This window comes from Nicotiana attenuata, unplaced genomic scaffold (genome assembly GCF_001879085.1).
Source record: "Nicotiana attenuata strain UT unplaced genomic scaffold, NIATTr2, whole genome shotgun sequence".
In the NCBI taxonomy this organism is placed as follows: Eukaryota; Viridiplantae; Streptophyta; class Magnoliopsida; order Solanales; family Solanaceae; genus Nicotiana; species Nicotiana attenuata.
The window spans coordinates 1037717-1090216 of record NW_017670289.1 but is presented as its reverse complement, the minus strand read 5'-3'; the positions used below and the strand labels follow the sequence as shown (position 1 = coordinate 1090216).

Genomic DNA, 52500 nt, shown 5'->3' with positions numbered 1-52500 from the left:
GAGGTAACGAGAGTCCGTACGTAGCTACTATTCCTGTTTATGTCGGGGTAGTTTTAGGTTTGCACCATGCTTGTGGACACTGTTACTTGATTATATTTGTTAATTGTATCAAATGGAAATAAGTTGAGGATTTTTAAGGATTTAAAAGCTTCAAGTTGAATTGTCTTTATTTGAAAAGAATCAAGAAATGGTTATGATTTAATGATAAACTTATGTTTGACCGTGTCGTAAGTACGATCCGCGAGCTGGGTAATTCCTTAAATTTATATTTGACCGTATCACATGTATGATTCACGAGTGGGGTACTTAGATGCATCTATGGTTCGCGTCGTTCGACCCTCGGAAGTGCACTGTTTAAATATTGTGTTGGATCAGGCCGTACGACCTCGGCATGATTTATGCATGACATGATTGATTGTTTTGGGAATTTTGATAATTGATGTGGCCTCATTGGCCGGAGATATAAATTGTTAAAAGAAGAAAATAAATTTGGAAATCTCCTATTAACCAAAGACTTGTTCACTTGCTTCATGTTATTGAGTTTACAGTCGCCTTATAAAATTCATAATTTATCATATTATCGGTATATTATTGTTGGCCATAGTAAGTGTCGGAGTCGACCTTTCGTCATTACTTCTTCGAGATCAGTCTGGATACTTACTGGGTACGCGTTGTTTTCGTACTCATACTACACTTGCTGTACATTCTGTTGTACAGGCACATGTATATCTAGTGGTCTTGTGGGCGCAACGGCGTGATTGATACGGGGACTTAGGTGAGCTGCATCTTATGAGACGATCCGCAGCCAGCAGAGTCTCCTTCAGAGTACTTGTATTTTCTTTTCTGTCCAAATTTATATTCCAGATAGTTATTGTATTTTATTTTACTTCCTAGTAAATGTTCATGCACTTGTGACACCGGGTTTTGGGATGATTTTGGGATTATTCAGTATTGAAATTTGCTAAAAATATTATTATTTACTCTGTAAAGTTCATCATTTATTATTTAATTTTAGGAAATTATAATTCAAAAAAATGAGAACTAAATTAACTATTTGGTGTTGACTTGCCTGATAGTGGTGTCCGGCGCCATCGCCACCTTTAGTGGACTTTGGGTCGTGACAACATGGTATCAAAGCACTAGGTTCGCTTGGGTATCACGAGTCATGAGCAAGTCTAGTAGAGTTTGCAGATTGGTACGGAGACATCTACACTTATCTTCGAGAGGCTACAGGGCTGTTAGGAGCACTTCCTTTCTTGATTCCTCATCATACGATTTGATTCCTTTGTGGCTTATGCCTTTATTTCTTCCTAGTCATTCTTATGCGACGTGAAGCGCTTGCTATCGATCGGGAATTGAGGAATCATAATGGTACTATGGATGTGGTGAAGGATGTTTCTCCCTGCGTAATTGATTGGGCTATTGTCGTCGCCTTGTAGAAGGATATTCTGTTATTTCAGCTCAGTAGCTGTACTTCTGAGAGCTTTAAGGCTATGCCCAGGTTGCTATGATGCTCATGAGTTGGTATCGCACAATATTGATGTGCTAGTAGGATGCTTGTCTATGTGTCGGGGCAGTGAATGACCTGATAGGAGGTTTACTCGGTGTATGATTAAGAGATTTGGTATTTTATTTCCAGCAGAGGAAAGCAATCGGACTATAAATGTTCAGGTTTGGGTTGATGGAGTAACGAGACTTGGTATTTTCGAGCGTGAAGGAATTTTCATCAGTAATTTGGTGACGTCGCCCTTGATCGAATGTGTTAAGTTCGACGGGGTTATGGTCTTTGTCAAATCTACCTCGAGGCAGGGAAGCGTGAAATAGTGTCAGAGGAGCGGCTATCAAAGATCGCGGTGTGCGGCGGTTCAGGATTTGAATAGGTGTTCCTAGTGTTGATGGCTCGAGAAAGATGATCTTTGAAGTGATTTAAAGTTGTTAGCGATCTAATGGTTCAAATGCTACAGAGATAGATATTGATTTAAGGCAACAACTGGGCAGCGAAGTAGGAGGAAGGGCATGTGGGAGGTGCCTTAATATGGTTAAAATTCTAGGAGGCCAAGTGTGAGGAAACATGAGTCGAGTAGTTGCCTAGAGGAGTGAGTTTGACCAAAGTGGGAGTGGGAGAGTGGCAGGGTAGCATATGGGTTCTGTGGGAGGATGACTACACGCCTTGAGAAGAGGTTAGAGTGATTTGGAATTCATGGTGGACAATGACTAGGTCTACGGACTTAATTTGGAATATTGGCTATTATACGGGAGAGATTGGATACAACAAAAAAAGAGTTGCTTGATATGAAGAAGGGTACAACATGACTTTGGATTGGAATGTACTGTCGCACCTTTTAGTTGATGTTCATGAGGAGTGAATGGACTTGTACGGCTGGCGAATGAGCACGGGCTCAGGAGGGGTTACTAATTTAGTAGTAATTGTACCCGGTGTAGCGACGTTGGAAAATGTCGGCATGTAACTTCCACAGGTGGGTTATCTCCTGTGAGCAGGTCAGCGATCGCGTGGTTGACGAAGCTTCGACGAAGAATTCTACTGGCTATCCGGTGAAAGGTTGAATATGTAAACGTAGCTAGTGATTCAGAGTGTTCATGAAATGGTTAACATGAAGATTTCGAGGAGTTTGGCGGGTTGATCGTGCAAGATCATTGTCACGCCCCTAACCTGGGGAGGCGTGGCTGGCACCCGGTGCCGTACTGGCCCGAGCGAACCATTCTGTAACTTATTTTTTCCCTCTAACTATCATGGGCCAACATGGCCACAACTCATAATGTATAACTATAAGTGGGCCACGACTTGTAATGTATAACTATAAGTGGGAAAACACTGTATCAATGAACCATCTTTCTTAAAACATGAATACATCTAGGCCGTCAAGGCCTCTGACATACTGTACAAAATGAACCTGTCTACAAAGCCTCTAAGATTATTTGACAGTAAATGGGACAGGGTACCAGCCTACCCATAATTCTGTAGCAAAACTCTGACAGGATGACTCATAGAATCGGCTACACTCCGAATGAGGTTGACTCTTACCGATCCTTCACTGAATGCTAACCTCGTCTACTATGAGGGCTCGTCAAACTAATTATCTATACCTGCAGGCATGAATGCAGTGTCCCCAACAGAAGGACGTCAGTACGAATAATGTACCGAGTATGTAAGGCAGAACTGAAACATACAATAAGTCAACATTAATTAAAGACATATAAGAATCAACCTGAATCTATGAAGTGCCTCCGTATATGCAAACTTATTATACTTATATATATAATGCTTCTCTTTGAGACTATTATCCATATCGTATGATGCATGACTACCCAACTGATCAGTGGTAACTACCCTACTGGCTGTAGCTCGGTGGTAAATGCATAACTTCCCAACCGATGATAACTGCCCGACCGGCTGTAGCCCGATGGTAAATGCATGACTGCCCAATCGGCCGTAGAACGGTGGTAAATGTAGATGCATGTCTGCCCAACCGGTCGTAGCATGGTGTAAATAAATATACATGACTATCCAACCAGCCGTAGTACGGTGGTAAATGAATATGCATGATTGCCCAACCGGCCATAGCACGGTGGTAAATTGTCACGCCCCAAAAATCGAGGGACATGACCGGCGCTCGACCGGGTAGCCCCAGTCAAGCGGACCTGGGTGCCTTTCCTATCCCACGTGTTACCCCGTGTTTTTGATTACTCTTTCATCAAGGAAATAGCCATTTATAATTGAAACACCTTTCTACGAAATATACATAACAAACATGGTTACTTAGCATGGTTTACAACTTACATCGCCCCAACATACAAAATACATATTACATAAGTTCACAACCCACATTTTCTGTCTACGGAGCCTCTAAGGATACAAAAGGATGATACAATACTTGCCGGTAACAAGGCTCCGGCTATACCTTACACAAATACCAAAACAAGACTCCGGAATAAAAGCGGCATGAACCACGCAGGGCACCGGGAGGAAAGGGGCTCACCAATTCAGCTGACGGGAAGTGAAGGAGTGCTACGGTCGGTGGACTGGAGTACCTGCTATAGGTCCACCTACAATCATAACACGAATGTAGCGCCCCCGACAAAAGGGACGTCAGTACATTTGAATTATACTGGTATGTATGAACAAACCTTACCCCAAGTAAACTCAAACAATGCACAAGTAACGTACAGTAATAGAATCAACAATCAAATGCACATGAAAGGAACAACCAAAGTCAAACAAGTTTCACAATCTCTCCTTTTTCCCTTCTAACATCATTTCATGACATCAATGATTTCTCAACTTTCACATATGTTCATTTCAATAGTGATTTCGATCACTTTTCCACCCTTATTACCTCGGCCACCCTTATTACCTCGGCCACCCTTATCACCACAACCCACACCTTATAACTTCATGTTGCGGCGCGCAACCCGATCCCACCGGACAATCACATTTCACACAACAACATTAGTTCACAGTTCAATCACATGGCTTCAGGCCACCCAGAATATCATTTCACAACAACAATAGCAATTTCACAATGAGTTTTCATTAACCTCAATACCATTTCCATCATATATAACAGCCCGTATACAATTTAAGTTACAACGATAATTGCCCACGACAAATCACATATGATATTACTACAGTTGTTTCAATTGCATCAATTACGACTTCATTCCATCATTTATTTCACAGCCCTTACCACATAAACACATTCACACACACACTTGGTTTGTTGCCATTTATTCACACTGTCATATCGGAACGTTAACCAACAATGTTCAATGCAACTTAGTCACAAGAATTCATGTGATAGGCCATCTTTCCCTAGCAACCGTGAAGTAAACAAAATTCACAATAGTCCACATAAGAAACGCATACCAACTACTCGTACACCAAACAGGGTGACTTTACAAAGGTTAAAGTTAGCCATACATACCTGGAATCGAATTTCCCCTTTTTACTTCTACTTCGGCTCACCAATAGCCTAGTATCAACAATCTAGTTCACAAGTTAACACATAAATCTTAGAATTGAAGTTCACAATTACTACCCGAACTCATTTAGGTTATCAACCCTTCTTTTACAATTCTTTACTCCTACTCAATTCTTCTTACTAGATTTTTGGTTTTAAAGGACATGCATGAGTATTTCAACTTTGTTTTCAAGAATCAATGCATGAGAATCCCCCTTTTTGTTTAAATATGATATCCAATGAAAAAGGGTTGGGGGTTTTACCTGCAAGAACGGAAGTGAAGACAATTACTTGAAATTTCCCGGGCCTGGGTGACTTTATAAATCAAATTGGTGAAGATGAACTTTCTCTCTCAAGAACCCCCTCTTCCCTCTCTCTTATTTTGTTCAGAAAGTATGTTAAAATGAGGGATTGGGGTGTTTTATTAAAAGGGGGTCGGGTTTAAAATTTAGAAAAATAGGAGCCTGAGTCAGGTTTGCGGTCGCACCTTGCGATCGCAGAGTGGATATGCGGTCCGCATAATGGATCGCAAAAGTACTCCAAAACTCTGATCCTACTGTCTGGGTTTGCGGCGGAAATGCGGTGCGCATACACGATCTGCGGTCGCATAATGCACTGCATAATTGACTTCAAATTTGACTGGCGCATGGACTCATTTTGCGATAGAAATGCGGTCTGCATATCAGTTATGCGATCGCATAATGGACCACATTTTGACCTCAATTTTAACCAAACCACTGACTCAATCTGCGGCAGAAATGCAATCCGCATACTTGATTTGCAACCGCATTCTGGACCGCAAAATAGCACTTTTCTGGAAAACTTTGATTCTTTGATTTTTGAATGCCTAGATCAGTACAAAGGGTCCGGACCGCGGCGAGAGAATTTTACACATTCCTAGCACATATCCGGAACTTAATACTACGAGCTACTAGGTTTTGAGCACAATTTTTTACGGGGTCTTGTATAAATGCATGAAGATGCGTGTATCACTATATCATGAAAATTAACATCTTTATCATATACCTCAATAGAAACTTAGGAACATACTTAGACATGCTTGAATATCACTTTACAGGAATGAATAATATAGACATCCTTAACTGCTAAGAGTAGAACTACTTATGGAATAGCATTACATTTACGTAACGTTACTTGGATCATGCAAAAAGAAGGAAAGAAGGGATAGCCTTAACAAACCTGAGCCGATTCTCTTAACAATCCCTCTAACACCCGTCTTTTGTGATAAAACACGTGACGGCGGATCGAAGTAGAGGAAAATTCGTATGATATTCTTGAGAAAGATTGTACCGTACTCCCTTAGAATCGCAAATCCCACGTTGCTATAGTATTAAGAAATTGCATATGAATTGTTGAAGCAAATCATGTTTGCAAAATTTGTATGATGTAATGAATATTGTTACTTCAAATCACTCTTAATTCAAGCAAATCACTCTTAATGAATAATGAATATTGAAATGAAAATTTGTAAGCAAATCACTCTTAATGAATAATATCACTAATTAGGGATGGGATTTTGCCCACTATAAGAAAAGGAATCCACCGTACAATTTTTTGCCTTCTTTATAGCATTCTTCAACCAAATGAGATAAATGTGCACATATATCTTTTAAATGTTTCCACCTCCTCCTTAAGCATAAGCATAGTTGGCAACTTGCTGCCATAACTTCATAATCCCGCGTGGATCGATGTCCCCTAGTAATTATCCAAGATTCTTACTTAATTATTTATCCATAAATTTCTAATTAATTTGTTAACTTTCCACTTAAATCAATAGTTAAGCAATTATCCACATAATTAAGAATTATCTCAAATTACTTAAAGTACTATTCACTTTTAACAAATTTTATACATATTACTATCATGGCCATGTGGTACCTTGTGTGGCACTAGTCCATAAATACGGGGTATTATAGCTCGGACCGTATTTTATCCCAAAATGTCAAACTTCGACGAAATTCATTTCCTTCGATTCGCTTACCCTCTCACCTTCACGAATTTACTTATCACTTGTTTGAAATAGCGTAATACTTATAATCCCAAAATAATCTCATTCCTGAACTTACGTCGATTAGCTTATGACGAAATTTTAACGTACGAAAATGCGGGATGTAATATCTCATTTCCGAGCTTTCATCAATTTACTTATACCCTCAAAATTAGTCTTGTCCTTGAACTTAAGTCAATTACTTATGACAAATTCAACGTAGAAAAGTACGGGATATAACAATCATGTCCACGACGAAGGAAGAATCTTGGTGGGTTCCAGGTTTATGCAATGGTAGCTTCAAGCTAAGTGGGAGAGTCACACCGCCTACGATTGGATTGTATGGTTATCTACTTGTGAGGTTTCTGGTGATCGGCATATTAATGGGTTATTACGACTAAGGAAAGAGAACATAAGTGGTGATTTGAGCAAAGAATTTGCGGAATGTGTGCTATAATTGGCCTTATTAATTCATGTTCGGGCTTCGGGAAGACTCAGGATTTATGCTTCATGTAGATGTGGTTACAAGGAAAGTGATCCAGACGGGTGTTGCTTTGAGAGGGTATTCGTGTGCTAGCAGAGCCTTGGAGTCAATTATATTCAGGACCAAGGCAGAGTGGGTGACTCTCAACAACGGTCCCAGTGGATTCAAAAGTTAAAGTGCGGTGTCTAAGGATTTCGAGTCCGCAGTATGGTTAAGCATCGAGCTTTTGCAGCGAATTGTGAAAAAGGGGCTTGAAGTGTTCTATGTATCTTCGGTTTGCGGTGTAGCATTGGATAAACGGGAAAAAAGTTATCAGAATGGGTGTAGTTGAAGACACGAATATGCGCACAAGGAGGGTATGAGATTGTTCGTGGGTTTTGAGACAACGTGGTCTCGTGAAATAAGGTCACTTAGGATGAGTGTGGATTTGGGTTCGTTATGTTTTGAATAGAGCTATTATTATTCCTGAGGCAAGTCCAGAGTAAATTAGAAGAAGTCGAATCGGCTAGAAATGGTTGAATAGGCATGATGGTGGCAATGATCAGTTCCTTCAGCGCGTTAAGTTATGCATGTGATTTGTGGCGGTACGTGTGAGGCTTGATAGCCGCCGAAATTGATTTTTATTTGGAGGCATTTGAGTATTATGGTTTGTTATGTGTAGATGGATCCCGTAAAGATCATGATGGTTTAGACCACTGCCTGAGGATTTTATTCTCTACGGTTATGGGAATTCAGCCATGTGTTGCAATGGTTCTCTTGAAATGAGTTAAGTGAAAGGTTCCCATATGAAGAAGTGTGTACCCTATTAGTGGTTCAGGAGTTATGATGAAATTCTTGTACATTTTCGTATTGGCATGGTTAGGCACAGTGAGCGGCGTAATAAACGAAAATTGAGGATCAATGTTGCGGTTCGATGTTGACAAGAATGTCACAAGCTCGGACGAGAAAAAAGGGACTCAGATGGCTAGAGTCAGCTGGTTTTGTCTTTGGTGTATCTGAGATCGGTGTCTGGTGTGAGTGGCCTTGCATACTGATTGCGGATTCTTGATTTTCTTTTGCAGCTTATGGCGCTATCGGTCTCCCCAGGAATTGCATTATGCACTTCGCGTGCTAATGTTAGATATTCGGTATTTCACAGGTATGAGCATTTTATCTTGGTAAGTATTTCCTTTATAGATTATTATGTGTGGATCGGGTGGCACACCGCCACGGGTATCATGGTTGGATCGGGTTGCTCGCCGCAACAGTGTGATGTTGAGTACAGTCCCCTATAGCTATTTTTGTGTGTTTTGTTTTCCATTTTCTGAGGAAGTTTCATAACACCTTTTCGGTTGTCTAATTAGTTGAGTGGGTTGAGTAGTCCTTTCCGGAGTTTATTTTCCTTATGTATCACATTCGAGTTAGTAGCGAGCTGGCACATTGTGGCATCATATGAGACTTTTGGCAATTTCTGAGGTGGCTTACTGCCTGAGCAGTTTGTACTGGGTGAGACGAGATTATGGGACCTGGGATCAGTGAGATCAGATATATATGAAGCACATTAAACAGTAAATATCGATATTCAGTTCAAAATGAAGTAATGGTTCTTGTCAAGAGGAGGAACTCAATGATTGGTTGACTCAGCAGTTGGTTATAAATTCCTACACATCTCTTCCGTCGTGGCAGTATTGCAAGAGTTGGAATAGGACTTATATGAGTCATCAGGTGTGTTGTCAGCATCGAATTCGTGAAATTTTGGCTATCGTAATTAGAGGATGTCCTTATGATCATGTCGATTATGCGGTGCATGGTGTGGATTCAGCAAAGGTATGCAAACATGTATTAGTGCATCGTGTAGTGATTGATATGGTGTTCGTATGTTGGAAACATGCCTGGTAGAGAATTCTAGATGTTGGGATTTGGCTCTAAGGCTAATTTGACTAAACAAAAGGGGAATCTTCAGATTTGCTCGAGCAAATGTGCTCAGCTGAGTTGTGGTAGCACGGGTAGGAGCACGAGATGTTAAACAGTGATTTCAGACTAGTCCAGAGCAGTTCTTAGCACGTTCGAGGACGAACGTATGTTCAAGTGGGAGAGAATGTAACGACCCGGTCGATCGTTTTGAGCTCTAGCGCATCGTCCAACGGCTTGAGGCCATGAGCAGCTTCACATCAGGTATTATGACTCGTACGCGTGGTCGGAATTGAAATTTGGGAAGTTCGGAGTCGATTGGGAAAGAGAATTCTCATTTCGGAAGCTTTAAGTTGGAAGAATTGAATAAGGTTGGATTTTTGAGTAAACAACCTCAAAATTGGGATTTGAAGGTTCCAGTAGGTTCGTATGATGATTTTGTACTTGGGCGTGTGTTCGGATAGGGTTTTGGATGACCAGGGAGTGTTTCGGTGTCTATTATGGAAGTTGGCATTTTGGAAGAAATTCATAAATTTGGGTTGAAGTGAATTTCAATATTATTGGTATTCGTTTGGGATTCCAAGCCTGGAAAATAGATCCATATGGTGATTCTGATATTGAGAGCGCGTCCAGATGTGGATTTGGAGGTCTGTATGTCATTTCGGAGTCATTTGGCAAAAGTTAGAAATTTAAAGGTTTTTGAGAAGTTTGACCGGAAGTGGACTTTTTGATATCGAGGTTAGATTCTAATTTCGAAAGTTGAAGTAGGTCCGTAATGTTGAATATGACTGATATGCAAAATTTGAGGTTAATCGGACATGATTTAATAGGTTTCGGCATTGAATATAGAAGTTTGAAGTTCTAAAGTTCATTAAGCTTGAATTGGAGTGTGATTCGTGATTTTAGCATTGTTTGATGTGATTTGAGGCCTCGAGCAAGTTCGTGTCATGTTTTGGGACGTGTTGGTATAATTGGCTGGGGTCCCGAGAGCCTCGGGTGGAATCCGGATGGTAAACGGATCGAGTTTGGACTTGGAAGAGAGGTTGAAGCAGTTGCCTTCTGGTGTAACCGCACCTGCGAGGTTTGGGCCGCAGAAGCGGCCAACAGAGGCGCATATGCAATTTTTGTGGGGAAGTGCTGAGACCGCAGATGCGGTCGTCTCGCCGCAGAAGCGAGACCGCACCTGCGGAAGGGAAGGCGCAGAAGCGGAAGTGGGCAGCTGGGGGATGACCGCAGAAGTGGAACATTTGCCGCACCTGCGGAAAAACAAAAGCGGTCAAGTGACCGCAGGTGTGGGGATCGCTGGGCAGAAGAGGATTTTTATAAACGGGACTTGGCTCATTTTCTTCCATCTCTCACTTGGAGGAGGCGATTTTGGAGAGCTTCAAGGAGGGATTTTCATCAAGCAACACAAGGTAAGTGATTTCCACTTATTATGAGTTAAATACATGGTTTGTATAAGGATTTAAATATGGAAATTAGTAAAAATTGTGGGGTTTTGGTTGAAAACCTAGAATTTGGTATTTTTGGATTTTTACCACGAATTTGGGCATGGAATTGAGAATAAATTATATACTTGAGTTCGTGAGGTTATGGGTAAAGTTTATCTTCCCAAATTTTCGAAATTCGGGCACGTGGGCCTGAGGGTGATTTTATCAACTTTTCGAGCGAAGTTGGGAATTTGTTTAAAGCGAATTGTTGTGAGTATTAGGGTATATTTTTATGGGTTTGTACATTTATTGACTAGCCTTGGAGCGTTGGGCATCGATTTGAGTCGTCGGAAGGGCTTGGGAGCCGAATATGGAACTTCGGAGCGAGGTAAGTCTCCTTTCTAACCTTGTAAGAGGGAATTTACCCCATAGGTGAAATATTTTAATATGTGCTTCTATATGAGGGGGCTACGTACGCACGGGGTGACGAGAGTCCGTATGTAGCTACTATTCCTGTTTATGTCCTCGTAGTTTTAGGTTTACACCATGATTGTGGACACCGTTACTTGATTATATTTGTTAATTGTATCATATGGAACTAAGTTGAGGATTTTTAAGGATTTAAAAGCTTCAAGTTGAATTGTATTTATTTGAAAAGAATAAAGAAAGGGTTATGATTTAATTCCTTAAACTTATATTTGACCGCGTCGCAAGTATGGTTCGCGAGCGGGGTAATTAGATGCATCTATGGTTCGCGCTGTTCGACCCTCGGCAGTGCGTATTTTAAATATTATGTTGGATCGGGTCGTACAACCTCGGCATGATTTGCGCATGACTTGATTGATTGTTTTGGAAATTTTGATAATTGATGTGGCCTCATTGGCCGGAGATATAAATTGTTAAAAGATGAAAATAAATTTGGAAATCTCCTATTAACAAAAGACTTGTTCACTTGCTTCATGTTATTGAGTTTACAGTCGCCTAATAAAATTTATAATTTATCATATTATCGGTATATTATTGTTGGCCATAGTAGGTGTCAGAGTCGACCTCTCGTTACTACTTCTTTGAGATCAAACTGGATACTTACTGGGTACGCGTTGCTTTTGTACTCATACTAAACTTGTTGTACATTCTGTTGTACAGGCACGTGTATGTCTAGTGGCCTTGTGGGCACAGCGGCGTGGTTGATTCGGGACTTAGGTGAGTTGCATCTTATGAGACGATCCGCAGCCAGCAGAGTCTCCTTCAGAGTACTTGTATTTTCTTTTCTGTCCAAATTTATATTCCGGACAGTTATTGTATTTTATTTTACTTCTATTAAATGTTCATGTACTTGTGACACCGCATTTTAGGATAATTGTTGGATTACTCGGTATTGAAATTTGCTAAAAACATCATTATTTACTTTGTGAAGTTCATCATTTATTATTTAAATTAAGGAAATTATGATTTCGAAAATACTAAAATGAGAACTAAATTAACTATTTGGTGTTGGCTTACCTTACAGTAGTGTCCGGCACCATCACGACCTTTACTGAACTTTGGATCGTGACAGAAGTGGCCATACTTGCTGAGCCTGTCCACACACACTGTTGTTCTACCATTTCCGCCAATTCAAGCAAATATAACTGCTTCGCATTAGTCCCGCCACATACTTCTCATTACAAGAGTAACATAAACATTTGGCCCTATTTTCATTCATTTTATCCAAACTGAGTCTCCTTCTATTAACTTCTTTAGGAGCTGCATTATTCCCATAATTGAGAGTTGGTAGTAGAGGTTTGCCACCAGTTCTTTGTTCCATGTACCTCTTGGAAGGCCCTTGTTGAGAAGTAGTTACAGTTTGTCTAGTGGCATCAAGATAGGCCTCCTACATTCTAGTTGTTCCGTACACCTGTGATAATATAGTTGGATTGGTGAGCTTGACTGCAATGTTAAGCTCATGTTTAGAACCTCCAATGAAGCAGCTAATTGCATTTTCTTGAGATAATCTCACTCTATTCAGATTCCTCTCAGAAACAGCTTGATATTCCTTCACACTACCAGTTTGTTTGATCTTTTTGATTTCCTCCACCGGTTCATCAAAATCATTTTGACTAATTCCATGACATACTCATACCAAGTAGCAGGTTGTAGGTACTTCATGTACCTCATGAAAGAGAGGTGCCATTGTATAGCTTCCCCTTCCAACTGTAATGCAGCTACTTCAACCTTTTCTTCAGCAACTATCTTTTCCATATAGAAGAATTGTTCGAATTTGAACAACCATGACCTAAAATCTTCACTAGTAAACCGTAAGAACTCCATTCTAGACCACCTAAAGAAATTAGATTTGTGATGATTGCAGCTCCTATGACTTCTCTCCCCTTCCTTCAGAAGGTTCACCTTCATCTGGTAATGAAGATTTGTCTTTCTGATGTTCCCTTGAATTAGTCAGTTGTTCCTTCAATTCAAGGACTGCCTGATCCAACTGCTTCAGATGCAAAACTTCACCAGATAAAGCCCCTACATCAGCTATCAATTTTTGCATCAATTCACGTAGGTCAATTGGTTCTTCAGTTGAATTGTCAGTTGATCGTGTGCCTTTCGCCATGATTCCAAGGATCGAGGGCTCTGATACCAATAATAGCTCAATTGCAGGAACTCAGTGAAGAGTTTGAGGATCAAGAAGCTAAGTCAGGAGCTTTGAGAGAAGCTCGAAATTATCAGCAATGGAGATCAAAGAAGAAGAAGAAGAGAGTAGAGATAGAAAGAATTGTAATAGCTTTTCTAATATCTTTGTAATGTGTACACTGAGATCATTTGTAGATAATGGATTATATTGAATTGTGCATCCTACTAACTGACTCAACTGACTTCCCTTTCAACTAACTATCTAACTTTTAACTGCTTTCGCTGATGTGGCTTCACTATCTAACTAACGTGCGCTTCCAACTCCATTTTGCATATCACTATCGCGCCTCGACGTCATGGCTAATTGTGTTGACCCACTTCCTCGCATGGGGTAACGGCGGTGCATCTGGCGCCCATGGGCGAGGACGGGGATTGAACTGAATAGTTAATAATCTCTCCCGTGCCCATACCCAAGTTTCATCAAATTATTTGATGAAATTAGGACCCACTAGCTAATTTCACGTCATCAATATGCCACATATTTTGAGCTTTAAATAAAAAAAAATTGATAACAAATGTAAATATTAACGTTGACCTCCAAAACCATTACAAAATACAAAGCACCTAAGTTCTGAATGCAGACTTTAAGCCTCAACAAAATATAGTAATCCTCTAATTATACCGTATATCCTGAACTAGCCTTTTACATTTTTGTGCTTTCTTTGATGCACTTAGCATCTCTACTCTTTCCTTAATCTCCCTTTTTATCACCTCACTACTATGTACATTTACTTCACAAAACAACTTCCAATTCCTATCACTTTAAGTATGATATATCACTATTGCACATATGGCTGCTACCAGTTCCTTCTGAACACCTTCCAGTGTTTCCTTTTTATAGATTCCAGCATGATCTTTGCATCAGCAACTTATATAGTTATCCCTATCCATTGCAGCACAACCTGCCATACTGACTTACTCCAATCACACTCCATGAATAGGTGTGCATTGGTTTCCAACACCTGAGCATTGCGTAAACATCATCTGGAACCCTTCACCTGAATGTGAATTTTAAGCATCCTTTCTTTGGTAAGTAGTCTTCCTTGGACTGCTAGCCACATAATGAATTTGTGTTTTGGCTGGGCCAAAGGTGTCCACACCAACGTAGCTATCTCAAGCTTGTTGTGTTGGCCAATGAGGGCAAGGTAACTCCGAGTGATTGGAACCCTCCTCTGCTCGTTAGCTTATACCTGCCTTGAATATATCAATCCCGCATTGCTTCCTTAAGAGAATTCAGTTTCTTCCAATACCAACTACAGTCTAAGGAGCTTTAAATATAAAATTAATGTATAAAGTGGAAATTTGGGAGTGAGAAAAGCTCTAATATCGGGCTTCTATGGAGGACAAGAGGGAATCATTGACTGGAAGGGAAAGTGGGAGTGACCGTTTGAAATATAGCCCTTTTTGACTTAGCTAACAACTATTACATATTCTTTTTTTTCACATTAGTTTAGTTCGTGGAAATTTTGGACTCTCTGGTAGATGGCCAATTAAAAGGGAATTTCAAATATATTAATTTACATTGATAATTGAATAATAGTTGCAGTTTCAAAAGTAATCGAAATTTGATCACTTTTTCATGTAAAAATAAAATCGCCCTTAAAATTCCGAAATTTTTTAGCATAATATGCTGGAGTTCGAATTTTTTACAAATGAGATTCCAGCATAATGTGCTGGAATTTTATAATGTGTTGGAGGTCCAACATAATATGCTGAAAGTTTACCGCAAAAACTCCATCATCAAGCATATTATGCTAGAACTTTCCGTGTTTCAGCTAAAATAGTAGTTATTTTTCAATGACTTTGCAAACGCTATCTATTTTTCAATTGTCAGTCCGAAAACTGACTAACCCTTGCTATTTTCACCCAATTAAATGAGCTTGCCCCATAATATCATTATTTTTTATTTAAAGCAATTTAATTGGATTTAAATAATCAGCCCAATTATATTTATTCTTATTACTTATTTGGATTAATATACTGAATTTATGATAATATCCAATTTTCTTATGGCTTTAAATTTAGTAAAATTTTACTTATCTACACTTACGTCGACATAATTAACTCTAGCTAAATAAAAAAAATTACAATATTTAAAAACGGGCAAACCGTCCTGCAGGCCTTAAAAAATTAATTTCACAAGTTCAAAGATTGACCTCCTTCCTTAGATCCTTTTAACCGGTACGTAGTCACCAAATCTAGATCTTTCTTCATGTTAAAAACAGAGAGAATACGGGAAATTAAGTGGGCAAATTAAATAAATGATACAAGTATAGCATAGGAACACATTTTACACCAATACAATTAGATTAATTTGAGGAAACCAAAGTACATGAACATAAAGATTATATGTTAAAACTAATCCTTCAAATGTAGGAATAGTTGAAAAATCTTCTTCAGATGCACACGTACATTCAAGATTGGAATTTGCATGTGCCATAACCTAGAAAAATTACAAAACACAAAGGACGCGTCATTAGAAAACTACTAAAGGGAAAACTATGGTAAAAACACACATTCATTAGTTGTACAAAGGAACAATTTCAACTCGGAATGTTACTTACTTGGATCGGCAGAGGCGACGACACCAGTACCGGCAAAGTCACAATTGAATGCATTGCGGCCCTCCCTTTGGTAGTAAGAATTCATGGCAAAGGCAGCGTGAGATCTAATAGTGTTGGGACTAAAGCAGGGACCTCCGGCTTGAATTGGGGTGCAATCCACTCCTTGGCTGCACACATAGTTTATGTTGGATTGTAATTGTGTATCCGTAGCCTCGGCTTTCGGCATGCAGAATTTTTTGCTCTCTGCTGGTCCTACTGGTGATGTTGGTTGCCCTTTGTTGCCACTGCCATTTCTTGGCGCGGGCAATGCTGGTGTTGGTTGAGCCTGTGGGTATCAAAATCACAAAGATGGTATAAAAGTAGTTCGTCATAACTAACAAACAAATAACTAAATGAAGATTTATGTAAATGATTAGAGGTGACAAATGAATGTATTGGTTCTAACTTGGATATACCAAATCAATAAACCGATTATTACTGAATTCACCCAAAATTTGTATGGGTTAAAATAGGTCAAATAACGGGTCATAACATAATATTATCCAACCAACCAATATCCTTCACAGGGCAGATCCAACCTTTCGGTATCCGTTTCATATAAACTCAATACTTTTAACACAAAGCATAATTTTATATATAAAAATTCACAAAATTTGTGATAAGTAGTAGACATGAATCCACAACGTTAAATATAATATATAATGAGTTTATATCTTGAATCTGTCACCTCTAAGATCATTTAATATGATGTAGAAAATATAAGGCATTGCACCGTGATATGTGTGATTAACTTTTAAGTACACTCAAGTTTGAATTACTATCAAAACATTAAAAAGCAGCAGCATAAAGTACTAAAAACGAGACGACAAGATTCAAATTTAAAGATAGAAAAAAATGATTCTCAAATCTTTTTCTTTTTCATTTTCTAAAGTAAAAAAGACATCTCAGAAATGGGCGTAAAGGATTCGACAGCACATGTTCATTCGGTCGTAGCGGTTGAACTTTCCAGCACGCTACCCTTTTTTGTGTACTGAGAAATGATAGTACCGTTACTACTATCTTTTTAAAGGAAAAGGAATCCAATGTAAATTTTTTAATATTGTATGTGGTGGGACAGGTGTCAAGTTTATGAAGTTCCAGCTTGCAACGTATCTGGCTAATATTTTTTGGTTAAAATATCAAGATTTAGTTGGAGGATAGAAAAACAAACAATGAGCTAATCTAGCTACTAAACCAAAATAATGTTGAGGTCCATATCCTAAAGCGTTCGTCTATAAAAGTATGTGTTAAAACTAATAAAAAAAATGTTAACACCGCCAATTTTGAATCAATTAACTGTCGGTTGCTCTATTCGAGAGACAAAGTACATCCAACCGAGATAGGTGATATTTTTCACATGAAGCCAAGTGTCCCTCACATGGAAAGGAAAACATATTCCATCTTGAGTGGGAAAATGCAATACAACCAGCTGTACCCAACTGAATTAAAAAGCTACTAGCAGTTCAAGATTTTTGAAGCTACGTCCCAACAAAAGACAATGGGGCGCAAAGAGAAAACAATAGGAACCACCTTCCATGTAAGAGGAAATACGTGAAAGAAATTACAAAACCTTGTCATAATTATAGCTGGTCAAGGCAAATTCCTATTTGACCCCTCAATTCAATTTTCACATCCTCTTAAAATGACTTAAATGCCTCCTAGCTTCGAATTAATTAGTATGTGTCGTAAAGTTGGTCTACCAAAATCATTAGATGATTAGTTATCCATTTATTGATACTTAACAAAAAGAACTAAAGTAACTAGTAGTAGTATTTACTTCGTCAGCATATGAATGGCAAAATAAGGTGGTGTGGTTTAAAAGAGGTTCCCTTGTTTAAGCTGGATGTAAAAATGGTTTCCTAATTGGACAGTAAGCAGCCACAAGAACATAAAAAAGAGAAGAAATTCAACGTTAACCTACAATAGTTTATTAACGCGAAACAGCCAACTTCTTAATTACCAGCAATACAAATTTTGAAGTGACGATAAAATTAAGTGGTAATTAATGAAGAAAGTTCAAGTTACCTGCTCTCCTTTCAAGACTCCAATATTGTAAACCGGGGTGAAATCCGGGCGGAACAATCCGAAATTCCTCTCAGCAGTTGAACCGGGTTTAGTGTTCTCGTTGAACAATCCGAATATGTATGTCTCAATCTTCCTGTGCGGCATCAATGGCGTCCCTGTCCCAGAGTTGTACTTCCTCAACAGCCCACCATTGTAAGAAGCCGCATTTTCCACCGTACATTGAGGCTCATATGACTCACCCTGAGATGGCCATCCTGTCTCCGCCGCAACAATCTCTACATCTGGGTATTTAAGCCTTACCATAGACATATACACCGCATCTAACAGCATGTCGAACGAGTTTGTGTACCATTTCTTAGAGAACCTGTCGTAGACACCTTTGTTTTTCCTGAATAAAAGGAAGTCCTCCTGTTTTGGGTTGTACCCAAAGTATGGGTAAGGGTTTACCATAAAAGGTCCTTTAGTCTCGCGCAAGAATTGGAGCATAGGGGCCAGAATACCCACATCCCAACCAGGCCTAAACCTCGCGGCGCTAGGTGGGTTGGATCTTAAAAGGATACCAAGAGAATGAGGAGAGGAGACCTTGATATCCTTTAACCCGGACTGACCAAGAGCTTGGTAAAAGGTTTTCATAGCAGGAACCAGCTTCATCTGGATATCTGGTCCGTCCCAGTGGAGGACTTCATTTCCCACAAGAATAACATCAATCTTTGTTTGTGGGTAAAAGGGTTTAATGTTGGCGTCGATATACCGGCGAGCATAGCTGATATCCAAGAGGTTGGGGATCTCTCCGTTTGGAACAGTGACGGTAACTGAGATTCCTGTGTTAGCGAAGGCTCGAAGGATGTCTGGGTTAATGTCGAAGATTTTGATGCGGTCGATTACGGTCTTGTCTTTGAGAAACTGAGCAACTTGAGCTGGCGGGGGAAGGTTGTTCCCTAGTGTGCCATAGTTAACACCGATAGAACTAACAGCCGGGAAAAACAGAGGAACAACAAACAATATTAGCAACAACAGGGACGGTTTTTTGTCTGGCATGTTTTTACAAAGGGGTTTGGTGAAGAAGGGAGAGGGAAAATGGAAGGATTATTTATCAAGTGGAGAAAGAGAAAGAGGGTCAAAGTTGGATTTGGACTAGTTTGAACAAAGGAAGGACGTTCAAAGGCTGTTGGCGATGGAGAGTTCTTGTGTTGAGCCTTGGGAATCGAGGGGGGCCTATTATTTTGAATTTTGAGGAGCATCCTATAAACGTGTCGTGGCAACAAAGGTTAAAAGTGATGCCATAATTATTCTGATTACGCGTATGTTGCGCAACGCCACTTGTAAAATGAATATGTCCGAAAAGCAACAACGGACTCTATAGATTTACAGTAACACCTCATTATCCAGCACATGAGATTAACATCATGTTACCCGTGCCGACACGGCCCAACATGGAAATTATAAGCTATTTTTGTAGTAATTTTTTTTTATCTATACCATATATGAAACCTTATTACTAAAAATGTGCATATTTTCATTATTATCTGTCATGTTTATATTTTTCCTACAAAATTTATATTATTCATTAAATACCCAATATTAAGAGTTGATTCCTTCCAAATTAGGCGCCTACAAATCTGGGATAAATATTTGAATAGCTTATTCCTTCCAAATTAGGCGCCTAAAAATTTGGGACTAAATATTTTTTCATATTCACATCAGATTTGTTTCCTCCCTTTTCTGCAGGCTTCTCTTTCATCATTTTTCACGTATTTCTGTTTCTCCAATACCATTCCCATTTGAAGAATGACTCAAGAATGTGCAAAGAAGATACAGATGCTACTAGCGCCACAAACAAGAAGCTCGAAATAGTAATGAATAAAACGAGATATATGCAACAGGCCACTTCTATGTTAACAGAAAACAACAGGGACGTTGCAACAGTGAGTAGATTTGAAGCTGGAAGAATAGAAAAATATATTGGTGAAATGAAACTATCTAAGTTAAACATCTGCTTCCAAACACAAAAAAATGTTGACTACAAAATTTTCTCCTAATCTACAAAAAATCTATAAATAAACTACAAATCAGTTTACGTATGTACAAAGCAGTATTGTTTTGAAGGGTATCTACAAAATTACTACATTTATACTACAATTGTACTACAATCTATGTTGAAAAAAGATGTTGACTACAAAATTTTCTCTTTATCTACAAATTTCTACAAATAAACTACAAATCAGTTTAAGTATTGTATAAAGTTGTATTGTTTTTAAGGGTATCTATAAAATTATTACATTTATACTACAATTAAACTATAATCTATGTTGAAAAAAAATGTTGACTACAAAATTTTCTCTTCATCTAAAAAATTTCTACAAAAAAAAACTACAAATAAACTACAAATCAGTTTAAGTATTGTACAAAGTTGTATTATTTTAAAGGGTATCTACAAAATTACTACATTTATACTACAATTAAACTATAATCTTATGTGGCAAAAAAATGTTGACAACAAAAATTTGCTCTTCATCTACAAAATTTCTACAAAACTACAAATAAACTACAATTGCACCCATACTGTCACACTTATATTGGGTCATATTTAAGTCTTTTCAAGTTAAACCAACACAAATACAAATTTCAAGCTACTAGCAAAAAATTGCACGAGATCGACTAGGATTAAAAAGAAGAGAAAATGAAGAAATTGTCGATGAGAAGCTTTAAACTCGAGGAGAACCAAATAGAAGGTGAATCAAGAGTTTAGGACTGAGATATTGATTTTGCTGACTTCATCTTCTTTTTCAGATCTAGCTAGTGTTTTGATTTTGATTATTCTACATCTTGATGGTTACGACCTTTTGAAGCTCGCCGGAGGAGGTTACAGAAGATTCATATGGCTATCCCACAAATTTACAATTGAGAATTGTCTATGTTGAAAAACAATGGGTTTCATATTGAATCTCTTTGGCTAAAAATCTGATTATAAAAAATGGGTCTCATTTCTGNTCTTTGCATCAGAAAATTGGGTTTATGACATTTTGGGCATTGGACAACTCATTCCTTTTGGGAACTGGGTTTTTGCATTTGAAGAGTAACCACCTAATGATTTAGGGTGCATTAGGACACCTATAAGGTTCACTACTAAGTTTGTTTGATAACCAGAGATAGGGTAAGGGCTTGAAATTATCCTAAGGGGAAGGTGTTAGGAACCCCTCAGGATCCACTAGTGTGGTTCCCACCCAGACAGTTTTTGTGAATTTGTGAAATTTAGCAAATAGACGAGTATAGGCTCAAATAGTAGGGGATTTAAGTTTAAACACATAAGAGTTTGAAAGAGCAATTATTAAAAGGCGGATTTTGAAAAGAAGTTGCAAATGATAAGAAAAGGGGTCCTAGGTTTATTTATAATATGGATCACATCAATGCAACACCCGGTAATCACTCCTCAAAAGAGGGGCTACACGTGGTATTAGCGCACCGGTCATCATATCCATATCCATATCTACCCTTCCCACCCCGTCAAGGTGTTAAAGCGCGAATTGGTCTCGACCTCTATTGCATGCTATTACCCGTCCCATTCCTATCAGTCTCGGAGGATTTAGGACTACTATTCCTATAAGAAGGAGAATTTTAGGCTGACTCTTGGGTTTTAAAGGTAAAAAGACTAAGGCGACATTCAAAACACACAGGACTGCATATCAGGGGAGACATGTAAAACAAATAAGAGGCTCAGATATACCTCCTCAAGTAAAGCACATAATTAGCATGACTTTAAAACATATTCATGGCCAGAATTTAAAGTACTAAGACAGGGGAGTATCAGTTGTTGAAGCAGACCAATTTATTACATAGCTCAGATAAGAAGTCTGAATCAGGCCTGCCTGCTGGTTGAGATCAGTGATTCATTCCATTCGAGAAAAATGTGGTTTGGAATGTGATAGAAGACCCACAATTTTATACGAAGACAATGCTTCATGCATAACCCAATTGAAGGGAAGATTTATAAAAGGAGATAGAATGAAGCACATTTCACCAAATTATTCTACACACATGATCTTCAGAAAATGGTGACATTGATGTGCAACAAATCCGTTCAAGTTGAAATCAAGCAGATTTGTTCACCAAATCTTTTCCAACTGCAACCTTCGAAAAGATGGTATACAATATTGGAATGCGGAGATTTGGGTATTTGAAACAACGTCTTTATCAGGGGAAATAAAGTATGCACTGTACTTTTTTTTTCCCTTCCCTAGGTTTGTTCCCACTGAATTTTTCCTGGTAAGGTTTTAATGAGGCAGCTTGCATCGTATATTATTAGTGTACTTTTTTTCTTGACTAGGATTTTTTTTCCCATGGAATTTTTCCTAGTAAGGTTTTAATGAGGCACTTAATGATGACATCCAAGGGGGAATGTTATGAAAATATTATTGTGGATTCCATTTATTATTCCATTGTAAATAATCTTCCTGAAGAAGATGATCCATTTGGTACTCCATTGAAGTTTATCTCCAAGTAGCTGATGCAGGCAGGTTGCAAGCAACTCAATGAAATGACTTGCAGCAATTTCTTATTAAACATGCAGGTTGCGAGCAGCTCATGCAGACATCTTACAAGCAGCTCAAGAAAAGTCCCGCAGCTGCTTCCTTTCTTCTATAAATAGAGGGGATTTCAGTTCATTATGTACATCAGTTTGAAGTTTAATAATATATCAATCTCTCTCTATACTTGTCTTCGATTTATTACTTTACGGTTTTTATTTTATAACAAGTTTGACATTTAAACTAATTAAAGGAGAAAACTTAGGGATTTTTTCCTATCTATACCATATATGAAACCTTATTACTAAAAATGTACATATTTTCATTATTACCCGCCATGTTTATATTTTTCCTATAAAATTTATACCATTCATTAAATACCCAATATTAAGAGCTGATTCCTTCCAAATTAGGCGCCTACAAATCTGGGATAAATATTTGAATAGCTTATTCCTTCCAAATTAGGCGCCTAAAAATTTGGGACTAAATATTTTTTCATATTCACATCAGATTTGTTTCCTCCCTTTTCTGCAGGCTTCTCTTTCATCATTTTTCACGTATTTCTGTTTCTCCAATACCATTCCCATTTGAAGAATGACTCAAGAATGTGCAAAGAAGATACAGATGCTACTAGCGCCACAAACAAGAAGCTCGAAATAGTAATGAATAAAACGAGATATATGCAACAGGCCACTTCTATGTTAACAGAAAACAACAGGGACGTTGCAACAGTGAGTAGATTTGAAGCTGGAAGAATAGAAAAATATATTGGTGAAATGAAACTATCTAAGTTAAACATCTGCTTCCAAACACAAAAAAATGTTGACTACAAAATTTTCTCCTAATCTACAAAAAATCTATAAATAAACTACAAATCAGTTTACGTATGTACAAAGCAGTATTGTTTTGAAGGGTATCTACAAAATTACTACATTTATACTACAATTGTACTACAATCTATGTTGAAAAAAGATGTTGACTACAAAATTTTCTCTTTATCTACAAATTTCTACAAATAAACTACAAATCAGTTTAAGTATTGTATAAAGTTGTATTGTTTTTAAGGGTATCTATAAAATTATTACATTTATACTACAATTAAACTATAATCTATGTTGAAAAAAAATGTTGACTACAAAATTTTCTCTTCATCTAAAAAATTTCTACAAAAAAAAACTACAAATAAACTACAAATCAGTTTAAGTATTGTACAAAGTTGTATTATTTTAAAGGGTATCTACAAAATTACTACATTTATACTACAATTAAACTATAATCTTATGTGGCAAAAAAATGTTGACAACAAAAATTTGCTCTTCATCTACAAAATTTTTACAAAACTACAAATAAACTACAATTGCACCCATACTGTCACACTTATATTGGGTCATATTTAAGTCTTTTCAAGTTAAACCAACACAAATACAAATTTCAAGCTACTAGCAAAAAATTGCACGAGATCGATTAGGATTAAAAAGAAGAGAAAATGAAGAAATTGTCGATGAGAAGCTTTAAACTCGAGGAGAACCAAATAGAAGGTGAATCAAGAGTTTAGGACTGAGATATTGATTTTGCTGACTTCATCTTTTTTTTCAGATCTAGCTAGTGTTTTGATTTTGATTATTCTACATCTTGATGGTTACGGCCTTTTGAAGCTCGCTGGAGGAGGTTACAGAATATTCATATGGCTACCCCACAAATTTACAATTGAGAATTGTCTATGTTGAAAAACAATGGGTTTCATATTGAATCTCTTTCGCTAAAAATCTGATTATAAAAAATGGGTCTCATTTCTGTATTTTTTGAGAAGAAGAAGGAGTGGAGAAGAGAAAGAAATGGGAGGGGGAAAATGGCGCTGGTCAGATCTTGGGAATTAAGGGGAGAGAGAAACGTGGGATATATGAACACCTTTAATTAAGGAGTAAAAAAACTGCCAATTAATTATGCCTCTAAATTAATTATGGTATATAAATGGTAATTTGGTATGCTGAAATGTAATTAACTCAAACCTTAAACATTGAGGGTAATAAGGTTTTATATGTGGTATAGGAAGGTAAAAATTCCATTTTTGTATACTTGAAATTTTAATCTTATAATATTTCAAGTAGAATTTGCAAATTCATATAATACACAAAGTATGGCGATAGAATATGTCCAAGACTTATGTCGAGTGATATATGTTTGTATACGATCAAAATCGGGTTTGTCCTTTTTGTATGATTAATCGAGACCGATACGTGGCAGGCCAAGGTACGACCCCATGTCATATCGGACCGTGATGCGAAGTTAGATTGCCGAGTTCGTGACCCAGAGACCGATCGAGATCGAGATCAGCCAAGATCAAGACCGAGCGGGATAGAAATCGAGCAAGTTCAAGGGAAGCCTACCGAGCCAAATAACGGAAAGCCAAAATATCCGCGTTCGGGCGAGGATCACGGCGGAGATCTCGGCACGTATCAAGAAGAGGCCGATTAATTAGCTAATCATGGGATTTCTTAGTGTATTTAGGATTGTATTAAGGGTAGGACTCCCCTACTATAAAGGAGTCCGATCATTTTGTAAAACATATCATATTCACGCAATACAAAGTAATATACTGTCATTCTCTAGTTACCATTATCTTATTATTCTGTTCTTAATTCAATTGATACATATTTGGTTCAAGGGTGACCGAACTCGAAGGCCAAGGCTGTTCAATTTGTGCCGTTTGAATTTATTCTTTTACTGTCTATTTCGATACTAATCTATTCTTCTTAATTTGTGCCAAGTTATATCACGTATCCTTAAAATCGCGTATAAATTCAATTGTTATCCGATTTTAGGGTAAACAATGTTAAACTAGTTACGATTAGTCTGGGTTGTGCTCGAGCCCAATAGCCATAGTCAAAGCTATAAAGTTTTCTTTTTCTAAAGTATCAATTTTCTAACCATTATGTTTGCTACCTCATTTTCATTGTGTTTGATCTTGTAGTATACAAATCCACACGGGACGTAATAGTTACATCTAGCAGCTTAAACAATTACGTCTTTCGTATAGTCAAAACAGATTTATACATGCTATATGATCCAGGTGAGTTTGATTGCATCAAGCTTCTTCTCCAGCAACACTTTGATAAATTGAAATGATTATAATGTATTCATTTCGACAAATATTGTTTGTTGCCATATAGAGTAGAGTACAATATTCAGCTGAAAAACATGTATTTTACACCATGGTAACAAAATAAAACATATAAATCGGTTTTCAGTATGCAGCTTATATATCCCTAATGGTTTCACAAGTACTGCTCTGAGATGAAGATACGGCACTACATTAACTGAAAGCGATTTCTGTTTCACTTGATATCACCAAATCGGTTCTCCAGCATGAAATCTGGGGGCGGATTTAGAGGGCGGAGGGGGGCTCAACCCCTTCGCCGGGAACTTACACTGCATATATAAGGCAAAATATGTTTTTACCTCTATATAATATATTTTGAATCCCCTTGACACAACCCAAAGACATAGCCTAATGGTCAAGGGGGTTCAAAAACCTTGTGAGGCCACTACTTCAATTCCCACTAGCCACAATTTCTTCTAATTTTTTAATTTTTCTCTTAAAAGCGGAAGCTTCAATGTTGACAGGCTTATTGTCTCCTTTCTTATCTTAAAAAAAGGGAAAACAAGAGAGGGATCGCTCCTCGGGCACTTCTCCCGATAACCAGATATGATATGAAATGGATATTCAAGTGTGAGAAGTATGTGTACTCAACTACTCATCTGAACAAACATGAACTGCTAAAAATGCATCTAAAACAACTATACATTTTCATGTTCACACTAATTGTTAGTATAATTGAACCCCAAGTAATCCTATGGTTGGATTAGCATGGTTTATAAATGGTCATTGTTTAGGCCAGAGCCAGCTAGAGTTTGCAATTTGTAGTCAATAATACTTCAGCATGTCACTCCTCTGAGTTATCCAGTAAAGTATTTAATGGAAAACCTTTGCTCTTTTTTCAGCTTTATGTTCAAGGCTTTTGTTCTATTACTGGAATGACATCTACATTTTCTGCAATCTGTATTTTGTACTTAAACTTGGAAATGGATAGGAAATTGGGAAGTACAAGTAAACGTGCATGGCAAAGATCGACTCAAACAAAATTTTGCAGTTGGGATTTACTTTGAGATCTCCAGATTAAGCATTCAGCCATCCCCTCAGGAACCAGTAAAAAGAACACATCTATTTCATGCAAAAAAATTATGGAACGTGGGAAATATTTAGAAGGTTTTGTTTTATTGGAATTTTGCAAGTACAAGTATAATACATGCAGCAGAGGTTGGGGGGACTGGAAGTGCAGGGCTTACCGGCTATATTTAAGAACAAGAACACTCTCTTTTACAACATTTAAACAGTAAGCAAAATCTTCCCAATGTGCTTGCTGCTTTCCATTAACTGATGAGCTTCAGCAGCTTCTGCTAAAGGGAAGTACTTGTACACCACCGGTTTCACCTTGCCTGCTGCAATTGCTGGCCAAACATTCTTCTCCACTTCTCTCACAATTTGAGCTTTGTTTTTTGCGCTTCTACTGCGCAAGCCAGCAGCTGTAGAAAAGTCACAAATCGACATAAAATATACTGAAACACAACCAGAAATGATGTCCATGTCGTTCGTTCAAAGAAAAACTCCGATGAGATTAGATTTCAAAGGGAGCTCTCTCAAAGATGTCAGTCAAGGAGTCTTTAACTAAGGAGGGGAAAACTTGCTTTGTTTTAACTTCATTGAAGTAGAAGCAATTTGCATAACCATAATGGGAAGGCGGAAAAAGAAGTCTGAGAATACTAACAATTGAACATTTGATGAAACTATCGTGCATCAATATGACACGAGATATCAAGGTAAATCAGATAGCTTCGTTTCTCGAGCCTATTCTTAGAATTGACGCTGCAACTGAGAACTATTGACTATCCATGGAATTAACCAACTGAATCTTCAATCTAAGCCCAAGTGAACGCTATACCTTAGAAGTCATCTATTGACATGTGTAACTATTTGAATACATTCTCCGCCCACTCATTGAGCTAGTTGGAGACGAGATAGAAAGAAACTGGAATTGCAGTATGCCGTTTTGGAATTTTACTTCCAGTTGACTAAGGGTATTCTTCTTCGATGTATTAGGTCAAAAGAAATCACCATGTCAAGCTTAAGAATATAACTTCACAGAAAGTTCTAACTCCATATATATCAAAGGTCATCTGCACTTACCCTGCACTGTCAGGCGTCTTGCTAACAAACCGGCAAGATTTACTTGTGTCACTGTGCCTCCCATAAAACCAATAATGAAGAGCCTACCATCAACATTGAGGCTGTCAAGGTTTCGTTGAAAGTATAAACCTCCTATATTATCTAGTATGACGTCAACACCTGTGTTGAACATTGATATTAGAATACCCTTGATCGATATAAGACATGGGAAGAAATTGAGTGGTGGCCACTGGCCCCATGAGATATATGATAACCATCGTTATTTTCTACAGAAAAATGGATTGTCAAATTTAACTGATACCACAAAGACCTAGTTCCTGGTATAATAAGTAATGCCTATGAGAATGATTACCTTTCCCTCCTGTTTCCTCCTTGATGCGTGTAACAAAGTCTTCAGTCTTGTAATTGATGCAAACATCAGCACCAAGTTCTTTGCATGCAGCAAGTTTTTCCTCACTTCCTGGTGAACAAGATTTGACATGGTTAGCTGAATGACTTCAATCGCATAATAAGATAAGATAACATCATGAACCTGCTGTGATGAAAACTTTGACTCCAAGGCACTTAGCCATTTGAATGGCAAAGGTACCAATTCCGCTAGAGCCTCCATGTATCTGAAAGTAACCCATGTAGCTATAAGTCATTTCACTTTCTTGATCTTATTTCACGGGGATTAGGGGTATAAAGATGCAACTATGAAGATATCAAGATACTACTGAAATGATTGTGCAAATTGAGTAAATGGCTGATAATCTACATTAGGTAAAAGAAAAAAGGAACTACTGCAAAACAACAAAATGTATTAAAGAATAGCTTTGGTCTGTCTAATCACCAGGAACGTTTCACCCGAGGAAAGCTTGCTCATCATGAAAACAGTTGACCAAACAGTACATGCCACTTCAGGAAAACTAGCTGCATCTTGTAAAGAAACACCTGATGGAATAGGAAGAACTTGTCCAGTAGGTACAGCTACTTTCTCCGCATAACCTCCTCCACCAATAAGAGCACATACCTATTACGTGAAGCTTTTAGATTATCAATGAACTGACAAAAAATTCCTTTCAAACAATATAAAGAAATGTACTCACCTAATTTACGAAGAAAAAGAACATAAGCTCATAAAAACATCACTGTGATGTCTCCTGCTAAGGCTTAACAGGAACTCAAATGTATAAGTTCTACTTCAGCAAGCTAATGGATTAACTGCAACCTTAGCTAACAAGGGTTTGATCAAAATCATTCAGGTTACTGTAGAAGGAAATGTTTTCACGTTGAAACTAGGAGGCTTTTTGGCCCTGTTGGGTGAAGGTTAGGGCTGGGCACAATTTGGTAAATACCGAATTACCGTACCGAAACCGAAAATTTTGGTATTTGGTATACGGTATTTTGGTATTTGGTTTAAGTTTTAAAAAAATGGTATTAGGTATGGTATTTGGTATTTTAAGATAAAATACTGAAATAAGAATACCGTACCCAAATATATATTATATTACACAAAACATATATTATCAATTATAACATAAATATAAAAAATCTAAAATTTTACTTTCCTTTATTCTCAAAGTTCATCAATTAACTCTAAACAAGTAACAAGACATTTCTAATGGTCAAATATTCTTTTATGTACAATTTTCTCTATTTGAGTCGATATTTGCTAGTTTTGGACAAAATTTTTGTCAACAAACATTTTCGGTTTTGTATTTTTGAGTACTTTAATTAAGAATAATAGAGAGTATGGCTCTATGCACTAGTTAGTAATCAAACCGAATAAACCGAAGTTACCGAACCGAATAAACCGAAACCGAAAGAAGAAAAACCGAACCATACCGAATTTAATTAGGTACGGTATTGGTAAAGGATATTAAAAAACCGAATACCGAAAATATCGAACTGAAATGTCTAAATACCGTAATGTACCGACCGACGAACACCCCTAGTGAAGGTTGTTTCGCACTCTACTCCTACTCCAGAATCAAGATACAGACATTATTCCCCTCCTCGGTACATAATTATCCCCACTTCCACCACTCTTAGATTCTACCAAATTTATGTCAAACCAAACACCACAACATGGAGAAAATATTACCTCATGGTGAAATATTTTACACCATAATACAACAACAATAATTACCCCATAATCCCAAACTAGGTGGACTCAACTATATGTATCCTCTATCATTCTGCTCCATTGGGGCTTATTTTGTTCCAATACTCAATAATTGTTCTATAAATCTTACATATCCCTACACTGACATAGAAAACTCTACCTGAAATATAAAAGAAACTACTGACAAACACTGAAACAAATGTAAGTGCACCAATAGTTATAAGTCTTAATCCCAACTAGTTATATTGCCATATGGCTTTTGCTTTCTTCATGTTCTGATCATAGCTAAGTCCACATAAACTCCAAAAATACTGTAGGTCTTTTAAAGACAACTTTCATGTTATATTAAGTCATATACCAAGAGAAAAACTACCAATTCAACAATACCAAACAACTCAAAATTAGGCTTAATCCCAAAATACTTGGGTTTGCTAAATGAATTCTTAAACATCCATTCCGCTCCATTTGAGCCCGCTTTCTAAAAACTAACAATTTCACTAGACAAATTTCACATATTCAAGAATAAAGTTGACATCCTTATTAGTAATTGAATTGTAATCAGACAAACCTGGTCACCAATTTTCCAGCGAGTAACATCCTTGCCGACGGCTTCAACAGTGCCGGAACATTCAAGACCAGGGTATTCACTGTCACCTTTAGGGGGTGGGTATTTGCCTTGGCGTTGAAGGGTGTCAGCTCTATTAAGGGCAGTAGCTGCTATTTTGATCAACACTTCATCTTCTTTGATTTGTGGGTCTTCCACTTCTTGTATCTGCAACACCTCTGGACCACCTGGACTTGTGATCACTACAGCCTTCATCCTTATCACTATCAATTTTACTGAGAGTGTGACTCACTGAGTTAACAAGGTTTTGGCGATAACTATGGTGTCTCGAGTGGGAGATGCTTACCCGACTTTATTACATACGTCTACTATTTTTGTGTTGTGTTCTTGAAAGCTCTATGTTCTGTCTACTTGCAATATCACCCCCTCTAGTTTTTAATAATTAAATTTATTAGAGATAGTGCTATTACTTGAAGGATTGCGCCACCTTTGTATTTATTTGTACTGTGCTAAGCCCAATTGTTTGTTTTTTAATAAGTTGGTCGGGCAGTGGCCCAAGTAGTTGAGTGGACTATCAATTTTACCCTTGTATATATATAGCTTTTATAATGGAGAATTTTTTATGAAGCACCATCTTTTAGGTCTAATTAGCCATTTATAGATACCTTTTGCTATATTACGTGTTATAGATAACCTTTTATGTTTTTATACAATGTATTTTATGTATTTAAGTTGTTGTATTCATTAATACAATAGAAAATATAGGCGTTAAAAAGGGAATTCCAGCTAAGTTTTATATGTATTTAACTGTATTCAAGCAGCATTAACGTGAATACAGTAACGTATCTGCGCAAAATCTGGAAGGTTAAACTAGTTAAAAACGGAAGGAAATCAAATCACATGATATTCTCCTAATTTACTCAACGAACAAAAACTAGTACCCATTAATCTATATTCTGCTCGAAGATATCAACTCAAAAACGTGAATACAGCGAAAAACCAGAGCAACATCTGTTCGAACTTCTTCCATTCGCTTCTCCTTTTTCTCGATTGATACAAATTATATACAAAATAAGGTATAGTTCCTTTATACATATGGCAAGTTTAACAGTGTTGTTGCGTCATTCTGGCAAGTGGAACGATGAGGGCAATTACATCGATTTTTCAATTGAGGGAATACTGATAAAGGAGTATGCCTCCTTTAATGATCTGGTTGCTTCAATTTCTAATCAACTGGGTATAGATTTGAGCTCAAAGACCAATAAAATTCAATACAAAGTAGAAGGAAATTGCACGCGAATGGAAATACACAATGATATGGGTTACAGAGTGTATGTAAAATTTAAAAAAGAGAACAGAGAATTTGGGATGTATCCTTTGTGCATAACAACTATCGAAAAAGAACTTATATCCGGAGGTAGTTTAAATCAAGGCGACATTGTGCAAATAGACGAAGCAGTTCAAAGGTACGATTCCGATACAGATGATACACTGGCTCTAGATTTTGTCAATTCAGGAGAAGCGATTGGAGTGTTCGAACTCCACAAGGATTTGATAATTTCAAAAACTAATCAAAAAGAGGTTATGGCTGGACAAGTGTATAAGGATAAGGCTACATTGAAAGAGGTGATGGAGAATTATGCTATAGCTCAAAGGTTTCAATTCCGGGTTGATAGGTCTAATGCTGTCAGGTTTGCATGTATTTAATTTTTTTTTTGTATTTTCTATTACTGGTTCGAGCTGTAAGTTTAACATTGTTGTATTTATGCGTATTTGTGTATTTCCTCTTGATGATCACAAATGCAGTAAACATATGTTTGTTTAGGGTCCTTAAATACATGTATTCATATGTATTTTACTGGTATAAATACACAACAGTGATGATGATGGCATTGACACAATTGTATTCAGTTGGTATGCATATACTGTGGTATTGTGTATGCATATACCCACAATTGTATTCAGTTGTATTCATTGAATTTAAATGCATATAACTATAATTGAATTCAGTAGTATAAAATTTTATACATATAGATGTCAGGATGTATCTATGTCAGATTGTATTCGTGTGTATATGAGTGATTTTTTTTGTAAACACTTATGCTAATAAAATGTACAATGATTAATTCTTTACAGCTATGGATTATTATGTATTTCAGAAGATTGTGAATGGAGGTTTAAGGCTTCAAGCATTAACAAATCAAAACTATTCAAAGTGAGAGAACTCAATGATAACCATACATGTCCTCTGAAGGACAAGGTGTATGAGCAGCGGCAGGCTAGTAGCAGCCTTATAGGTGGTATGATAAGGCCTAAGCTTACTAACCATAAGAGGAAATACACCCCAAGGGATATTATTGATGAAGTGAAATCAGATTTAGGTGTAGATGTTAGCTACATGTTGGCGTGGAGGGCTAAAGAAAAGGCAATAAATTTTTTGAGAGGTGAACCGGCTGATTCATACAAAAAATTACCAGGATACTTAAATACAATGGATATGACATATCCAGGTTCCCACATCAGAATGGTAAAATCTCCAAAAAATGAATTCATGTACGTGTATATATCCTTGTATGCCTTTATAAAGGGGTTTGATCATTGTAGACCCATTGTTGTTGTGGGTGGAAGTCACCTAAAATCTTACTACACCGGGACATTCATTTCGGCAAGCACGTTGGATGGTGCAGGTGAGTACCTTAATTATAATACAATCTGTTAATATTTTAAAGATTGAAACACATGTTTTAAAAATATGTATTGAATTGTATTTACAGGTCATATATTGCCACTAGCATATGGTGTTATTGATTCAGAGAACGATGCTGCCTGGACGTGGTTCTTTGAGCAATTCAAGATAGCATACGGTGACAGGGAAAACATGTGCATCGTTTCAGATAGAAATGAGAGTATCATTAAATCTGTATCGAGAGTGTATCTAGATGTACCGTATTTTGCTTGTATGTGGCATCTATGGAACAACGTATATAAGAAATTCAAAAAGAGCCATGCCAAGTTGAGCGAGATATACTTCTCGATGGCAAAAGCATACACACAAGCTGAATTTGACAGTCTGATGGAGAAGGTGGAGAAGGTAGATATTAGGGTGAAAGAATACTTAGAGTTAGCTGGATACGAAAAGTGGGCTAGGTTGTATGCACCTGTTAACAGGGGATGGACAATGGCGTCAAATATTGCTGAGTCAATCAATGCCGCACTAGTTTCAGCAAGGGAATTGCCAATATACGACTTCCTCGAAGAAGTTAGGAAGTTGTTTGGACGTTGGAGTTGTAGTAACCGTAAAGAAGCTACACAGACATACACGACGCTTGGAAAATAATACCAGGATATGCTGATTTTGAATGAGGCTATGTCAACACGTATGACTGTAAGTTTTATTTTAAGGTCATTGTATTATATAACTTAATTGTTTTCTGAATTAATGGCATGAATACATCTGAATACAATTATTTTTCAAAATGCAACTATCATGAATATATATGAATACAACTAAATTCAAATTCGAAGATCTGGTATGAATACAACTGAATATAACTAAAAACATGCTGCAAATAAAATTCGAATACATCAGAATACAACTAACGAATCTGTATTATATATGATTTTAATATGTATTGTCATGACGTATTCTTCCAATGTTTTGTTAGCCTCCTGTTGCCTAAATTATAGAAGACTTTTGATAAGTTCTGCACTAATTACAGTTGATAGTTTGCTGGTCTAAATATATGATGTATTCATCTGTATGCAAATATTTCAGTTGTATATAACTGAGTAATTCAGCATTATACATATGGTAATTCAGTTATATGTGCTCAAAACTTATATTTCTAATTTTAAATGTAGGTGGTACCATCAACTGAATACTTACATACGGTTAACGATGGAGGGAGGAATTACACAGTACGCCTGTTAGAGAGAAAATGCGTTTGTGGGAGGTTCCAAGTTGATGAATTGCCATGCCTACATGCTTGGGCTGTATTGAAGAGCAAGTTTCTAATGCCAGACGAATATTGCTCTAACTATTACAAACCAAATACTGTTGTAATGACATACGATGTGCCCGTGTACCCGCTACCGGACAGAAATGACTGGAATATACCAGCACATGTTGCAGAGGAGGTTGTACTACCACCCAAATAGAAAAGACCTCTTGGAAGGCCAAAGAAGAAGCGTGATAAACCTCTAAGTGAATTGCTGCAGCCGAAAAATCAACATTCATGTAGCATATGTGGGCAGGGAGGACATAACAAGCGAACGTATAGAAATGCTCCACGTAATAAATAGTTAACACTCTTACATGTATTGGTGCTTCAACGATTTGTCAATACTTATGATGCAATTGTCAAGTAATAAATTCTCATTGGAAAGTAATAATTTCTGAAATGACTTTCGTGAATAGATTCTGAATACATATAGTTGCCTTAATGTGTTGGATACAATCGAATATAACCTTGTCCACATATACTTTGATAGTTTATTATAGACAGTGCCAGAGTTATATACGTAACTAATCAGAATTCATCGGAATACATCTATATACTCAGCTGTAATATAACAATTTCAATAAGTCAAAATTTATATTAACATATATTAATTGAGCTTGAAAGATACATATTAAAGAATATAGCTGAATACAGAGAAATATAGCTGAATACAGAGAAATACATATGAATAATACAGTTAAGTACAACTGAATATAGCTGAATACAGAAAAATCAGCTGAATACAGCTGAATAATACAGTTGAATACAACTGAATAAAACAGTTGAATACAACTGACTACAGCTGAATACAGCTGAATATGTATAACCTGTTTAATACATCTGAATTTGTATTCTTTAATACATATAAATGAATGCTGCTGAACATAGCTGAATAAAGCTTAATAATACAGTTGAATACTACTAAATACACCTGAATCCAGAAAAATACAGCTGAATTCTTTAATATAACCCACCATCAGAATACATAAAGTTTCTGTCTTGGATATTAACATGTTGAATACCTAAAACCTGTTCAAGTAAAGTTACTGAATATGAATACAAACTTGAATCGTGTATGATACATATGAATACAAACTGAAGAATATGCATGAATTCTTATGAACAAACCAGTGAAACAGCGATTGAAAAGTTGCAATTGTCATACACGAACACTGTTGATAAAGTGATAAGTTTTTCTAACTAAATACCATCTTCACCAAAAAAACTACTCAAAACAGTATTCTTCTTCAACTACATTCCAAAACTACATTAACCTAAAGCTACTCTAACACTATCTGCATATTTGAATCTGACTCCGTGATATGCCTAGCAATCTTTGAGGGTGCTTCATTCTCGCTTATGGCATCAGCGTCTATCTTCCGCATAGCATAGTCCCAGAGGAGAGCACCATATCTTTGACGGAGTAGATTGGAATCAAATGTTGTTCGTGGAATCTCACCAAGAGTGCTCAGAAACTCTACGATGCCGCAACATGCACCCCACAATCCCTAAAAAATAATTGATTGAAACAGTTAAAAATAATTCATACAATTAGATTTGTATATAACATACAAGAATGATGATTGAATACTTATATGCTCCCAGGTTTCTGTTGAGGCAGATCTGGTATGAAAAAAACTTCAAATGGATCATTATGTGACTTGTCAATGTATGCTGAGTAAGTAGACCAATCTATGCCTTGACTATCTCTCTAAAAGCCACTGATTGATAGATACAGAGGTAAAATCTTAGCTAGCTTATCAATCTCAGAAGCTACATAGGCATCATGACATGCAGATCTGTACGAGTCATACACTTTGATACATCTCTCCTTGAATGAGACAACAGCCAATACCCAGTGTAGTTTGTCCTTCAAGTTGAATGGTATCAAGACATTATCCACAGTATGCCAAAGTACATTAGCTAGCAATCTGTAGCCCCTTATGTACTCACATACCACATCCTCTTCTTTGGCTACATTAGCATTACCATCTGTATCAGCATACCCGTCGAAGATTTCAACGATTCTTGTCTTGAATATACAATCAACTGTTGCATACTTGAAGTTGGGTATTGGGTTGTACTTTCCATTCTTTCTTAAGTAGTAAAAGATGACATCAATATGCTATATCTAAAATGGAATACACCACGTCAGTACATTGAATGATATTCAGAAAATATCAAATGTTGTCAACATAAGTGAACACATGCAGTTGTATGTAATCTATCAAGTGCTGAAAACAGATTAGTAGAATTGTATGTTACATACATGATGCAGAATACATGTATGTATCTGATAGAAGTGTAGATCTAACATACTGAATGTGGAAGGAGTCTTACATTGTCATTCCATACCTTGATCAACGCCAAAATCCAACGGTATATGCAGTGTTGACTTGCTCTTTTTGTAATGGTCTTCCAAATCACTTCTACAATGAATTTCAAAATACAATATGTCTATTATTTAAATTATCAATATATTGAATAGACACTTAGACTAAAAAACTTACTTTTGGTAATGTTTAGCGAGAAGACCTTCACGAACCCATTTCTCATACTCCTGAATGACTAATGTAGGATGTGGTCCCGAAATCAAATCATCTTCAAATGGGTGTTTCTTGTCGAATATGGGAGTCAACTTAACTGAGGTGTTGTGACGACCCAACCCGTCGTCACGTGTGCTACCGCCTCGTTTCACCCATTTTCTGCTGATTTATGCTTCATTATCAGTGTTGGGTGTGAACGAGTTGATTTGGATTGATTTTAGTAGGAAATGAGACACTTAGTCTCTTTAAGGAAGGTTTGTTTTGGAAAAGTCAATCGGACGTTGACTTACGTGTTAGAGGGTTCGGATATGAATTTTGATGATTTGGTTAGCTTCGGGGGATGATTTGTGACTTAGGAGTGTGATTGGAAGTAATTTTGGAGGTCCGGTGTAGAATTAGGCTTGAATTGGCGAGGTTAGTATTGTGGCGAATTCCGGTTGATAGGTGAGAATTTGATCCGAGGGTCGGAATGGAATTCCGAGAGTTGCAGTAGCTTCGTTAGGTGATTTGGGATGTGTGTGCAAAATTTCAGTTGATTCGGAGGTGTTTTGGTCGGGTTCTTGATCGAATGCAAGTTTTGAAAGATTTGGATGAACTTAGGCTTGAATTTGATGTAATTTGATGGTTTAGGTGTTATTTGTGGTGTTTTGATGATTCGAGAAAGTTTTAATAAGGTGTTGGATCATGTTTGTGTTTTTGGTTGAGGTCCCGGGGGCCTCGGGGTGTTTTCGGGTGGCTAACGGGGAGTTTTGGACTTGTAATGTTGCAGAACCTGTGCTGCTTCTGGTGTTTTCGCTTCTGCGGAAAGGGGACCGCAGAAGAGGTACCGCAGAAGCGAGTTATGAGCCGCAGAAGCGGCAGGTATCGCAGGTGCGGAGTGGCTGACCGCATCTGCGGAGTCGCAGATGCGGAATTTTGGAAGACTAAGGGAAACCGCATCTGCGTAAATGGAATCGCAGATGCGGAACCGCAGAAGCGGTCTTGTCATCGCAGAAGCGGTTTGTTCCGCAGAAGCGACACTAAACCGCAAAAGCGGAAGTCGCAGATGCGGCTAAGGAGCCGCAGATGCGGAAATAACTGGTCAGTAAAGTTTTATTTCTCCTTCGCAAAATTTCAAAGGGTTTCATAATTTTCACTTCGGACTTGGAGAATTTGGGCGAGTTGGAAGGGAGAAATCAAGGAACTTCATTGAGGTAACGATTTCTGAGTTTAAAACACGATTTTATGGTACAAATACATGAATTAAGACTGAAAAATTAAGGAATCAAGGGTCAAAAATGGTGATTAGGGCTTGAAACCTAAGAGAGTTAAAATGGGGATTTGAAGGGTCATTTGGACTCCGATTTTGGTGTTCTTTATATGTATAGACTCGTGACAAGATAAGGAATCCGTTGAAGGTAAATTTTTTGATTTTCGAGAAGTGGGCCCGGGGCTCGGGTTTTTGCTAATTTCGAGATTTTAGCTATTTTTTGATTTGTTTTCGATTGGGTATTGTCCCATTAGCATATTGTGATATATTCGTTGTGGTTTTGATCAGATTCGGTACACGAGGAGAGGTCAATTCGAAAGGCAAGGGCATAGCGAGCTAGGACTTTGGTCGGCTTGAGGTGAGTAATAGATGTAAATGCTATTCTGAGGGTTTGAAACCCCGTGTTTGCACATCGTAGTGCTATATTGAGGTGACTTGCACGCCGGGTAGCGAGCGTGGGGTAGAGAACCATTGGGGATTGTGACTTGGTCTGTCCCGGTAGATGAATATACTACCTATTTGACTGAAATTCACTTATTATCATTTTAATTGAGCTAATTGCTATGTTTGGGCTTCGTGCCAATTGATTAAATCCTTCAGGGATTATTATTACTGGTTTCTTACCATTTTTACATATCATTGAACTCAGTCCTGGTATTTAATATTGTTTTGCAAACTCAGCCACTTTTTCTTAAACTTGAAACTTAATTAATATTTTTAAATGAAGTTTGGGCTGAATATTTCTATATTATTGTGCCCGAGAGGCTTATGTGATTTTGGACTGAGCATGGGATCGGGCTGCACGCCGCAGCGGTGTGATACTGATATTGATATGAGGCCGAGAGCCTAGTTGATGCCACGAGATGGCTTATTATTGCGCTTGGGCCATAAGGGGCCCCTCCCGGAGTCTGCACACCCCTAGTGAGCGCCGTCGACGATAAATAAATGGAGCGGGCTGCACGCCGCAACGGGTACTGGAGAGTACCGGTCTATGTGTTGCATTGCATATTGTTAATTGTCATTTATTTACTTATCTGCTCTGATATTTCTGTAATTGTTTTCACTGTTTTACTGGATTTCATACTGATGGGTTCAAGTTGCTGTATTTATAGAATTACTTTGTGCCTATTCAGGATTTCTTATTCTCAGCCTTTATTTATGTTTATTACTCACTGAGTTGGAAGTACTCACTTTACTCCCTGCACCTCGTGTGCAGATTCAGGTGCACCCACTGAGGCTGAGTGAGACTTTCCCTGTCGAGCATCATATCCGGGAGCATCAAGGTAGCTGCATGACGTCCGCAGTCCTAATCTTCTCATCTATCCTATTTATTTTATTCCGCATTTCCTCAGACTATTATGTAGTAGGTTGACACTCGTATATTAGAGGCTCAGACTTGTGACACCGGATTCTTCGGGCTGTGTAGTAGTATTTTACTTGGGTTTTCCGCATGTTCGAACTTTATTTCAGATATTCAGTATCATGACTTATTAATTTAACTGTGTTAAATAAATTCATGAGTTGTATAAATGGTTAAGGTTATTGGATTGGTCGGGCTTGCCTAGCAATGTGTTGGGCGCCATCACGATCGGGGTTGGGGTCGTGACGGGTGCGTATTGAGAAGACAATCAAGTCATGAATACAAACATTTAATTTTGTAAACAAGGGGGAAGAAGATCGTATCTTCATAATTCATTGTTTTTTTAAATAATTTACTAACCTGCGGAGTCAAAGTTTGACTCATAAGGCGAAGAATACCATCTACTAGGATGCCGATTCCTATGTGAGGCTTATGGGGTTGCATCTGTTGGATTTTTTGCTGCATGATGTATCACAATTCTAGCTTCTGGAATTTGACTTGGAAGAAAATTGTCCGGCAACTCAAACTGTGATACATGTACTTCTTTGGATACATATTTAGGTGGTATGATACACAGCATCTCAGATGTATTATTCCCATCAACCATTGCTTCATCACAAACAGGATTATCATCTGTATTCTGTTAATGTATACAGATGTATATGAGTGTTCTGTGAAGGTTAAAAATTAACATACTGTATTCTGTTATACTAGTAATGTATACAGATGTATGTGAGGATTAACATCTGTACCATGTTAATGTATAAAATACGTATGTGTTTCACATACTGTATTCTGCTATTGTGAACTGCAATTTCAAATATAATAAATACTATAATCTTTTAATAAATATTGTATTGTGGAAAACTTAAATGCAACTACACTTAGCTTATGTTGTATATAGATGTATGGAACTTTATCTTGAAATTACTGTATACATTAACAGAATACAACTTGAAATTAAGTATATATACAGCTACATACATGTCTCAGTTCATATATATATTTATATAAAATTAAATAGTTATGTATAACTTAATTAACATGTATTTACTTGTGTATTAAAATATGTATGTTGTCTTATAAATGATTAATGTGAATAAATAAGAATCATAAACTAATAGAGGTTTAAAAAAATGTTAACCCCCAAATTCTCTCCTCCAGTTATATCACTGTTTGGCTGGCCTTTGGGATTATTTTGCAAGTCGACATCATGCGACATTTGAATACCATCATCACGTGTCACTGTGGGCTTATTTGATTTAATCTGTTCAGAAATTTTCTTGAAGTTTTCATTGATCAATGTTCTTAAAGACGTGAACTCGCCTGTCACCTAATCAAAACATAAAGAATTAGATAGGTGTTGGAAAAATATATGAATGTTAAATAACAAAACTGTATTATTTACTAATGGAATACAAGACTCACGTAGTCTTTGAATGAATTTAGATCATTCCTCAAAGAAGATACTTCATCCGCTTTAGAATCTACCGGCTTCTTATCATGCACCACATTTTGATTGACTTTAGATATACCAGCATAAGGAGTCTTGGGTTTAGTCCCCGCCTCTGAGTGATCTATGATCTGCTCTTTGCGCTTCTTGTGGGGCGGAGATGAAGAAGGTCCAACACTTGCATCATATTTCTTCTCAGGCTGAAGATGCGGTGTAGGACTAAAGTCATCCGAATCATCCTGATCATCTGCATGCTTGTCTGAATGAGTATTGGTAGGGCTGGTATCTACCTCAACGCCTTCCAGAGGAATTTGAATAACATCAAGCTCTACATCGCTTGGTTGGATGTCTTTGTAAACAATCTGGAAATTGAAAATTGAATGTTATATCCAACCTATATTGAAAGTTGATCACTCTCTCGAAATGTATATTGTGTGCAACTGTAGGCTATAGCAAAAGTAAAGTATAATCTGTATGCAGATGAAGGTGTATTGCATATGGATAATCTAGGTTGTATTTACATGTATATTGTATGCATATGTATGTTGTATGTATATAATAATGTATGTATCTGTATGGAACATTTGGGTGTATGGAACCTGAAAATACAGTACACATTCATATGTATGTTAGATGCAGAATAGACTATACTTAGCAAGTATTGTATGCAAAATTGAATTTCAGAAACTTATGAAATATTAATTTACCATGTTTCCCTGGTCTTTGAACATGCCATTCATCAGATAAGTATATGTCGGTTGATTTACAGTGGTTCTCCAGTTGAGCAATCTGGGTACCCGATTACCAAGGCGCTTTGCAATTTTAGGGTCAACCTTTGAGCATCACTCATAAAACCAAACTTGGAGGCATACCAGCAATCCTATAGTACTTCTTGTGAAAATCCATTTTTCTTACTAATAGATGTAATAAGGCTGCTGAATGCAAGAGTACCCCATGGATAATCAGAGTATCGCCCACTCTTGACTAAGTCAAAATCTAGTCGTGGGATGGTTGTGGTTTTCTTCTCTGATGAGAATATCCATGTGTGTATGAGATACAACAATGATATCTTGATGGCATCCCCGTCGTTGCCATCACCCCACTTCTTTTCATTAAAGCATGACAATAAAGCTTCCTTTTTAGCCAGCTTTGAACCACCAAAGTATGTCCGAACAATACGGTTGGGCACCTCTATGTTGAACTTAAATTCACGTGGATCACCAACACATTTGAGACCAGTGACGAGGGCAAACTCCCTGATTGAGAAGGAAATTGTTGTACCATTTAGGAGTATTGAAAATACGTCATCAGTACTTCCTTCTAATTGCTTAACCACGAAACACCTGAAGAGCTGATGTTGTACCTCACACTGATCCATATCAAGGAGACTTCCAAAACAAGTAGAACTTAATAGTTTATAATGTTCTGGAGTAAGCTTTTCTTTGAGATCTGATACTATGTTTGTGTTTGTATATGAAGAAATATGCGGTGAATATCTTGGTGGGTGTTTCACAAGCAGTTTATTTTCCTGCATACAAACAAGATTTTTAAAAATGTTTCATATTCATCTTCAATACAGTAACTCATTGAGTATTATGAATACATATAAATACAACAAGATACAATTAAAGAAATAAAATATACATTAATACCAAATAGTACAAAAATGTGAATATCTACATACAATATACAAGGAAAACAGTAATAAGTACTGAAATACAGAGAATGTAAAATTGAATACACCTAAATACATTTAAATACAACATATAATATTCAAGTAAGCACAACTCAGATATTGACAATGTGAATGTGTAAATGAGTTCTGGATTGTTTTAATACTTATGAATACAACTACATACATACGAATACAACATCATACATATAAAATAACTTGAATAATTATGAATACATACAAGTTTCTTTGAATGCATATTGATACAAATAGCAATTACCTTTTCGTTTCATGTATCTGATGTTTTTTTTGCATCAACTTCCTTAACATTGACATATGAAGAATCATTCAAAGGCTTTTTCCTCTTTGAAGTAACTGGATTTTTTATTTCTTTTGAAGATTTCTCAACTTGGACTTCTTTCAATTTGTCATTGTGTAATTTAGTTCTTCTCTCTGAAGCTGAAGATGCTGATAAATCTGCAAAATCCGACTCCGCTTGAGTTATTTGCAACGAGAAAGAGGGCCCATCAAAATTGAGAATTTTGGTGGGTATACCTCTGGCTATCATCTTGTGTGGCGTTGAATCCGATATTGGAGAGAAAAACCAAATTTTCCTGGTGAGTAAACAATACTAATGGTTATTGTTTCAGAAACAAAGTAAAATCTGTATCAAAATTGGAGAAACAAAATAATGATATCAAAATCTAAGAATTAAACCTACTAGGAGCACTTGTATCGGCTCTAAAACGATGATTTTAGAGATATGCGAAATGGGAAGTGATAATGGCGGAGACCTAGAGAATCTGGGTGGGAGAAGAGTTATGAATCGTGGGTTTGTGGGAGAAGAGAGTAAAGTGTATGCAAAAATAGAGAGAGAACGTGGTTAGAGCAGATATACGGTGATTATGTGAGAGAAAAGACTAAAAAGGAGAGAGAAAAATATTATTTAGCATATATGGTGCCTTAAATGTAGGATGTAACTATAATTAGATATTTTGCTACAAAGGATAAAAGGTTCTATAGGATGTAATATTTTAAAATGGTATTTATTTAAAATAAATAGGGTATTAAGGTTTTCTATAGGGTGTAAAATTTCCTATAGAAAATGAGGAGATGAATCAGAAAGCAGAGTACGTCCAGAATGAGGGAGAATGAAGGCTGGCGTCCTGTAATGACCCGACCGGTCGTTTTGAGCTTTTGCACTTTGATCGCCAGTTCTCAGGCATGACTTGCCCTGTGTTATGTATTATGACTAATGAATATCATTGGTTTTGGTTTTCAGGAAAATTTGGAATGAATTTGAAAGAAACAGTCTCAGTTGAAAGCTTTGAATTTGGAAGATTTGACCAAGAGTTGACTTATTTGTATATGATCCCGGATTGGAATTTTCATGATTTGGTTAGCTTCGTTGGATGATTTATGACTTAGGAGCATGATCGGAATTGGTTTTGGAAGTCCGGTGTAGAATTAGGCTTGAATTGGCAAAGTTAGTATTTTGGCGATTTCCGGTTGATAGGTGAGATTTTGATCCGAGGGTCAGAATGGAATTCCGAGAGTTGTTGTAGCTTCGTTATGTCATTTGTGATGTGTGTACAAAATTTCAGGTCATTCAGACGTCGTTTGGTTGGGTTTTTGATCAAAAGCGTGTTTCGAAAGTTTTAGAAGAACTTAGGCTTGGATTCGATGTAATTTGATGGTTTTGCTGTTGTTTGAGGTGTTTTGATAATTGGAACAAGTTTGGATGATGTTTTGGGATGTGTTGGTGTTTTTGGTTGAGGTCCCGGGGGCCTCGGGGTGATTCCGGATGGCTAACGGAGAGTTTGGGAGATTTTTATTTGGCTGCTGCTTCTGGTATTTCCGCTTCTACGGAAATGGGACCGCAGAAGCAGCATCGCAGGTGCGGAGAGAAGACCGCAGAAGCGGTTTTGGATGGTGCAGCAGGCTCCGCAGATGCGGTGGTTTTTCCGCAGAAGCGGAAACGCATCTGCGAGCGAAGGACCGCAGAAGCAAAAATTTTGGACGTTAGTGGAAGCCGCAGAAGCGGCACGTGGTCTGCGGAAGCGGAAAATTTTCTGCAGAAGCGAAAATGTGCTGGGCAGAAGATCATAACTTCATTTCATCCGCGACTTTGGGTCATTTTTCACCCATGGCTGCTCGTTTTTGGAGATTTTTGGAGGAAATGAAAGAGGGATTCAAGAGGAATCGACTCGAGGTAAGAATCTTGGTCTTAAAAGTTTATTACATTTTGAAATCTACCTAGAAATTCAAGGAAATTAAGCCTAAAATTGAAGAGTTAGGGCTTGGAAATTGGAGATTTTAAATTGAGATTTGATAGGCCATTTGAGCTCGGATTTGGGAGTTCTTGATATGTATGAAGTCGTGGGAAGATAGGGAATCTATTGATGTGAAAATTTATGGGTTTCGAGAAGTGGGCCCGCCTCTCGAGTTTTGCTAATTTCGGGATTATTGGTATTTTTCCAATTGTTTTCACTTGGTCTTTGTTCCCTTAGCATATTGTGACGTATTCGTTCTGATTTTGGATAGATTCGACGCGTGTGGAGGCCGATTCGAGGAGCAACGACATCGCGAGCTAGAGTTTGGACCGGATCGAGGTAAGTAATGATTGTACTGTCCTGAGGGTTTCAAACCTCGGATTACACATCGTTGTGTTACTTTGAGGTGACTTGCACGCTAAATGACGAGCGTGGGGCAGAGCACCGCTGGGGATTGTGACCTAGTCCATCCCAAATGAATATTTTAATGAGTAATTGATAGTTAATTGTTTGATGTTATTATACCTTGGGTTGTATGCCATGTTTGGGGCTTTGTGCCGACATGCTGAGACCCTTAGGGGCATTTGACTGATTTTCCTCACACTACTTGTTGAAAGTATATCCTCAGTCATGTTTTTATCTGTTTATTTCTCAAACCTGGCTCTATCATTATATTCTTAAAAATGTGGAAAACTGTTTTGGCCGAGTTCCCTATTTTACTGATATTGACCGAGGGTCTGATTGTGAGAGTGACGACTGAGATAGACTGAGAGACTGATGGTGATGTTAATGACTGAGAGAGGCCGAGGGCCTAGTTGTGAGGATTATATATCTATGGATCGGGCTTCACGCCGCAGCAAAGTATATATATATATATATATATATATATATATATATCGCCGCAGCAATGCTTATATGGATCGGGCTGCACGCCGCAGCGATATATATATTGGATCGGGCTGCACGGGGGGTTGTCGACGCGCCTCTTTTTCCTCGCGAATCGGGTTCACGACATTTGGGAAGACAACTCTTTTCACACTTTGGAAATTGGGTTTTTTGAGAGTTTGGAGAGTCGCCACCTAATGATTATAGTGCATTAGGATACTTTTAGAAGAATTAAAGATGCAGACCAGGTGTTTGGGTAAGGGCTGAAATTATCGAGGGGAAGGTTGTTAGGCACCCTCAAAAGACCACTAGTGTGGTTCCCGGCCATGCTACCATTGTGACTTTAGATGTAAAAATAAACAAGTACAAGAAGCACAAAAGGGAAAAAGTGCTGAATATTTTAAGGAGCAATTTTGTAAAAAAAACATGCAAGTGTTGAGAAAAAGGTCAAGTACTTAGTTCAAATTAATCCGAAAGATCATGCGAGAAGCAGGAACTAAAAATGCAATAGCTTTAAAGATTCAAAATTTTTTTCTATAAAGAAGGAGAAAGGGGTCCTAGGTTTATACATTACATGGATCATTCGCACAACACTGGTACTCAATTGTACGCAGAGTGTTAACGTGTAATCATCATCTCCATGTCTACCCTTCCCACACTGTTAAGGTATTAAAGCGCGGAACGGATCATTTACTTATCGCATGCTACTACCCGTCCCAATCCTATTAGTCCCGGCGGTATTAGGACTTCTAATTCCTAAAGGGGAAGAAAAGGATGGGGGCCTTTGTGGAGTTAAAGGATAAAATTATAGCTCGACATTCAAAACAAGTATCAAGTAGAAGGGAGGACAAGCAAGCATACAAGGCCTCAAATTAACCCCAGAAGTCAAACAATCATTTAGTTAGCATGCCTTGACAAATACTGATTTGTCTTAGATTAAATTAAGCAGCGACGAGCGAACTGGTTCAACACATGTATTTAAACAGAGAGTCTGCATTAGGCAACTCGGATACAATTGTCAGGGACAGACCCAATTCATTAATTAGCCAACCCTTGTTTTATGTATAAATAAAAAAAAAACCTAGGCGTTAGGAAATCTTAATTTCAGGAAAAATATGCAAAGAGGGGTACCAGTAGTTTCAGAAAAGATAGCAAGTTGATTTAGTAAAAAAGAAATTATACAGTTTAACAAAGAGAAAAGATGCAAACCGATTTTTAGAAAAGAGTTACCAGTTGTTTCAGAAAAGATGTAGACTGATTAAAAGGTTTACGAGTTTCGGGGGAATGCAGATTGGCTATAGGAAAAAGGTTTACCAATTTTAGCGGGCTTCAGAAGTAGAAAATTACCAGTTTTAATAAAGACACTAGGTCCAGCAATCGATATTGTTTAAGAACGAATGATGCTATTAAAGACGAGGTTTCCTATAGGCATGCTTTCTATATGTTTACTGATTTTAACACCCTTTCCTGATATCAATAAGAGTCTTATACACATGATGTCTATATGCAACTTTAATATTAAGCCTATAAACGGTTTACCTAATGACATTTATATATGCAGAAATGCAAGAGCCTATAGACATGATTTCTATATGTGTCATTACAGAACATGAATGTTAAATCCTATAGACATGATTTCTAGGTGATTTTTGCGGTAAAGTAAAGCGTTAAATCCTATAGGCATGGTCTCTATGTGATTGAATCAGTATTAAAGACCCTATAGGCAGGATTTCTAGTTTGAATAAAATCCTAATTCATGATTTTTACCCCTTGGATACAAGAAAAGTAAAGACCCCTCCCACACCCTTTTACTATACTCCCCGAGTTTCATACAAAATTATTACAACCCAATGAATCAAACTGGAAGTTAAAGGATACATCAAAAGCTAACAGCTAGATTCGAGTAGCCTAATTCAACCTTAATGTCTAATAACATGCGATTGAACCACTTCCGGGATCCAGATTTCCAAAGCCTTCTCTTTATCCAAGGTGCTTCAAAGTTCCAAGGAATCTTACCAGAACTAGAATAGTGCATTGCTTACACCCAGGATACTACCAGAACTAGAATAGTGCAGTGTGGAAGAGCCGACTCTCATGCATCCTAGTTCAGAGGGAGCTCGGGGGTCCCAAAGCATGGCTTGCAAGAGAGGGACAGAACTTATAGCTAAGAGTAAGTGCAAAGTGAAAGGGAATTGGGGGGCCATGACAGGTGAAAGTAGGCTCGCAAACCCCTGACCACCTGCTTGGTCAAACACATTAAGAGCAGACCCTTGAAGGTCAGACCAGAGTCTGGACAGTGATTAGGACACTGCCAGACCCAAGTCTAAAGCTTAACAACACAAAGGGATAAAGGGAATTGGAACTGATTGCGTTTGGGATTCAAAGAATCCAATCCAGAATCATGGACGACAATATTAGAGTATTGTCATGCCCCGAACCATAACTCACCTATAAAGGGGTATGAGGGTTTGGGATTCATAAAGTATCAAATTCATGACAAACAACTGACAGGATGTATACATAATTTAAATGCTGAATTACAAAGGAAGGGGGGGGGGGGGAACATGTTACAATATGCTAGAAACAAATGTCAACTAAAAGAATTGGACAGAAGTGGGCTGAAGTAAACACATTGTGGTGGAGACTTGTAAACTAACTGAGACATACCAGTAGAGAAGCAAAAGAGCGCAGGAGAAAGTAGAGTAAACAAAGTCCACAGCAGCACAAGTAAAAGAGAAAAAGTTTTTCAGTGAGAGTGACTTGTGGACTCCGATTGCGTTCTGTGTTCGTGTGTTCAAAGAAAAAGGGAGGAGATATTTATAGCTTTGAAAACGTGTAGAGAAATAAGGTAACAAGTACAAATCTAACACAAATATGGCATGGTCACAAATCAGAATCAATTAGTATAAGACTCCCCTTTAATCAGGGAATTCTTATTCAAACGGATACTAACCGTATCCAAATAAGGAAAGGAGAACCAGCCTTGCAAGCAGAATGGATGTTGCCATAAAAGAAATAGTAAAGTCATACAATAGGCGATTAAGTCTAAGTACAGGATTTGAAATTATTTTTGGAAAGATTCAATGGGCCAATCAAAGGAAAATGAATCAATTAGACTTTAACAGGCTAGTAAAATCAGGATCTCAAGGAAGGAAAAGTTTTTTGAAATGAATTCCGAGTTAAATAAATCACAGGAGGTACTCAGTATATAATGCATGCACAAATAGCAGACATGTGGGGCTAAGTTATGGCAAAAGAAACATCATGCAGCAATAGCATAGAGCGGACATTCAAAGCATGCATGTTAGGCTTCAAGGTGTAATAGAGAGAGAAGGAGTCGAAAACATGCAGAGAGTCGAGTGAGAATCACAAGCGTAGAACATATAGAGAAAAGAAATGTTGAAACAAGGTATTAAGTTGAATAATTTCAAACAAACAAGCATGCACAAACAACCTCACAGGACTTTGAATAGCCTCCCAAAGAGACTAGGATTTTCAAATTAGTTGAGTTTAGAGATGACAAACAGGTGAAACAACAAGCAATTTCAGAGTCCTAAGTGAAACCCTTAAAAATTAGGGTTTTCAGTAAACCAAACAGATAGGCTCATGAACTCGAATAAGTTCCCGAAATTAGGGTTTTTAACATCAAACAAACCTAGAGATGATCAGCGTATGAATCGAATGAAATCTTAACAAACAGACTCAAACAATCACAAAATTAGGGTTTTCAACATGCTTACTCAGATAAGGAAAACAAACAAACAAAGTCAGAAACGTGCCAAGAATAAGAGAGGAACTTCGAAATAACTTAACCTAAAACCATAGTTAAAAGAACATAGAGTTTTGAAAGCAAAAAAATGGGGAAACTTTGAGAAACATGCTCAGAAAGTTCAAACACACATAGATCTGGACCAGATCTAAGAAATAAATAGAAGGAACCTTAGAGCTAGGGTTTCATAAGAAACCCAGGCGACGAGAAAGGCTTTGGAATCTCCAGATCTAGGCAGGATAGTCGAAGATCGAGCTCGAATGGCCATGGCTGGCCGGACAGAGGTTGAAGGCGACCGGAGAACAGCCATCGAGCAACGGCTTGGTCGAGACCCCTTCAAGATCTTGTCTCAGAGATGAGCGCATAGAAGCCATGGGAGGCCGGTATAGGCCTCCGATGAGTCTGGGGAAGCCATGGATTAGGGTTTCGGTGAGAGGCGGCGGCTAGAGTTTGAGCTGAGTTGAGAGAGAGTTGAGAAAAGAGGAGGATTCAGAGGCGGCGTATTGTGAGGAATGTGGTAGGGTTTGGGGTCATTTGAAATTGAAAAAGGAAAGGGGAGGTCTGGGTCGTTGATAAAAAATGATCAACGGCTCAGATTAAAATAAAGCGGGCGGGTTTAATTTAAAGGGTACTGGGTCGGGTTGATTGAGTAATTGGGCTGGGGTGATTTGGGCTCAAATTGGGGCTGAATTGGGTTATCAATTTGGCTATAATTGAAATGCATTGGGGCTAAATCGTAAATAGCCAATTTTCCCTTTTTAATTTTTTATAAAATAGTAACACAATTTTAAAAGTAAATTAAGAGTACTGGGTAAATAAATATTGTATAAATATTAATTTAAAAATGGTGGGATTAATTTTATAATTATAAAATGCTGAAAATTACAAGATAGGCTATGATTGCAATTATATGCAATTTAGCTTTAAAAATGCCAAATGAATTTGTTAAAAATATGAAAAAATTACCTTACTTATATTTTGGTGTAAACATGAGAATGAAATAAGTTACTCACCAAAAATGATAATTTGGGAATAATTTTGGATTTTTGTGTTATTAAAACATGCAATAAATTGGTTTAAAAATCATGAAAAATACAAAAACTCATGGGTGTGCTTATATATACACACATATGCTATTTTGGAAGTAATTTTGGTACAAAAATACATAGGGAAAAATTGGGTATCAACAGCTGCCCCTCTTTACCCGGGAAGGACGAAAGAGTTGTCGGGTAAAGATATGACGGCCAATTTTGACCGGAAGCGGCGATTTGAATAGAATTTGATCGAGCTCTGGTTTTTGAGCTATCTACATATCCCTGGTTTTACATGAAGTAGGCCGTATTTAGTTCAGGAACCATTGACGGAACATGCCGATGGCGATTCGAAAGAGACGGGCACGATGTTTTAGGGGGGCAAGAGGTATTCGAAACTTGATCGGCGGTGGGGACTGGAGCAGGATCGCTCCTGCTGAGACGGTCATGCTAGGCGGTGTACCTGCAAGTAAGCAATACAGGCGTATATTGTGCATAAACTTAAACATGATGCAAGTTCCCGTTGGACCATGAATGCTGTCCTCGGACGGCTAGGATGACGTCCTCGGACCATGATGTCCTGGGCCATGAAGCGCATAATTAAAGGATTCGCAAGCTATGAAATGATGTTCTCGGGCTATGATGATGGTGCCTCCGAACCACGATGCCTTTGAATAATGATGTGCGGGATATAAAGTGGGGTCCTCGGGCCATGGCATGGTATTCTCGGGCTATGAGGATGATGCCTCCGAATGATGACGCCATTGGACAGTCTGGCGATATTTCAGCCCATGAGATGCAAGTTTTGGCGGTATTTCAGCTGATGCAAAAGCGTAAATGGCGATATTTCAGCCGACAGAAATTTAAATAAACAGGCGATGTTCCAGCCAATGGAGAATTTAAATAAAAGTTTGGCGATATTTTAGCCGATGCAAAAGTGTAAATGGTGATATTTGAACCGATAGAGAATTTAAATAACGTTTGGCGATATTTCAGCCGATATAAAAATGTAAATGGCGATATTTCAGCCGATACAAAAAATGTAAATGGCGATATTTCAGCCGATTGCAGGATTTAAATAACGTTTGGCGATATTTCAGCCGATACAAAAAAACGTAAATGGCGATATTTCAGCCGATACAAAAAATGTAAATGGCGATATTTCAGCCGATTGTAGGACGTAAGTAAAAGTGGCGATATTTCAGCCATGCAAGAAAGATAAGGTGGCGATATTTCAGCCATGCAAGTGGAGGTAGAGCTCGGAAGGCAGAAAGATAGCCTTTTGCAGATAATGCAGGATGGAGACAACACTTGATCTCGGAAGGCAGAAAGGTAGCCTTATGCAATGCAGGAAATGCAAATGGAGACAACACTTAGTCTCGGAAGGCAGAAAGGTAGCCTTATGCAATGCAGGAAATGCAGATGGAGACAACGGTTAGTCTCGGAAGGCAGAAAGGTAGCCATATGCAATGTAGGAAATGCAGATGGAGACAACGCTTAGTCTCGGAAGGCAGAAAGGTAGCCTTATGCAATGCAGGAAATGCAGATGGAGACAACGCTTAGTCTCGGAATGCAGAAAGGTAGCCTTATGCAATGCAGGAGATGCAGATGGAGACAACGCTTAGTCTCGGAAGGCAGAAAAGTAGCGTTATGCAATGCAAGAATTAAAAGGGCGAATAGTAATGAAATCTCTTAGCTGGTAGATGATAGCTGATAGCTGATTGCA

General features: G+C 37.7%; 4 protein-coding genes across 4 annotated transcripts; 2 read left to right on the top strand and 2 right to left on the bottom strand.

Moving 5' to 3' along the window:
• Nucleotides 1–15601: 15601 nt before the first annotated feature.
• Nucleotides 15602–19348, bottom strand: LOC109237303 (glucan endo-1,3-beta-glucosidase-like). The gene is made up of 3 exons (XM_019403599.1): nt 18096–19348; nt 16032–16356; nt 15602–15910 (listed from the first exon to the last, which is right to left on the bottom strand). The coding sequence occupies exons 1-3, from the start codon at nt 19131–19133 to the stop codon at nt 15882–15884; spliced, it is 1392 nt and encodes a 463-aa protein (XP_019259144.1). The 5' UTR covers nt 19134–19348; the 3' UTR covers nt 15602–15881.
• Nucleotides 19349–26875: 7527 nt separating this feature from the next.
• Nucleotides 26876–30940, bottom strand: LOC109237302 (quinone oxidoreductase PIG3). The gene is made up of 6 exons (XM_019403597.1): nt 30539–30940; nt 28696–28875; nt 28396–28477; nt 28216–28323; nt 27864–28022; nt 26876–27202 (listed from the first exon to the last, which is right to left on the bottom strand). Exons 1-6 carry the CDS (start codon nt 30788–30790, stop codon nt 27006–27008), a joined length of 978 nt encoding a protein of 325 aa, XP_019259142.1. The 5' UTR covers nt 30791–30940; the 3' UTR covers nt 26876–27005.
• A 690-nt stretch (nt 30941–31630) lies between these two features.
• On the top strand, nt 31631–33872 carry LOC109237293. Its single transcript, XM_019403583.1, has 3 exons — nt 31631–32226; nt 32672–33222; nt 33310–33872. Exons 1-3 carry the CDS (start codon nt 31631–31633, stop codon nt 33870–33872), a joined length of 1710 nt encoding a protein of 569 aa, XP_019259128.1.
• Nucleotides 33873–33914: 42 nt separating this feature from the next.
• LOC109237291 lies at nt 33915–34693 on the top strand. The gene is made up of 2 exons (XM_019403582.1): nt 33915–33920; nt 34397–34693. Exons 1-2 carry the CDS (start codon nt 33915–33917, stop codon nt 34691–34693), a joined length of 303 nt encoding a protein of 100 aa, XP_019259127.1.
• Nucleotides 34694–52500: the final 17807 nt, after the last annotated feature.

Excerpts from the sequence above, each read along its gene's own strand:
- LOC109237303 (XM_019403599.1), bottom strand. The coding sequence starts at position 19,133 with ATGCCAGACAAAAAACCGTCCCTGTTGTTGCTAATATTGTTTGTTGTT. Across the intron at positions 16,357-18,095 it reads GAGTCTTGAAAGGAGAGCAG|GCTCAACCAACACCAGCATT; the intron begins GTAACTTGAACT and ends TGATACCCACAG. Across the intron at positions 15,911-16,031 it reads CGTCGCCTCTGCCGATCCAA|GTTATGGCACATGCAAATTC; the intron begins GTAAGTAACATT and ends TAATTTTTCTAG.
- LOC109237302 (XM_019403597.1), bottom strand. The coding sequence starts at position 30,790 with ATGAAGGCTGTAGTGATCACAAGTCCAGGTGGTCCAGAGGTGTTGCAG. Across the intron at positions 28,324-28,395 it reads CAAAGTTTTCATCACAGCAG|GAAGTGAGGAAAAACTTGCT; the intron begins GTTCATGATGTT and ends CTTGTTCACCAG. Across the intron at positions 27,203-27,863 it reads AAGACGCCTGACAGTGCAGG|CTGCTGGCTTGCGCAGTAGA; the intron begins GTAAGTGCAGAT and ends ACTTTTCTACAG.
- LOC109237293 (XM_019403583.1), top strand. The coding sequence starts at position 31,631 with ATGGCAAGTTTAACAGTGTTGTTGCGTCATTCTGGCAAGTGGAACGAT. Across the intron at positions 32,227-32,671 it reads GATAGGTCTAATGCTGTCAG|CTATGGATTATTATGTATTT; the intron begins GTTTGCATGTAT and ends AATTCTTTACAG. Across the intron at positions 33,223-33,309 it reads AAGCACGTTGGATGGTGCAG|GTCATATATTGCCACTAGCA; the intron begins GTGAGTACCTTA and ends TTGTATTTACAG.